This window comes from Antechinus flavipes, chromosome 6, assembly GCF_016432865.1.
Source record: "Antechinus flavipes isolate AdamAnt ecotype Samford, QLD, Australia chromosome 6, AdamAnt_v2, whole genome shotgun sequence".
Taxonomy (NCBI): domain Eukaryota; kingdom Metazoa; phylum Chordata; class Mammalia; order Dasyuromorphia; family Dasyuridae; genus Antechinus; species Antechinus flavipes.
In genome coordinates, this window is record NC_067403.1 from 205554324 (window position 1) to 205615875 (window position 61552).

Genomic DNA, 61552 nt, shown 5'->3' on the forward strand with positions numbered 1-61552 from the left:
ATCTTGTTGGAAAGATGAATTCATTCATCTAATCAGTTTTTTAATTTATGGATTAAAACAAGCATTTCTATACCATAATAAAATGTTAATAAAATAAAATGATAGTTGCACATAAAACTGAAAATCTATCATGCAAAACTTGCTATTCCTTTCAATAATAAAAAATTGTGCATATTTTTTCTTTCCTCTACCTAAAGATGGTTATCATTTGCCACAAATAGGTATATGTGCATGTATATCTATATATAATGCACATATATATGTGTAGGTATAATTCTATATATACTTCTTTCTCTGGATGCAGATGGCATCTTTCTTCATATGGCCTTTATAGTTAATTTAAGTATTTATGATCAAAATAACTTTCTTGCTCAATTATTTTGAAAACAGTATTGCTGTAATTATACAATGTTCTCTTCTGCTCATTTCCCTCTTCATTATTTCCTGCAAGTCCTTCCATGCTTTTTTCTAAATTCACTGAGTTCATCATTTCTTATAGCATAGTAGTATTTCATCACAATCATATACCACAACTTGTTCAGCCATTCTTCAATTGATGGGCATCTCTGCTATTTCCAGTTTTTTGCCCCGACAAAGAGAGCTGCTATAACTATTTAAGAAAATATAAGTTCTTTTCCTTCACCCCTTATTAGCTTTGGAAACAGATCAAATTCTTCTTGTGTGACTGCTCTGTAAGAAAATAATTGGATAGGCAAGTGCCATTAAAAAATAATTGTATTCCTTTTTTTTGTTGTTGTTGATACTCAATTTATTTCACTCATAATGAAAAGCAGGTACAGTTCTTAACCAGTCGAATGTCATAATCTCTCCGGTAAATATTTTTTATCCATTTGGTTTTTCTTATATTGATTGTTCAGTGATGTATTTTGAATAATCATGAATCACTGGGAAGGCATATGCTTGACTTTGGTACTGCAGATGAACACCGAGTTGACTGCAGAATTAAATAAGAGGAAAAGATTGTGTTATGTTTCATTTGAGAAGTTGTACAGAAAGAAGAACCCTGGAAACAAAGATCAGGCTTTTCATTACAGGTGTACTGTCCGAGATGCTGTGTTATTACAAATCTTGGAATATTTGTGTTGATGGCATTATTATACTTTTTATCACCCATTTGAGATGTCTAACTCTATTTAACTATCCAAAGTAGTTGTTAAATCTTAATGATTCGGGGCAGCTAGTTGGCACAGTGGATAGTGTACCAGCAATGAAATCAGAAGGCCCTGAGTTCAAATCTGATCTCAGACACTTAACACTTCCTAGCTATGTGACCCTGGGCAAGTCACTTAACCCCAATTGCCTCACAAAAAAAAAAAAAAAAAAAAAAATCTTAATGATTCCATCTCTACCACATTTCTTTTTTCTTTTTTTTTTTTTAAATAACTTTTTATTGACAGAACCCATGCCAGGGTAATTTTTTACAGCATTATCCCTTGCACTCACTTCTGTTCCGATTTTTCCCCTCCCTCCCTCCACCCCCTCCCCGAGATGGCAAGCAGTCCTTTACATGTTGAATAGGTTACACTATATCCTAGATACAATATATGTATGCAGAACCGAACAGTATTCTTGTTGCACAGGGAGAATTGGATTCAGAAGGTAGAAATAACCCGGGAAGAAAAACAAAAATGCAAGCAGTTTATATTAATTTCCCAGTTATGGAGGAGAAAGGAGAAAGAGAGTCATATAAAGACTCCAGAAATGGAACCATTCAACATATTTCATGTAAAGAAACTTTAAACTATCACACAAAAATTCTTCATTCTTCTTTCACATCCTCAAGTTCAAACATTTAGCATTACACCCAGTGAAAGAACCCTGGGAATTGAGTGTGGACTACAACATAGCATTTCCACTCTTTGTTATTGTTTGCTTGCATTTTTGTTTTTCTTCCCAGGTTATTTTTGCCTTCTTTCTAAATCCTATTTTTCTTGTGCAGCAAGATAACTGTATAAATATGTATACATATATTGTACTTAACATATTTTTAACATGTTTAACATGTATGGGATTTCCTGACATTCAGGGAAGGTGGTGAAGGGAAAGAAGGGAAAAATTGGAACATAAGTTTTTGCAAGGGTCAATGTTGAAAAATTACCCATAAATATGTTTTGTAAATAAAAAGCTATAATTTTTTTAAAAAAAGATTTAGCATATATGTTTGTCTTTTCCACAAGTCTCTTGGAATAGAAGCCTATATTAGAAAGTTTTTTTAACACTTAATTCAAAGTGTTATGACTGTAGGATGGACTCCCAGGGGAAAAAAGATCAGCCTTAACACTGTTAAGGCATAAACATACTGTATGAGAAGTCCATACTTCTCATTTAAGTTTGTGGTGGAGACATTTTAAACCAGTAAGATCTAACTAAAAGTGAGATAAGAACTTCCTGTTTTCCTCAAGGTATTCTGGAGAAACTAGTAGGACACACTATAAACACAGTCTGAAAACCAGGAAAACAGAAAGGAGCCAGAAAAGGGAAAGAACTTTATTGTATTGCAAATTAAATCTTTTAAAAATAGCAACAATGAAAACAAAAAAAGTGGAATGGGTTTACCTGGACAATACAAGGGCATGGCTTTATATTAAAAGACTTGTATTACCTTATCACAATTAAAGAAGAGTGAAATATTTGTCTTATACACCACAGGAAGAAAATCTGGTTTATTTTCATAAATATTATTTTAAATGGAGTAAAAACCATCAAGGAATTGAGATAAGAAACATCTTCTCATCAGGGTCTTACTACACTGCAGTGCAAGTATTGATCCCATGAGTTCGAATCTTTCCCCATCAGCTTTCTCCAGGAAGTACAATGCTATCTATCAAGTCAGAGATTTTTCTATAGGATGACTAGTCTTCCCTATGGCAAAGTGCAGAAATGCAAAAGGCCAAGAAGAAAGGATTCTGCCTTTGATTTGGCTTTTGCCTTTTCCCAAGTGCAACTTCACCTCTCAAACACCACAAATGTCAATGAAAACAAAGTTCAGTCATACTAAGAGAGGAAGAAATCCACAAAAGAAATAGACATACAATTCATCTAGGAAAATCCAAGCCAAAGAAAATAGTTGCATAAGATTTGATGTTTTTTCCCTTTAACGTTAAGCATACTTAAATAGTTTAAAAATTCATATTTAACAAAAAAAAATTTAAAAATACAACAAAATGTTTCTTAAGCTATGAAGAATAGGAGGTATTCATAAAAAAAATTACAGGATAATCACAAATAATCTACTGCTTTAGAAATTCAGTCAATTATTACCCTAGCATTAAAAACTGCAGTGGGGGTGATGCAGGTGTGGTCCCTTTAAGAATGCTTTCTTTCTGATTCCCAACCCCTCCTAGTTAATGTAAATTTCCTTTTGATTCAGAAATCCTGATCCCTTTGAATTCCAATAGAAGATCCAGGCCTGTGCCAGCCCTCATTGGGATCTGAGCCAATTTGGGGCCCCTCTAGCTAAATCTCCCATTATAAAAGGGCCACACTGGGACCCTCTCTTGCCAGAGATCCCAAACATGCCAACCTTATGCCTGGCATGTCAGGACTTTCTGTCCACTGGACCCTTTTTCCGGTGCCCTTCTTATCTCTACCTTCACCTATTTTTTTAACTATACCTTAACCTTACTTCCAAACCCCATAATAAACCTCTTTTATCAATCTAGCTTTCCAGGGCCAATAAATGCTTTTATTGGGGACTTGCGCCGCTACTAGCCTTCATTTAACGCCGTATCCTTGCACCGAATCCAATGGGGTTGCAGGGGAGCTCTATTTGACTCCCTGTAACCCGAATCTGTCATTAGACCAAAACTAAACTCTAATTTCATTTAGATACCCCATATCTAGCCCTCATCAGGGGGAGGGAAGCGTTTGAGAAACTCAATAAAATCAAAGAACTACTAATATAATCAAATGGCATGGACAATTTAGCACCAGCTTTCAAGAAGATGATTAAAGTTGAAGACCAACAAATAAACAGAATTTGAACAAACTGATTTATGAAGACTTTCACAGAAGCACATTTTTTTTTCTCTCATTTGTCAAGTACATAGATAAGCCATTAACTTGTGCTTTGATTTCTTCATCTACAAAAAGATAAAAATAGTACTTATATGATGTTTTAAAATTTTCGAAGTGATTTAAAAATATAAACTGAAAAGATAAGTACTATTTTGTTATGATGGTGGTGATTTCCTGATTGCCAATATCTGGCCCTTTTCCTTAAGTGTAACCAAATGGCAAGATATTCATTCTGGGACTGAATATTTAGTATATATAATTCAGCCTTGACTATATAACTATATTCTTTTCTCCAAAGAGTTCAGAGTATTTTTCAGATGTTATTTAATAGACTCTTCAGATCTTCACAGTACACAGCTAAATTAACAAAACATCATTTTCAAGAGAAGTTAAGTACATGAGGCAGAAATCACTTGGCCAAGATCACAGACAGAGTTAGACTAGTTCCTAGTGCTCCATCTTCTCAGGTTCCAGCTACTAAATCAGTGATTCAGGGTTGATCTCTGACCTAGGTAAGGAGTCTACATTTACAGATTTCTTTGAAAAATATCTGCTTTTAAATGAAAGTAGGGTAGGGAGAGAAGAGAGAAAAATTAAGGAAGTCTCAAGAAAATCAAAGTGAGATTGTGGTTTGAATCAATTTGAATAAATTAGAGACAGGTGAAAGAGAGAAAAATGTCTTGCCTCTTTAAAAAATATATTCTTTTATTTTTTCCACTTATCTATAGTTTTTAATATTCTTTTTTCTAAGACTTGTAAATTTTTTTCTCCCTTCTTCCCTCTCAATCCTTCTCCCCAAGATAACAAGCAATCTAATATAGATTATATATGTGTAATCAAGTAAACATATTTTCTTAACAGTCCCATTGTAAAAGAAAACAGAAAAGAGAAAAGCCATGAAAGAAAAAAGTGAAAATAATATGTTTTGATCTGCATTCAGATTCCATAGTTCTTTCTCTCGATATAGAAAGCATTCTCCATTATGAATCTTTTGGGAGTTGTCTTGCATTATTTTATTGCTGAGAGGAGCCAAGTCTATCATAACTGATCATCACACAATCTTGCTGTTATTATGTACAGTGGTCTCCTGGTTCTGCTCACTTCACTCAGCATCAGTTCATCTCTTTCCAGGTTTTTCTAAACTCTTCCAGTGCATCATTTCTTATAGCATAATAGAATTCCATTACATTCACATATCGCAGCTTGTTCAGTCATTCCCCATTTGATGGGCATCCCCTCAATTTCCAATTCTTTGCCACCACATAAAGAGGTGCTATAAATATTTTTGTATACATAGGTCTTTTTCCCTTTTTGGTATCTTTGGAATACAGAACTAGTAGTGGCATTGCTAGATCAAAGGGCATAAACAGTTTTATTGCCCTTTGTGCCGAGTTCCAAGTTGCTCTCCAGAATGGCTGATCAGTTCACAACTCCACTATCAATGTAGTAGTGTCCCAATTTTTTCACATCCCTTCCGATATTTATCATTATCTTTTCCTGTCTTTTAAGTCAATCTGATAGATGTAACACCATATTTGTATTTCTTTAATTAATAACGACTTAGAGTTTTTTCCAATGATTATAGCTTTAATTTCTTCATCTGAAAACTGCTTGTTCATATCCTTTTACTACTTTACTACTATTACTAAGAATGATTTTTATTCTTAAAAATTTGACTCAATTCTGCATATTTGAATAAGGCCTTATCAGAAATACCGGCTATAAAAACTGTTTCCCATCTTTCTGCTTTCCTTCTAATCTTGGTTGCATGGATTTTATTTGTGTAAAACTTTTTAAATTTAATGTAATCAAAATTATCCATTTAATATTTCCTAATGTTCTCTATCTTTTGTTTGCTTCCTTTCTGCATAGATCTGACAAGTAAACCATGCCTAATTTGCTTATTGTATCATCTTTATGTCTAAATCATATACCCATTTTGACCTTATCTTCATATATGGTGTCAGAGGTTGGTCTATATTCCTAGTTTCTGTTATATCATTTTTCAGTGTTCCCAACAGTTTTGTTGTATTGATTTTTTTTCAAAATAGTCAGTTTCTATCCCAGAAACTGGAGTCTTTGGGTTTATCAGAAGGATTACTCTAATCACATGGTATCTTATGTACGTAATCTATCTCATTGATTTACTGCTCTATTTCATAGCCAACACCAAATAGTTTTGATGATTTCTGCTTTATAATGCAGTTTTACATCTGGTATGGCCAGATCACCTTCTTTTGCATTTTTTTCTCTAATTCCCTTGATATTCTTCCAGATGAATTCTGTTATTTTTCTAGCTCTAATAAATTTTTGATAGTGTGATTGGTCACAGAATAAGTAAATTATTTAAATTTAAAAATTTAGATAAGACTGTCATTTTTATTATATTAGATTACCCATGAGTAAATGAGATTTTTCCAGTTGTTTACATCTGACTTTATGTGAACAGTTTTTTAACTGTGTCATATAGTTCCTTGGTTTGTCTTGGTTAAGGAGACTCCAAAATTTATTCTATATTGTCTACTGTTATTTGAAATGGGATTTCTCTCTGTCGCTTGCAGCTGGGTTTGTTAGTAATATATAGAACTATAGATTATTTACGTAGGTTTCTTTTATGTTCTGCAACTTTGCTAAAGTTGTTATTTCAAATACTTTTTAGTTGATTCTCTGGGATTCTTCAAGCATACCATCATATCATTTACTATGATAGCTTCGTTTCCTCACTGCCTATTCTAATTCATTCAATTTCTTTTTCTTCTCTTATTGCTAAAATTAAAATTTCTAACATAACATTGAATAATAGTGATGAAAACAGGCATCCTCACTTCACCCCAGATCTTATTGGGGATGCTTCTAGTTATAGATACTATTTATCATTTTAAGGAAAGCTCCATGTATTCCTATGTTCTCTAGCTCTATGCTGTTTTTAATAGGAATGGGTGCTGTATTTTCTCAAAAGCATTTTTTGCATCTATTGAGATAACCATATGGTTTCTATTGGTTTTATTATTAATGTGGTCAATTATGCTGACAGTTTTCCTGATATTAAACTGTTCCTGTATTCCTTGTATAAATCTCACCTGGTCATAGTGTTTTATCCCAGTGATAAATAGCTGTAATCTCTTGGCTAATTTATTATTTTAAAATTTTGTACCAATATTCATAAGGTAAGTTAGTGTATAATTGTCTTTCTTTGTTCTGGCTCTTCCTGGTGTAGATATCAGCAACATATCTATGTCATAAAGAAATCTGATAGGATTACAACTTCATCTGTATTTCCAAATAGTTTATATAGTATTAGAAATAGTTGTTCTTTAAATGTTTGGTAGCATTCATTTGTAAATCCATCTGGCCTTGGAGATTCTTTCTTAGGGATTTTATTAATGGCTTGTGCAATTTCTATTTTTAAAATGAGGTTATTTAAATATTTTATTTCCTCTTTTGATAATCTGGGCAATTTATATTTTTGTAAATATATTCATCCATTCCATTTAGATTTATTGGCATACAGTTGGCAAAACAGCTCCTAATCATTGTGTTAATTTCCTCATCACTGATGGTGAATTCACCCTTTTCATTTTTGATATCAGTAAACTGTTTTTCTTCTCTCTTTTTCCAAATCAAATTTCCAAGTCAACCAGTTCTTAAATTTATTCATTCAATAGTTTTCTTACTTCCAATTTTATTAATTTTTGATTTTTCAGAATTTCTAATTTGGTCTTTTTTTGAGGAATTTTAACTTAATATTTTTCTAGCTTTTTAAACTGCACACTCAAGCCATTGATCTGCCTTTTCTCTATTTTATCCATGTAAGCACTTAAGAGACATAAAATTTCTCCTTAATACTGCTTTGGGCATCCCATAAATTTTGGTATTTTGTCTTATTACTGTCACTCTCTTTGATGAAATTATTGATTGTTTCTATGATTTGTTGTGTGTCCTACTCATCGGAATGAAGAAAATAAATTACTTTTTTCAAAACAAAATAAAAAAATCATCCAGTAAAGAGTCCAATTACTGTACTATAAAGAAAAGAAACAGCAACTACCTACTATTAACATTGAAATTTATAATTTTAAATACAGAAAATTTAAGGAAATATACCATATGAATGCAGAAATGAAAGGAGGTAGGCAAATTTGCACAGCAAACTCCAATGTTATTTCTTGTAATATCTTTTTTCAATAAAAACGATTTAAATAGCATGCAGTTTCTGGGACTCTTAGGAAGAGAGGCTATTATGCAAGAAAAACAATATTGTAAATTGTTGCCCCACAACTGGTACAATATTACCTTCATTATAACCAAAGTTAAAAATATTTATGCCAAAGTCTTTACATAGTGAGAATCTGAGGGATCTGTAAACATGATCATTACTATTCTGCATAATTCTTCAAGGCAATTAAAAAAATCAAAGCTTAAGTTCCAAAGTTTTGTTTTGAGGGTTACTTTTTTGGTCTCAGAAACAACAAGCAGGTTGGCAGTGCTTGAAATGGAAAAACTTGACCTTTGGATCCAAGTTCTCGATCATCTTTTGTTGGAGTTATACATATGTTCTAGGTTAGTTCTGGGATTCTCCTGAGAACAAATTATTATTTATAGCTAACTAGTAGTTTTTATTATCTAATGGGATCTTATCCCCCAGACAATAAGATTTGTCTTAAGGAAGTCAAAAAAGGGAATTAGGTTTTCAGTAACCTTCTCTCCCTTTACATTTTAACAGAGAAAATAAAAATTGTCTTAAAATGTTGCTAGAAACAAAATTACATTCTATTTTTTTTGATGATGCTACAGGTAAGGGCAAGAAATAGGACTTTTAAATTTAATTTCTTACTCCACTTTAGTCTCCCTTTATAAACAAACAAAAATGAACAAGTATAAAGTTGAGGCACCAGGTGATTAAGGGTGAATCTGGACATGTTCAGCCATGGCTGCTCCTTCCTGAAGAGGAGAAACGTGCTGTGGTGGCAAAGGCTGAAGGTGGTCACTGCCTAGAGAATGTTTTTCTGATTTCTCCTCTTGTTGCTGCCCAGCTGTAAAACAGAAAGATCAACACGTCATTGCAACAAGATTTCAGAAAATACAACATCCAAATCAGTCAAATCAAACATAAATTTGAAATGCACAGTAAATACTACTATCATACTATTATAATGGAGCCCCCAAAGATCTGTCTCAGAAATTAAATCTTTGATACTTCAACATGTTTAACATGTATGAGACTGCCTGTCATCTAGGGGAGGGAGTAAAGGGAGGGAAGGGAAAAGTTGGAACAGAAGTATTTGCAAGGGTCAATGCTGAAAAATTACCCATGTACATGTTCTGTCAATAAAAAGCTATAATAAAAAAAGTAATAAAAAAAAGAAATTAAATCTTTACTGTTCCTTTTGGGATTATATTCAAGAGAAAGTTTGCACCTCACACTAATGAGATAGGTTTTTTGGAGGTTTTTTGTTTTGTTTTTTTGCTGAGGCAATTGGGTTAAGTGACTTGCCCAGGATCACACAGCTAGGAAGTATTAGGTGTCTGAGGCCAGATTTGAACTCAAGTCCTCCTGACTTCAAGGCTGGTGCTCTATCCACTACACCACCTAGCTGCCCCTAATATTTCCACTTGTGGAAAAAGTAGATTAACCAAAATAAAAAGCCATTCAATTAGCATAATAATTCTGAATGAACAAACTGTGAGAAATTAAAATAGAGATCTATGATTCAAAGATTTCCTGGTTTACTTCTGCAATATATTTTAAAATAAGCTAAATACTTTTTAATAAACCAGCAAATATTACTTTTTTTAAAAGTCATAACTCTAATATTACTAGATTTTGCTAAAGAATACAACTCAAACAAGCCTTAAGTCATTCACAAGACAGTGTGAAAAAATAAAATCATACACTAAAAAACATTAGTATCTTCTAATAGGGTTGAAGTAGTATGATTTCATCTCTTCTGAAATGCACCTTATTAATTAAATCTAAGTTAACATCAGAAATTTTCTAATTGCCAATATCAATCTCTTGAAAATAATGGACTCTATTTAGAACTATGCCCAAAAGGTAATCAAACTGTACATACCCTTTGACCCAGCAATACCACTACTAGATTTGTATCCAAAAGAGATTTTAAAAGAGGGAAAAGAATCCACATATACAAAAATATCTTTAGTAGCTCTTTTTTCCCTTTAATTAAAGCTTTTTATTTTTAAAGCATATACATGAATAATTTTCAACATTCACTCTTGTAAAATCTTGTGTTCCAATTTTCTCCCTCCTTTCGTGCCATCCTCCTCTCCTAAATGGCAAGTAATTCAATATATGTTAAAGATATGCAGTTCTTCCATACATATTTCCACAATTATCATGTTGCACAATAAATATCAGATCAAAAAGGGAAAAAATGAGAAAGAAAAAAACAACAACAACAACAAAATGAAAATACTATGTTGCGGTCCACATTTAGTTCCTACAAATCTTCTCTCTGGGTGCAGATGGCTTTCTTCATCATAAAATCATTTGAACTAGCCTGAACCACCTCATTGTTGACCATCATATAATCTTGCTGTTGACATGTACAACGATCTCCTGGTTCTGCTCATTTCACTCAGCTTCAGTTCATGAAAGTATCTCCAGGCTCTCTAAAATTATCTGCTGATCATTTCTTATAGAACAATAATACTTATATACATATACCACTGATAGGCATCCACACAGTTTTCAGTTTCTTGACACTACAAAAAGGACTTCCAGAAACATTTATGCATATCTGGGTCTCTTTCCCTCCTTTATGATTTTTTTGGGATATAAGCCCAGTAGAAACACTGTATAGCAACTCTTTATGTAGTGGTAAAGAATTAGAAATTGATGGGATGTCCATCAACTGGAGATGGCTAAACAACTTGTGGTATATGAATGTAATGGAATGCTATCGTGTTATAAAATGACGGGCAGGTAGATTTCAGAAAAAACTGGGAAGACTTAAAAGAACTGATGCTGAGTGAAGTGAGCAAAAAGAACATTATATACAGTAATTGAAACATTAGGTGAAGATAAACTATGGCAAGACATGAAAATGCTATCTACATCCAGAAAAAGAGCTATGGAGTCTGAATGCAGACCACAGCAGACTTTTTTCACTCTTTTTTGTTTTTTCTTTCTCATGATTTTTCTATTTTGCTTCCTTCAAAATGTAATTCATATGAAAACATGCTAAACATGATTATACTATATAACCTATATCAGATTGCTTGCTATTTTGGGGGAGAAGGAAAGAAGGCAGAAAACTGTGGAACTCAAAATCTTATAAAAATGAATGTATACTATGTTTTTCTACCTAACAGGGTCATCCCATATCCAAAGAAATCAAACAGGAAATGGGCTAATACTACAGCAGAAGACATTTAATCCAAAGGAAGTTCATTTATTCCACCTTCATCTTTCTTAAATTGTCTGCAGACTTTGACATTGTTAATCATACTTCTCCTAGGTATTCTGTCCTCTCTAGAAAGTCTAGACACTGCTCCATACTGGTTCTCCTCCTACCTATCTATCTGTTCAATCTATAAAAGTGGATTCCTTTGCTAGAACTTCATCCAGGTCATTCCTGTTTCTTAGTGCAGTGTCTCTCAAGGCTCTGTCCTAGGCCCCATCTTCTTCAAATTCTTTATTATTTCATCTCCTTCCATGGATGAACTTCTAATCTCTATGAAGATCATTTTCAGATTTATTTATCAAGTACTTAACTCTTTTCTGACCTCCAATTTCCATTCTCCAGTTGCCTACAAGACAACCCAAATTGGCATCTCAAACTCAGACATTTCAAACTCAGCCTGGACAAAACTGAACTTATTGTATTCCCTTCAAATGCTTCTCCCTTCCCAACTTCCCTATTATTGTCACCATCCTTCCAGTCACCCAAGCTTATAAACTTAGTGTCACATTGAACTCTTTACCTTGACTCACCCTACACATCCAATCTTTTGCCAAATCTTCTTAATTCTACCTTCATAGTATCTCCTGTATACTTCCCCATCTCTCCACTCACACAACTCACCATGAATACAGGTCCCATCATCTCACATGTTTACAACAGCCTTGTGGTTGTTATTTCTACCCCAGTCTCTTCCTATTCCCCAGTTCAACTCTCCACTCATCTGCCAAACTGATCTTCCTAAAGCACAAGTCTGACCATGTCACGACCATCAGCACCTCCAGCATTACTCATCCTCACCATCCCACCTGTTCAATCAACTCTAACAAATATCTATTCTCTCCAGCATCAAAAATAAATCCCCTGTTTGGCCTTTAAAACATTTCATCACTTGTCCCCCATCCAGTCCGCTTACATTTACTTACTTCCATGCCAGTTGTGTCCTTTGGACACAACACTTATCCCAATTTCTCATCTTTTCACTGGCTGCCTTCCTCCTCATTTCTGTCAGCTAGATGCCTTCAAGTATCATTTCAAATTCCACCTACTGTCACTCTCCCAACTTGTAAAGTCCCTAATCTTTCCTCAATTTGGAAATCAGATTATCTAATGTTGTATTATTTCTTTATAATTAATTGATCTTATTTATTTTTAATGTATAAAGTCTGTCTCCCCCTATATTTGGAGTCCAGCCATAAGCCAAGAAAGAGAATTTTCCCAATTTGTTGGGAAGAAGAGCATTGTCCCAATTTGTTGGGCAATTGAGATGCATCGCCTAAATAAAATAATATGCTCAGGTCAAACCTTTACTTCCTCAGTCACTACCCTGACTCACCACTCACAATAGGTTAGTCAATAAATTGTGCCAAGAATTTTGCAAAGTGCTAGGAATTAAAAAAAAAAAAAAAAGAAAAAAGGAAATGACAATTTCTGCCCTTCTGACATCCAATTCTTACAACTATATTTACTTTTATCCTCCCTACTCTCCTACTCCTTCCACTGTGTAAGCTCTCTAATCTCTTTCTGAATCAGGCCTTGGTATCTCAGGACAGTTATAACCTAACTGATATCCAGGTATCCATAGGAAATGATGTACTACATATATTGTATCTAGGATATACTGTAACCCATTCAACATGTAAAGGACTGCTTGCCATCTGGGGGAAGGGGTGGAGGGAGGGAGGGAAAAAATCGGAACAGAAGTGAATACAAGGGATAATGCTATAAAAAATTACCCTGGCATGCGTTCTATCAATAAAAAGTTATTTAAATAAATAAATAAATAAATAAATAAATAGCAGGGCAAAAAAAAAAAAAAAAAAGAAATGATGTGCTGGTGCCAAGGGGAAGACCTATTTCCTAACATATGTGCATTCCCCCTCTTAAGTCACTACACAGTTCTAGTAGGTCCTCCATGGCCCATCTGTAGAATGGAATTTCAGGAAACTGGCAACTTGCCTAACTCACTTAAGCAGAGGGAACTGCATGGAACAGACAAATGCAATTTCATTGTTTTCTTCTTAAATCTGTACCTTCAACACCCATTCCTTATTACTATGAAGGCCATTAGGTTCACAACCTTGTTGCCACTTTTGGACCCTCAATCTTATTCACTCCCCTTATCTAATCAGTTGCCAAAAATGATCATTTCTATCTCGTGTGTGTGTGTGTGTGTGTGTGTGTGTGTGAGAGAGAGAGAGAAAGAGAGAGACAGAGAGAGAGAGAGAGAGAGAGAGAAAGAGAGAGTGAACACTTTTAAGGAAGTGGGAAAAATTAATAAACAGAAATTGAAATGCTTACAATGTCCTCCTTTACCTCCTCTCTAAATCCTTATATTCGTTCAAAGCTCATTTGAGACTGCACCTTCTCAGTGAACTTTTCTTTTCTCCCCTGTTATTTTCTCTCTCTCTCTCTTTTTTTTTTTTTAATAATAATTGTTTATTGACAGAACTCATGCCAGGGTAATTTTTTTTACAACATTATCCCTTGCACTCGCTTCTGTTTCGATTTTTCCCCTCCCTCTCTTTACCCCTTCCCCTAAATAGCAAGCAGTCCTATATATGTTAAATATGTTGCAGTATATCCTAGATACAATATATGTTTGCAGAACCGAAAAGTTCTCTTGTTGCACAGTTCTCCCCTGTTATTGATACTTCCTCCTTCTCTCAAATTTTATTTTGGTCTTAGTACATGCTTCCTTCCCCCAAAAGAACACAAGCTCCAGCAGATGAGAAACTGCCTCATTTTTAACTTACTAACCATACCTCCTTGCATCCAATAGTATGTCTAATTGGACAGGACTAAAGATTTTTAGTTAAACATGTCAATGCAAATTACAATGTCATTCAAAGAAAATCTGTAAAATGTACTTTGGTGAATAAAGTTTCTTTTACATTTTTGTAGCTGAGTAGAAAAAAAGCATACACCTTATTCTTTGAAATTACATTTTAATGATTGATATTTCATTTAGTACTATTAGTAACTTGCTGTTTTTTTTTTTTTTTCAAGAAAAAAAAACAGCTACTTACGTGGCTGATATTTTAATTCTCCACCTGGCCCTGCTGGAGGTATTCCTTGTTGTAATCTCTTTTGTTCCATCTGCTGCACCACCTGGCAAATGAAAAAAAGTGAAAGCTAAATGTGTGAGTAGGCTGAGAGAGCTTCTCACTGGGGAAGACATTTAACTCCTGTCTCATCTGGATGAAGGTTAAACCAATCAAAAGTTTTACAATGAGCAGCTGAATAGTAGGTAGGGGATAGCTCTCCAGGGCTTACCTGCTGGTATTCCTGTTTCTGGGCCTGAAGCTGGTTGTGCTGAAGCTGAAGTTCTTCTCTTTGCTTCTGGAGATCTTCTGCCTTCTGCTTGAGCTTGTGCTCTTGTTCAAAGATATGGCTTTCAAATTCTTTCAATTCTTCTTCTGTGAAAAGCTGCTGCTGATCCAATGTCTATTAAGGAAAAAAAATTCAGGACAAGAAAAGGCCTGAGTTTTCTTGTGGAAAGGGCAGAGACATGAGGCAAAGAACCAGAAGGAAGGAGCGCTATGCTTCTCACATATCAACTGCTATCACAGAAGGAAGCCTTCAAGCAAGTCACAAGACTGAAGCTGCAGAGTGCTTCCTGCAAAGACAAATTTCCAGATCTAGCCAATGTAACTACTACTTTTTCTTGACTATTACTTGTTACAAGGAAGAGCTTCCTTTTGGGCTGGGAGAAGGAAGAAAGAACAGAAGGAAGGAAAAAAAGAGTAGGGAGAAATAAATAAGGGAGGGAAAGGAGAAAAGGAAAATGAAGGGGGAAGGAAAGAGTCAATAAAATATTAAGAAATTTTTAATAGGGAAAGAATTTCAGGACAAATAAGCAGAGTAGGTTTGTTATTGCATATTATTAATATGCACTTTTAAAAACTATATAACCAAAGGTCATGGTTTTAGATACAATGTTATTTTCTGTTCTTTATATACTGAAATGTTTGTTAAATTTATTATAAGACAGAAAACTTTTAAAAGATAATAATAATTTAAGGTCACCTCTAGATTTTAAAACTTTATGATTTGATCATTCTAATTGTTTTTTGAGAAGTAATGGCAATGGATTGAGAACCAGCTTTGGAGTAAAGGAAGCTTTAGTTTCAATCCTGCCACTAACACCTACATACCAGCTCTGTGAGCTCAGCCAAATCACCGAACTGCTCAGTGGCCTGAAGGACTCCAAGACCAACATTTCCAGGTGAGTTGATAAAGTATACTAGGAAATCAATAGATGGAGTTTCCAAACTAGGAAATCCTCCTACTAATGAAATCACAGGTCCTGCCAGTGAATAACAGCAACTCTTCTCATGACAGTCTGAAGCTCACTAGAGGGCACTAAAAGATGATATTATTTCTCTGTGATCTTCCCTCACACTTTTTTCTTATGTTTCAATAACAGACAAAAGCTTCTAAGGTCAAAGAATCAGCCTCTCAAATACTATCCAAAATGTCCAAATTGAGAAAGACATACTTTTATTTGAGATTAGAGGCAGCTAATTGTTACAGTACATAGAGCACCAGGCATGGAGCGAGGAGCCAGAGCTCAGCTACTGACAAACTATGTGATCCTGGGCAAGTCACTAAAGCTCTGTTTATCTCAGCATGTTCATCTTTAAAATAGAAATAATAGTACCTATTTCCCAGGGTTGATACGAGAATAAAATAACATTTGTAAAGAGTTTTGTGAACCTTAAAGGACTATATCAATGCAAGTTATTGTTGCTGTTATGTTTAGAAAATGACAGATTCTGTTTATGTCGGTATAGTCCAGCATCTTTAAATTTACGTATGTTGATGGAGAGAATAATACTTCCCATGGAGTACATAACATAGTAGGAATTCCACCAGTTCACAAAAAAATTGGTCTTACATAAAAAATCATTAAGTATCTAAATACATTACCAAAGACAATAAGGATAACAGTAAATGTCTTAAAGTCAAGAAAACATCTTATAAGTCCATTTAAAACAGATAGCACCTTCTGTTTGCATGTAATCTACTCAGGGTCATAGTATCATTAGAATCAGAGCCAAAAAGAACTTTAGAATCAAGAAATTCTAGCTTATAAAGAACTCTCTTCCTCACCAAAACCAAAAAGCTTGAACTTCTAGGCGCTTGCAACCTCCTTTTCAGAAAATACAATATTGAAATCAGTCATAAATTTGAAGTGCACAGTAAATACTACTATATGTAAAGCGAATGGAAAAACCAGTTCTTGCTTGCTAGGAATTTCCATTCTAATGGATAATATACAGCAGAGATGTGTGTGTGAACATAAAGACTTTATTGTCTTCACTTTTGTACGTAAGTTCATCTAAATTGCATGTATATTAAGAATTGTGTCATTTTACAAAGCTCCCCTTAGATCATTGCTCCAAAACATTCTTCCCCTCAAAAGCCCAGTTTCTGGTACCATTGCAGGGAAATGTTGCATTGCTTTTATCTCTATGAAATGTGCTTTGGAATAATTTTGGATGGGTGACATCTCCCATAAGAAAGTTTTACAAATCTTAAAAAAAAAAAAAAAAAAACCCAGATATTATTACCTCCCAGCTATCTGGCTCCAAGAATTCTTTTTTCTCAGTAGCTTTTAGAAATTCTTCCAAAGTCACTAACCGGTCCCTGTTAACATCAACCTAATTAAAAGAAAACAGAAATGTAATATTAAATTTTCCTTCCACCACTTAGACAACAGAGACTCTCTTCTGCTAAGAAATACTGAATACTATTTGGCCTCAGGATAAGATGGGTACAAATTGAGAAAAATTCATCTCTTCTGTATCAGCAGAAGAGCATTTTTTACTTCTTCACAATGGAGCTTAGAATGCTGTTGAACATATCTGATCTCAAAGGTTTCTTTAAAAGCCCTAAGCAAAACCAAGTTGAATACTTTCCTAGTCTTAAATTTATACTTTTCTTTTACAGTCCTCATTGAAAAAATAATTCCAGATTCCTTCACCCTTTTACTTATCTACATTAATGTGATATATGCAAGTATATGACTCTATAGTCACTACTATTTGGCACCTAGAATTTAATCTGTATTTAAGCCTGAGTACAGTGATGACTGTTAATGTTCTGTATATAATTATGAATATACATGGCATCTCTACCCTCAAAGAATATAGGTTTGCTTCATTTTTTTGTGTCTCCAGCACGTAGAAGGCCAGTGTCTGGCACATGGAAAGTACTTAATCAATGTTTGTTGCTTGAATTCACTAAAAACTAAATAAAGAAGAAAGACTATGAAAAGTATGTTTCATGAGTTGCTTGAAAGCTTTTCTGTTGCTCAACTCAAATCTGTGACTCCAAAAGGCTCTCAGACTGAGAGAAATTTCCAGTGGAATAGTAGAATGAGACACCCTAGACCCCATGAAGGTAGGAGTATTTCCCCTTCTTGGGTTCTCACAATGATGTACACATATGCAAATGGCCAAGCTTGAAATCCAGATTATATCTATAAGGTTTTATATTATATTATTATCCCCATTTTAGGTAGTATTATCCCCATTTTACTGATGAAGGAACTGAGGCTGGAAACTTGCTTCACTTTTCAGAGCCTCAATAATCTTACCTATAAAATGGATATATTTTAGACCACCTGAAATTATTTCCTTCCTTCCTGGTCCAATTCAAATATCATCTGCTCCATGAAACCTTCCCTATGCATTGTCTCTCTCCCCTCATATCTGCTTCTCATGATCTCTCCTCTGTACTTAACTCATTCCACTATATATAAGAAGTTACTAGAGGATAAGTCATTTTAGTCTATTAACGATAAGCTCCTTGAGGGCAAGCAGGCATCATAATTTGATTTGTATCCTCAGTATCAAGGACTTACTCTGATACTTTAGTGGTTTAATGGGAAAAATGGGGAAAAAAAATGCCTCCGAAGATCTGCATTCTCATCCTAGTTCTGCTTTTATTAATGGTAGATGGAAGAAAAATAATTTCAGCACTATGAAGTCTCAGTTTCCTCCTCTGTAAAGCAAGAGGTTTAGTCTCAATAATCTGAACCCTTCTGGCTTTAAATTCTATGGGTATCAATGATTTCATCAAAGTGAACATTCCTTTCACTCACACAGATGGCAACACCACCATACTTTAGATAAAGTATTTAAATAAGTTGCACTACTATAAAAATTCATCTTACAGCCACTCTCTGAAGACAAGTGCCTGTCTCTATATTGTTAGACTGGCCTCCAATACAACTGGCTACTTTGACCTACTCAGAGCCTTTACAAATTGCTAAGAGCTTCCAGTGATTGTATTCTTTTAACATCTTACTGGAACAAGATTATTTTTTATAAATATTTCTTCATAAATAATAAATAAATAATAAAACACTACAGCAGGATTTCAGTGGAAGATTTGCATATAATGGGAATTTAACAAGAATATTGATTTGTATTATTATCAAAAGAAGATTTAAATGAAATAACTGAGACTTAATGACAACATTCTTCTTTCCAAGATAATTATCAAATCGTTAATGCCTACTCTTTTAGTTTAGACCTGGTCATTCAACCAGTTCTGAATTGACCATCTGAAATACCATCTAATCTCAATTATATCTACAGCATTTCCTGATCAACTACTCTAATAACCCTGTCAAAAAGGAAAGAGTTAATATGCCTTGACTTTTTCTTGATAAGTCAGAGCCATTAGTGATCATTGCTTTTTTTTCCTAAATGTTCACTATGTGTTTAATGATATTTCTAGAAAAAAAGGAAAGCACCTGGATCTTTAGCATGCCATCTCTATTCTATTGCCATTTTGAAAAACTAAGATGTTTGTTCATGAAATGTTGAAAAGGCCCCAGGACAGCTTAAAAAAAATTAACTGCCATAATTTCCTTTTTTTTTCCAAATCTTATTTAATTTGGAAATATGTATATAAGAATTGCACATATTTAACAAATATTGGACTGCTTGCTGTCTAGGGGATGGGGTAGGGGAAGGGAGGGAATAAATCTTGGAAGACAGGTTTTGCAAGGGTAAATGTTGGAAACTATCTTGGCATGTATTTTGAAAATCAAAAGCTATCATTAAAAAATTTAAAAAGAAAAAAAAATTTAAAAAGAAAAAAATTTTTTAATATTTTCCCAATTCTGTGTAAAAATAATTTTAATATATCATTTCCCCCCATATTTGAGTTCGAAATTCTCTCTTCCTCATTGCCCCATTAAGAATAGCAATTTGACATAGATTATACATGTGTAGTCATACAACTTTTTTTTTAAAATACATATTTTTATTATCCTTAGCTTGTTTCATCAACTCCACTTCATTCTTAGCATTTCTGACACAATTCTCATTGGACCATGCATTGCTTTTGTGCTCATGCAGTGCTAGATTTATAGAAAACCAAAAGTTCTAGATTAAAGTTGGTTTCTTATCCATTTATTATGTCATATCACAGTAGAATTTGTTTCAAATTCCAAGAACTTAGAAATTTGTTTCCAGTCGATATTTTCATGACAATACACAGACCATGACAATACAGAGTCAAACTTTTAAAGCATACCTCATTCATGACATGTTCCCTCATCCTAAGTCTTTCTTCTTCCATTTCTACCATGTCATCCTCTTCATTTTTAGGGTCATATACTTTTTCTAACTAAAAAGGGTTGAAAAAAAATCAGTGTGAAAGTAGATGCAAATTGAGTGAGCAGAACAAAGAGAACAATATAAATAATAATTATAATGAAGTAAATGAAAGGACCTCTAAAAGTAAATTTATTGAAAGGGGGGAAAAAATGAAGGTACTGAGAGAAAACAAAACATACCTCTCTCATGGCAAAGAGGTGGAAAATTACCAGAAGAGAATATAGCACTGAATGTTTTTTCTTCATTGCTTTTCTTTGTCATAGGGGAGAGTTAGGAAATGACTATTGTAAAGACAAAAGGTATCAATAAAACATAATTTTTTTAAAAAGAGAAGGCCCACAAAAAAGAGAAGAGTAGGAGGAAAAAGAGAAACAAGAAATTATAAATTCAATAGGTTCCATTTTTACCTCTTTGGTAAACAGGGCTTCTAATTCTTGCTCATCCAAAAAACCATCACTGTTGACATCTAAAGTTTAAAAGTAACAAAGGCAAAATTGTTTTTAATAAACTAGAAAATAAATCATTAAAAATTTTTGAGAGCAATTTTGTACTAGTTTTGAAAAGACAGATTCTGACATTCAACCTAAATAAGATAATTTCTCATTTTCAACAACACCAAATCTTTTCTTACAAAGAATGAGGTCTCCAGATAAGTCTGAGTCAGACACTACTTTGTCTACTTATACAAAATTAATTCTGAATAATTCATCTTTCAAACAATTTTTTAAAAACTTTTTTTAAAATTTTTATAATAATTTTTAAAAACCCATACAGATTTCTTTAATTCTGGTAGTAGTAATATCATTTAATGTTCATTGTTTTTAAAATAATTATAACTAGGTAAACCCAAAGAGTTATTATTAATTTATAAAGCAGGAAACAGCTTGAATTAAATCACATAATGATTTAACACATGTTACTGACTTCCAATATGCTGAATCAATCAAAATTCAGCAATAAAGACTGCATTTTACTATATAGAGAAAACCATAAAAATTTCAAGTGACAATAAGATTCAATAAAAGGCTCTGGATGAAATATATGTAGAGCAGTAGTAATGTCAAATTCAAATACAAATGGAGCCACTAATTGGCCTCATATTAACTTAGTTTTAAACTATAATGCTATCTTTCATTGCATTTTTATTTTATCAAATATTTCCTCATCATATTTTCACTTGATTTATGTTTGATAGATACCTCTTATGTAGAATAATTTAGTTTTCAACTTTTGCAAAAAGAATATCCAAAGAAGGTAGTAGAACCAAGAAAATATTGCACACAGCAACAAGAAGATTATGTGATGATCAACTGTGTTGAACTTGGCTCTCAACAATGAGGTGATTCAAGATAATTCCAATAGACCTGTGATGGAGAGAGCCATTTGCATCCAGAGAGTGGACTATGGGGACTGAATGTGGATCAAAGGATAGCATTTTGGGGGATGGGATGGGGTGGGGTGGGGTGGTTAATGTTGTTGTTTGTTTGAGTTTTTTTCTTTTCTCCTTTTTTTCCCTTTTGATCTGATTTTTCTTGTGTAGTATGATGAATATTGAAATATGTTTAGAAAAATTGCACATGTTTAATCAATATCGGATTGCTTGCTCTCTAGGGGAGCAGAGAAGGGGAAGAAGGGAGAAAAATTTGAAAAACAAGATTTTGCAAAGGTGAATGTTGAAAAGTATTTCTGCATATATTTGGGGGAAAAAGTTATTATTTTTAAAAAGGATACATAAATATAATATTGATATTAATTTTTTACCATGTAATTTGAAAAATGTCTTCGGGTCAAAGTCTCTAGGATCCAGTCCATCTGCCTCCTCCCATACCTCTTTTAGTTGGTCTTTGCTCCCCTACAAAATTGATTTTTTTAAAAAGTCATGAGTTTATCTAAACTATTTTAGAATTTAGAATTAATTTATTTAGAATCAATCTGTTGTTGGTGTTGTAAGAGATTCACAATAATAAAAATCACTTAAGTATTGATAATTATTAATTAACAAGTAATTCTTATTTCTTGACATCAAATCTTGGCTATTTTATAAGAAAGATCAAAGATTTTCACTTAGCTAACATTCATAAAGCAACATATTTACTGGGTGGTTAATTTTTGGATGATTCCCATGTTTCTTTTTCATTTCCTCAAACTTAGATTCTTCTTCATGCCTTTTTTCTTCATTCAATGTTTTCAAATATTCTCGCCTTTCGTGCTCCTTCATCATTTCATATTTTTTAAATTCTTCATGGCGAGTCCTATCATAGTTTTCTAAATCATTTGTAGCCTAGAAAATAAGATATTTTAAAACTCAAAGGTTACTGTTTAGAAATACAGTTGGAATGCTTGATTAAAATTTATCCTCGAATAATTTTGCCGAAAAGTAAGATAAATAGTAACACTAAATAATACTAAAATAAATAGTAAAATAAGGTTAAATTTACCATGTTTTATTGGCTAATTCTATAATTTTATTTTTAGATATACCATTTGAACCAATTACAAAAGTTCAACTACAGGCAATAGCCATATAAATAAATACTATCTAAGATGCTTGAGATAGATGATCAAGATCAGGAGGTCAGGCTAAAACATGATTCCTACCATTATGATAGCTAGTTTTTATAAAGTAATTGGGATTTACAAAATGCTTTCTAATTTGTTATTTTATTTGATGACTCAGTGTCATTATTATTCAGTCTAAAGTTTTTTCTTGGTCTGAGTCTGCAATTTTTGCTTAATTTAAATCCTGTAAGATTGCAGCTCCTCCTCTTTTTGAGAAAGTACTACATATTTTCTTCTAAGTACTAAAAATGGTCACTTTTAGTCAATGCCACTGAAAGTAACACTGGGGGCGGGGCAGCTAGTGGCACAATGGATAGGGCACCAGTCCTCAAGTCAGGAGGACCTGGGTTCAAATCTGATCTCAGACATTTAACACTTCTTGGCTGTGTGACCCTGGGCAAGTCACTTAACCCCAATTGCTGAGAAAAAAGAAAAAAAAAAGTAAAAAGTAACACTAGGATATAAAATTAGGATAAAATTGTAAAAAAAAAAAACTGGGCAGAGTTATACAAAGGAACCAAATCCAGGAACTAACAAAATAGAACACCTACTTTGATAACTCCATACAAAAGAAATTATGTGTTTATGAAACATTAAGTTCCATTACTGTGTAAGATATCATAGAAACTATCCAAAAAATTGAATCTGCCTTTCTGAGCTCCCTGACAAATAATAAAATCTCAGTACAATGAGATAGACAAGATTTCCTTCAGGACAGGATACTCACAGCTTTGATTAACATATCTAAGTCTCTTGGTTCAAACTTGTCAGGATTCTGATGATTTAGATGCTCAAACTGTTTCAAAAGAGCTTGATGATCTATGCCTGTATCTGAAAAAAAAGAAAATGGTTTTTGCTCTCCAGAATTTGGATCAGTTCACAATTCCAGCAATAATGTATAAGTGTCCCAGTTTTCCCATATCCCTTCCAACATTTATCATTATCTTTTCCTGTCATCTTAGCCAATCTGTGTAAAATAATCTCAGAGTTGTTTTAATTTGCATTTCTCTATTCAATTTAGGGCATTTTTTCATGACTAGAAATGGCTTTAATTTCTTCTAAAAATTGTCTGTTCATATCCTTTGATCATTTATCAATTGGAAAATGGCTTGTATTCTTATAAATTTGAGTCAGTCCTGTATATATTTTTGAAATGAGGTTAAAGTGATCTTCTGAAAGCACTGATCTGACTGTGTTATGCAGTAAACTTCAGTAGCTCCATATTGCTCAAAACTCATATATAAAATCTCTTGTCTATGGGCATTTTCTTTGATTATGTATCATAGCTGGAGTGCTCTCTCTTACTCTACTTCCTTTTTTCCCCTGGTATCTCAGCTAAAATTCTACCATCCACAGGAAGCTTCTCCCAACTTCTCTTAATTCCAGTGTCTTCCTTGGTTAATTATTTCTTATTTATCTTGTATATCATTTGCATAAAAAAGGGAAAAGGATCCACATGTGAAAAAATGTCTGTAGCAGCCCTTTTTGTAGTGGTAAAAAAAATGGAAACTGAGGGGATGCCCATCAACTGGAGAATGGCTGAATAAGTTATGGCATATGAATGTTATGGAATATTATTGTTCTGTAAGAAACGATCAGCAGATTGATTTCAGAAAAGCCTGGAGAGACTCACATGAAGTGATGCTAAAGGAAGTGAGTAGAACCAAGAGAATTTTGTACCCAGCAACAAGATTATGTGATGATCAACTGTGATTGACTTGGTTCTTTTCAACAATGTTTCAGGCAAATAGATTTGTGATGGAAAGAGCCATCTGTACTCAAAGAGAAGGCTGTGGGGACTGAGTGTGGATCACAACATAGTATTTTCACTTTTGTTATTGTTGTTTGCTTGCTTGCTTGTTTTTTTCTTTCTCATTTTTTCCTTTTGATCTGATTTTTCTTGTGCAGTATGAGGAATGTGGAAATACATTTAGAAGAATTGTACATGTTTAACCTATACTTGCTATCTAAGGGAAAGGGGGATAGAGGGAGAAAAACTTGGAAAACATGGTTTTTCAAGGGTGAATGTTAAAAAAATATCTTTGCATGTATTTTGGAAAATAAAAAGCTATTATTATCAAGAAAAATTCAATTTAGAGACTGAATGGAGTGAGAGATAAGGCAAGCAGGCTATAGGATGATGAAGGCTAGCACCAAGGTGTACCAGTGCTATCAGAGAACAGAAGGAAGAATATTCAAGAGATACTGTAAAGGTGAAATCTAAGGGTCTTGGTAACATACTATGCCTGGTAGCATACTGGTAAAATGGTAGTGCCCTCTACAATAGGCAAGTTAGAAGTGGGTGAGGGCCTTAGAGATAAAGATAATGAATTCAGTTTTAGACATGGTTAGTTTAAGATAATGCCTGAGTCTAAAGTGCAAAGTGTTCCTTTAAAAGAGATTTGATTATCAGAATAGCTTGTTCAAAAAATAAAAAGCTGAATAATCTTCAGGTCCCAGGTCAAACCAGATATGCTAGCCTCTCTATCCTTAATCTTTATTTGTCAAACAATATTGCCAAAGCATTTTCAAACACTTTTTCTCATAGGATCATTAGATATATTTTCATTAATACTTTGATTTTATTTTTTACTTGAATAAAATTTATTTTGATTAAAATTCTAGCTACAATAAATATGTATATAGTAGAGGGGTTTTAAGTAAATTTTATTCTTGTACACTATTATAATTTTCTAATAGATAAACTCCTTTTCTTACTAAACCCCACCCTTATGGCAATGTAAACCACTAGTCAAATTATCTGCACAAAACTTCACTGGATAACGTATTGCATCTATAGCCTTCTGCATTACAACTACAAAAAAAGGCTGCTATATTCATTCACATGTGGATCCTTTTCCCTGATGACCTCTTTGGGATACAGACCTAATAGAGACACTGTTGACCACCTCTATCATTGGTTTCAATCTTTTGTTCAGGACCATGAGAGGGTTATTTTCTTTCACATTATTATAATCATTGTATACTGTTGTACAGGTTATATTTGCACTTAAGTACTTTCACTTCAGTTGTTAATATAGTATCTTTACATCCCATTCAAATATCAGAATTCCTTTTCTATTTAATAATAGTCTAATTTGACTTTTTTCCCCAAGAACCAACTACATCATTTATTGTCTAGAAGGATAGATGAGAACATTGCAGAAGTGCTTCAGCACAAAAAATATATGATACACAAACAACAGGAAGGTTTGGATGCTATGACATATTAAATTTTAAAATTTAGAGTTAAAATTTGATAATGTGGCATTTAAAATTTAAATATTTCTTGATATATTCTAAACAAGTCTTATGATGCACTATATTATGCAGTAGATCTAATAAATAAAGGTTGCTAGCTAAAATAAATCTCTAAAACTCAAGTTCTAATTGGACACTTTATCATAATGAAGAAAGGAACCCAAGTTTCTTCCGTTATTACAAATTTTATTAAGACAGAGAGGCTTCAAGTATGTAATCAGGGACAGAATGTGTGCTTCTGTGGTCCAAGGTCAAATTGAATCCATATAGAAAAAGTCATCATCAGAGTAGACAGCCACCAGGAGGAAGAATTCTTTGACCAGAGCAACTCATGACTAGCATAAACAAAAGCCAGCAAGAAGTACAGTCTGGATCTGTCCTGGAACACATATACCAAGATTCTTCTGAATCTTTTAAAGAAAGATTAAAGGATATAGAAAGAGAAGATTATTTGGAAATCTAGTCCAAATTTTTGTACTGATCCAATTTGACCCTTTAACTTCAGGTTACTTCCTTACCATCATGAGTATACAATTAAAACTTGAATAAAGATTTGTTTTAGCTCATAACCTTTAATTTTTTATATCTCCTATATAACATGATGCATCATATGACCTGTTTAGAACACTAATGTATTTGGCTGAAAGTAATTTTTAAAATCCTAGGCAACAAATAAGAAGGTTAAATTCAAAATTTTAACTTTAAGTTAAATAAAAATATAAAGTTTTGGAGGGCAAAATATAAAGCAGTAGTTCTCTTACTTTTAATAGAATAATCAAAAAATAAGACTCATTTAAGTAATTCTTGGTCCATGAAAAAGGATTGCTAAATATTTAAATAACAAAATGAGACTCTAATCAACAACACGAGAGTTCACTTTATTAATTTTGCTTAAACATTAAAAAAAAATCTAGCAAAAAATTAATTTTTGACAGATGAAATTATTCCTAATTCTCCAACAATCAGGATGCATTGTGACAGTGTAAATATCAATGACTAAATTGGGTAAGACAGTTTTAAAGATTCTTTCACCATGAGATTTCTCTGATATTGTGAACCAAACCAATGCTTACACTAATAATAATACTAAGTATTCCTAGAGATATATATCTCTTTTATCTAGAGATAAAATATGAACGAACATTTTATCAATCAAATGATCATTTTTCTTGATCTCTTGACCTTTCTTAACCAAGGTGCTTACCTTGAATGGAATCCAATTTAGCTTTAATTAGCATTCTTAATCTTGCCACTTCCTGTCTCTTTAGTTCATCAAGTCTGGTCCTGACATGGTGACTTACTAAATCAAGCTCTTTGCTTAGTTTCCCACTCTGTTAACAAAATATATAAATTAAACTAAAGACATCATAGTTCAAGTAACAAGATAAAAGTCAGATCATTTTATCAAGCTATTCATATAAATAATTCTTACAAACTTTGACATCTTTAACAATGATAATACCTGGAAGTATTATGTTCGAATTATATTAATTTAGTTAAAAAAAACAAACTATAGAATTCAGAATAGGCAAAAACTAACCTAGAAAAGAGACAAGATATGCCTTTGCTCCTTTAAGTATTGTTTGAAATAAACAACTTCAAATTTCAAACACATTTTTGTTTCCTTTGAGTCTTTTTAATTTCTTAAACGTATAAGATATGTGCTCTGTAACCTTTTAGATAATCATGTTTTCTCTCTTGTCCATGATCCCATAGTCACAATTTTCAACTCCAGTATTATAACACTATTATTTATTAAGTGTGAAAAAAAAATTAACAGCTAGCTAAGTCAAAGAAGGTACCTGGCTCATTTTGCAATGACGAAACTAAGCCAACATTTCACTGTGATGATCAGAAACACTGTTAACAAATATTCACTAAACAAAAAGGAAAAGGTTGCTTTACAACTTTAAGAACAACTCTAAGAACAAGACACACTACCAAAAAGATAGTTTTCCATATACCCTTTCAATTTTAATTCTTTGCTGCCCCTTCAATTGTTATGCCAGAGAAACTGAGGCAAGATAGAGATTAGAGAGTTTTTAATATTTTATTTGAAAGGGAGAGATTTACTGGGACCAAATGGATCCATGGTTTGGTCCTAGAGGTATCCTTCAAGAATCCAGCATCCAGCAGCCAATGCAAGTTCTCAATGACATATTTATACACGGTAGCTAAACAAAGGCAGGGGTGGTGGAGTCCAAACTCTGGTGATCAGGACATTAGAATGCACATTCCCTTGGTTCTTAGAGGAAGAAGAAATTACCTCAGATAATTGGGAACTGGTGGGACAACAACTATGTGAATACTACAATGATAAAGGTCCTCTTATTCTATGTATACAGCATAATACAATTGGCCTTAAAGAATCCTGCAAGTTATAGAAAAAACAAAAGTTTCAAGAATAGCCAGATGAGGAAGTCGGAGGAAAGACAATGAACAGATTAATGACCATATCCCCACAGGGTATGGAGATTTAAGTGAGGTTCAAGGGTGTGGTGACTTTCCATCCCACCAGGAAGCTTCAACCCTGCCTACAGAGGAGATCCACTTTCCAGGATGGAGGGAGGAAGAGGAGTGGGAGGAGCAGTGACGCCACCAACACCTCCACACCCCTCCCCCCAGCAATCACCCCCTCCTATGAGTAAATTGCAAAAAGCAGTACTTAAAGCCACAGAAGGGCAGAATTTAGGTGATCTGAAACTGGGTATGTATCTCGTGATTCAATAGTTTAACTCTTCAGGTCAAGAAAGTAGAAAATATGCTCCTTTTGATAAAGAATCCTCAAAGACTGAAAAAGTTTTGCACTCTTTATGGGGCTACATCAGCTTATGTTAAGATGTTATTACAGAATTTAGCTTATGAAGTCTTAACCCCTAGTGACTGGAAATGTATCGAGAGTATGCTTAGAACCTGGACAAAATTTATTGTGGCTTTCTGAATACAGTGAGCTCTGTAGGATACAACCCAACAAAATAGTCAAAGTGGAGTTCATACTCCAATCACCTATGACCAACTAACAGCTGTAGATTCTTATGCAGACATTTCAGTACAGATTAATTATCCCATAGCAGCATATGAGCAAATTGCTACTGCTGTTATCAAAGCGTGAGCTTCCCTTCACAATAAAAACGACAAAGGTGAGGCCTTCACAAAAATAGCACAAAGGCCAAATGAATCCTTTGCTGATTTTGTGGGACATCTGCAGACAGCTATCATATGAATTAATGGTGAAAATGCAGTAACAGACATTTTGATAAGGCAACTTGCTAAAGAAAATGCTAATGAGACTTGTAGAAGAATTATACTAGGACTGCGCAAGGATGCTCCTTTAGAGGAGATCATAAGACACTGTGCCACAGTGGGCACAAATGCCTTTTATAGCCAGGTTATAAGCAGACTTCCCAAGATCCTAATATGGGAAGACAGGATCCCTTCTGGCAAGGGGCTTCCAGAGAGACTCATCAATGCTTTCAATGTGGTCAAGTAGGGCATCTGAAAGCTCAATGTTGGCATAGAGACAGAGTGAGAAAACAGGGTGGGAGAACAAGACCCAATACCCCATGTCCAAAATGCAACAGAGGCTTCCATTGGGCCTCAGAATGTAGACTGATTCAGGGAAACAGGATGAGGGGCCAGCTCCAGGGCCCAAGACATAAAACACTTGGGGCATGATGGCAGCCAATGCTACACCCAGAGAGTGCCTAGAAGTCCAGTACCCAGATATGACCAATCAATCAGGAAGCCAGCTGATGGGAGAAAGGGATTACATTTGGAGAGAATAGAGTTGTTTGCAGCTGGGAAAACTGAGATACCCCCTGGAGAGGTGAAATCTGTTCCTTTCCAGTCTATGGATCCCTTGCCTCCAGGCACAATAGGCTTGACCATTTCACTGCCTGAATGTACGTACAAAACACTGTCCATCCATATATTGATGTGGGAAACTGGGGAATGTGTAGATAATATCCCAGTCACTAATATGGTAGATAATGTGTGACTTATCACCCAGGAAAAGTAGTAGCATCAGGTTTACTGATACAGACTCCTAATAAGCAATCTGGTAATAGTCGCCCAGATTCTGACTCCAAACAACAAAATCCAGGAATATAATAGCAACTGTTACACTGACCGACCTATGCTCACCATCTATATAAATGGCACACCACTGGAAGGACTGGTAGACACTGATGCAGATCATACAGTCATTAGAGGTGCCAACTGGCCCAGTCACTGGCCAAAGATTAAAGCAGAAACCTACATGTCTGGCATAGGAGGATCAATAGCAGCTGAAGTTAGTGCTGCCCCTTTGAGATGGACTTTTGAAGGCGAAACAGGAGTTTTTACTCCTTTTATAGTTGAAAAAAATCCTCATCAGTCTGTGGGGAAGAGACATTTTACAACAATTAAAAATGAGTACTTCGGTTTTTTAGGCAGGGCTGCTGTTGAAGGCCTGCCAACACTTTCACCTGTTCCTATCCAATGGAAAACTGATATACCAGTGTGGATAGAACAGTGGCCATAGGTAGTGATAAAATTCAGGCCTTATTAGATATAGTACAGAAGCAACTTGACCAAGGCACTTACAACCTTCTCTAAGTCCTTGGAATTCCCCAGTATTTATTATAAAAACGAAATCTGGAAAATGGAGGATGTTAAGTGATTTAAGAAAAGTAAATGAACAGATGGAAACTATGGGAACTCTTCAGCCTGGACTTCCATCTCCTACTCAATTGCCCAGAGAATGGCCTCTTTGGGTTATAGACATTAAGGACTGTTTCTATTCTATTGCTCTAGATAAGGAGGATATGAAAAGATTTGTCTTTTCAGTGCCCAGTGTTAACTTAACTGAGCCTTATAAAAGATATGAATGAACAGTTTTGCCACAGGGAATGAAAAACAGCCCTACTATGTATCAAATGTATGTTGCTGCTGCTCTTACTCCAGTAAGAAAAGCATTTCCAAAAGTAATGTTATTATATTACATGGATGATATATTGGGATGTGTACCTGAGGAACAAATGTTAGAAGCATGTCTACAAAAGACCATAGAAACACTAAGGAACTACAAATTGCACATAGCTCCAGAAAAAAATTCAAAGACATGCTCCTTTTCAATATTTAAGATATGAAGTATACCCTAAGGTGCTTACAGTACAAAAACTGTCCTTAAGAACAGAGAAGCTAAACACCTTAAATGACTTTCAGAAATTGATAGGAGATATCCAATGGATGTGACTAGTGTTAGGCTTAACTACCTATCAATTGAAACCATTATATGACATTTTAAGGGGAGACAGTGCTTTAAATTCACCACATCAGCTTACAAAAGAAGCTCAAAAGGCTTTGAGAGAAGTTGAACTAGCTTTATCCAATGTGGTTGAAAGAGTCACTCGAAAACCCTTAGAAATATCAGTTTTTGCTACACAAGAGGCACCCACAGCAGCCCTTCATCATGGAGACAGTATGATAGAGTGGATGAACCTCCCAGCACAACCAGAACAAAGCCTTACTCCTTACGCAGTGCTTGTGGCTAGAATTTTGTTAAAGGCCATTAAGTGAGCAGTACAATTATCTGGGATAAGACCTGATAAGATATATACCTTTTATACTAATACACAAATTAATGTGTGCTGTAAAACTATCCTAGAGTGGCCAATTTTATAAGCCATGGCTCGAAAATTTACACATAATCTCCATTAAAGATAACCAGACTATTACATAATTGGTGATGGATTCTTGAAGAAAAGGAAAAGAGAAAAGAGAGGGAGCTAGGAGCATAGTAAAAGCCTGTACAGCCTGCCTTCCTTTCCACGCTCCAACACTGTCTCCAGGGAAGAACCCTCATGGTTTGAGACTCAATGAAATTTGGCAAATGGATATGACCCATTATAAATCTTTTGGTCATCTGTCTTTTATCCAGGTTGTGGTAGACACCTTTTCAGGATTCATTTTTGCAATACCAGCAGCAAAAGAGACAGCCGAGTGGTCACTGAATTCCTTATCCAAGCATTTTTTGCAATTATGGGTGTGCCACAAGCAATAAAAACAGATAATGGACCTGCATATACTTCTCTTTTTTTATTTATTTATTTTTGTTTTATTATATATTTTATTTTATTTATAATAACTTTATATTGACAGAATCCATGCTAGGGTAATTTTTTTTAACAACATTATCCCTTGCACTCGCATCTGTTCCTATTTTTCCCCTTCCTCCCTCTATCCCCTCCCCTAGAGGGCAAGCAGTCCTATATATGTTAGATATGTTGCAGTATATCCTATATACAATATGTTTGCAAAACCAAACAGTTCTTTTGTTGCACAGGAAGAATTGGATTCAGAAGGTAAAAATAACCCAGGAAGAAAAATAAAAATGCAAACAATTTATATTCATTTCCCAGTGTTCTTTCTTTGATGTAGCTGCTTCTGTCCATCATTTATCAATTAAAACTGAGTTAGGTCTCTTTGTCAAAGAAATCCACTTCCATCAGAATACATCCTCATACAATATCGTTGTCTAAGTGTATAATGATCTCCTGGTTCTGCTCATTTCACTTAGCATCAGTTCATGTAAGTCTCTCCAAGCCTCTCTGTATTCATCCTGCTGGTCATTTCTTACAGAACAATAATATTCCATAACATTCATATACCACAATTTACCCAGCCATTCTCCAATTGATAGGCATCCATTCAATTTCCAGTTTCTAGCCACTACAAACAGGGCTGCCACAAACATTTTGCCACATACAGGTCCTTTTCCCTTCTTTAGTATTTCTTTGGGATATAAGCCTAGAAGTAACACTGCTGGATCAAAGGGTATGCACAGTTTGATAACTTTTTGGGCATAATTCCAGATTGCTCTCCAGAATGGTTGGATTCATTCACAATTCCACCAACAATGCATCAGTGTCCCAGTTTTCCTGCATCCCCTCCACTATTCATCATCATTTTTTCCTGTCATCTTAGCCAATCTGACAGGTGTGTAGTAGTATCTCAGAGTTGTCTTAATTTGCATTTCTCTGATCAATAGTGATTTGGAACACTCTTTCATATGAGTGGTAATAGTTTTAATTTCATCATCTGAAAATTGTCTGTTCATATCCTTTGACCATTTATCAATTGGAGAATGGCTTGATTTCTTATAAATTTGACTCAGTTCTCTATATATTTTGGAAATGAGGCCTTTATCAGAACCTTTAACTGTGAAGATGTTTTCCCAGTTTGTTGCTTCCCTTCTATTCTTGTTTACATTAGTTTTGTTTGTACAAAGGCTTTTTAATTTGATATAATCAAAATTTTCTATTTTGTGATCAGTAATGGACCTGCATATACTTCTAAACATTCTGTATACTTTTGTGCACAATATAAGATTTTACACACCACTGGCATACCCTTTAATCCTCAAGGACAGACAATAATAGAGAGGAGAAACAGAGACATTAAGACGCTCCTCCAAAAACAAAAGAAAGGGGGAGCCACAGGTAACCCTAGAAAACTTCTAAATCTAGCCCTTTATACTATTAACTTGTTGATTTTTGACTAAGATGCACTGGCTCCAGTAGACAGGTTATATAACCCACCAAAAGGGCAGTGTCCAGTGCGAGCAGCTCCACTACCTTTAGATAATCACCAGGTGATGTGGAAAGACCCAGAAAGTGGTGAATGGAAGGGACCAGATAGGCTAACTGCTTGGAGGAGAGGGTTTGCTTGTAGCTCTACAGGTGGAGAAGGAATCAGATGGGTGCCAACAAGCCGTATTTGCCTTGTCCATCAGAGAGAGATGGAGCAGACCTTTGAAAAGAAGGAGAAGATCCAAGAAACATCGGGTGGTTCTGTTGCTAACTGTGCCCACCACTGAAAGAGCATGGCAGTTATGGTGTTTGACTCATGGACATGGAAAATTGTTGGACTTCAAAACTCTCAGGAATCATTGGATTCTCTGAGACATGATCAGATTGTTGTAGGACTTGAAAACTCTTAGGAATCATTGGATTCTCTGAGACATGATAACACTGCTGTAGGACTTGAAAGCCCTCAGGAATCATTGGATTTTCTGAGAAATGATAACACTGTTGCAGGACTTCAAAATCTGCTGGAATCACTGGATTCCATAACACATAAAAAGACTGTTGCAGGACTTCAAAAACGTGCGGAGATCACTGGATTTCCTGACATGTGAAGCAATGGTTAATAGATTAGTTTTGAACTATCTCTTGGTTGCTGAAGAAGGCATATGTGTGACTGTTGTTTACATACCCTCCTTCTAGGACTTCTGGAAATCTTTTATAACCCCATGTTGATTTATATTGTTTGTTATACTACATTGAGTCTGTACTGACTGTGGGGAGAGTCACTGCTAATAACCTGTGTGTTATTGCTATGTGCTTATGTAATATCTCCCATGCTGATGGGTTTGTGCATACCTGTTTCTAATAAGACCCTTCATCCCAGAAACCCGCTAGCAACCCCCACTTCCCTTTGATGCTTTTCATCTCCCTTCCTGAGAAGTCAGGGAGGGCGTGATCACCTCCCCTTGGGGACTCTCACCTCCCTGAGAAGTCAGGGATAGCATGACCACCTGTGTTCTAAAACAAAAGAAAGTGGGAGATGTAACGGGCTGAAACTGAGTTGAAGCACTGAGGTCCAAGCACTTAAGGATAATTACCAATTGAACAATACTCTATTAGCATATACTTGGAAAATGGCCCTGCCCATTCTCTGAGCAGGTTTTGATCTGTTGGCATATAGAGAGACTGAGGAGGATTTAGAGGGTGGAGAGGACAAGGGAGGTGGTTTGGAGTGAGAAAGCCAGAGTCATTCCTGGCAGATTTGTGTCTTGATTCCTCTCACTTCATATTGCCATTCCATTCACATCCACAAAGAATAAAGATCAAGGACTTTTGCTTATCCTGACTGATTTTAAAGTATCCAGGTACTAATGCGGTCATCACATAATGAGAAATAAGTTATCAATTCAATATGTAATAATTATTTTTCCAAAGCATTTTTTTAATTTCCTGTTACTGTTTCCAGTCTTTATTTTTTCTAGGTTCAGGTTCTCACCTTCCCAATTTTTTCTATCATGCCACAGGAGATTTTTCACCATTGTAAACCCGGCCTCTTAAACCAGAAGTAGATTCTGCCCCTGCAGTCCTTTCCTTTGACTGGCTGGTTCCTCCCAATGCCTCTATTTTAGCAAAGTGCCCAGACCAACCATGTGTTCATTTCTCTTTGGAGCTCCTCTTATATGATTCTCCCCCACTCCCAGCTCTTCAGCTCTCTTTTATGGATGTCTTCCATTAGACTGTAAGTTCCTTAAAGTCAGACTTTCATTCTGCTTGTATTTATATCTGCTTTGTATTTGTATCTCTGGCACTTAGCACAGTGCTTGGCTCAGAGTAAGTGCTTAATAAATGCTAGTTAACTTTACAATCAGATTTTCAAAAACTGGGATCTCATAAAACAGATTCTTCCTCCAAATTAAATAAATTTGGTTAAGAACTTTCTAAAAGTTAGCCAACTTTACATGTACATAACTTGTCAATCATTTGTGATGATTTATTTAACAGAAAAACAAGTTGACATTAAAATAAATTCAATTGCATAGATATTTATACTTACCTTGATTTCTTCTATGTCTGCGTTCTGGAGCTTTTCTCTGAAATGTTTGTCGGTTTCCAACACATCAATCACTTGCCTGAGATACTCATCATAATACAGTCCAGTATCCTTCAAATAAACAATATTGATTGAAAACTTTTCCCATCAAGTATCAAAGTTTTAAAATACCAATTTATGATGGTATTGTGATCTTCCTCATTTTCTTTTACTTTTACAAATCAATAAATGCCATGGCAACCCAGAAAAGTAAATAAAATACTCTTCTTTCTAAAGAGTTTCACCACACTTAGTTTTTAAAATTATTAAAGTTGTGTTACAGGTACCAATTATAAAGCGAAATGGAATGTGCTATCTCACTGAAACCATAAGATTTCAGGAAACACTAAACTATTATGTAGTATATTGACATAGCTATAAGAGTTAAATGATTATATAAAGTTATTACTTCAAAGGTCATCTAGTCCAACCCCATCATTTTAGAGAGGAGAAAACAAGCTCAGGAATTTGATTTGAAGTGTCCAAGGTCATACAGTTAGTCAGTATGAGAGCCAGAATTAAAACTTTAGTCATCATTCCACCAATACCCTTTTCATTGCACAGAAACATGCTGCTTGTCCATACTATCTAGAAAAACAAAATAATTTAGACTTACAAGACAATAAAAGTAGAATACTTCAAGTATTCTTTTTCTTTCTTCATACTAATGTGGAGATTAATGTTATCTATGATTGGCAATGTAAGAAATCCATGTTTATCTCTTTAGAATAGCTTCACTATAGAGTATCTCTGTCATATTTAACAGTACATATATGCCAACTTCAGATTAATTTTTTTAAAATCTCCTCCTAAATTTGGAAGCAGTTTATATTTTAAATAGATTAGCATCTGAGGTTTAGGAACAGCTACAGTTCCTGAATTATAAAATTGGTGCTTATGCAGCTGCAAAAGAAATTAACAGAGTTGCTAATAGTATAACAAGCAACAGTGGGAAATGATTTTCTCCCATCAGCAAGCTGCTACAGCAGCAGGCTCAGCAGGGCTCTGTTGCCCTTTGGCTAAAATAACTAAGTACAGCAGAATATGAGGGCTTATCTACCCTCATGTTACTGCCCTATGTACCCAATAGACTTAATCTCCATGTTTATACAGAGAAAATAATTAAGATGAAATCAATGAGACATACTTGCTACCCTCTACCCATCCACTGTCATCATTTCAGTGGATGGCAATCTAAACAACCCTGAAACATTGCTATACTACCTGTTCTTAATAAACCTGAAGCAATATTCAGCATTTGTCCAGTTTTCTGTACATTCTTATATTCAGGGTGCCCTCTTAACCCAAAGCCAGAGATAACAGAGATGAGTTTTTTCTGGATTTGCTCAGGGATGATTGCTAAATTCAAAACATGATATTTAATAAGCTGAAGATATTAATAATGAATGCAATGATTTCAATTTTTTCAAGATTAACTATATTTAAATTGTAATAGAATTCATTTTACTTACTGGAGTTTCTATTTTTTCTCCTTCCACATTAGGAATATCTTTTACTTTTGTCTTGTCTATGTCTATAGGCACAGCTTCTAAACCAGTTAGGAGACAATTAACTAAAAAAAAATAACATTGTAGTTCTATGGTTCTCCACCACATCTGAAAAAGAATAAATTACAATAATAATACAATAAGTTGAATATATTTCAATGCATATATTTCAAGATCAATGCATATGCTATAACATCTTTAAATTATATTAATAATATCTATAATTGAAGGATTTGAAATTCTTTAATTGGCATAGGATTTGAAATTTTTTTATTATTCAATTTGTTTTTACATTATGTTCATTTCCAGATTTATCCCTCTTTCCACCTCTACCATGAGCTATCCTCTGTAACAAAATAAAAAATTCAACAAAACTAACCAAGATATCAAAGTTATCTCACATCATATGCAATATTCAACATTTTAGGACATTATCTTATATAGTTTTTCTCCTCTTTAGTGTCAAATTTAATCATTATAATTATAAAATATTCAACTTAAAAAATTATTTTTTGAATTTACCATGTAGTAATGTGTACAGTTTGACACTAAAGATTGTTATTAGTTATCCCAATACAGTCTAACAAGGTTACATAATGATCATCTAAAATATCAGCAAAATTTTGAAGATCCCATTTTTAATTCAAGGCATTCAGATGCTCTAGAAGAATGCAAAGTGAAAATTAATTCTTCCCTCATAAATGTAAAGAAGCCAAAATAGAGAATATTAAGTGAAACTATAAAAAGTTGAATTCTCACAACCCAAATGTGTATGATTACAGTCATATAGTCTCACATCACAAGACTTCATGCTACTCTCCACATATAAAAGAATCCAAGATTCCATAGTTTCAGTACTATTCCTAATCAGTCCTGTTCAGTCATTCTTATGGTACCCATTTGTAAGCAGTGGAGTCAACTCAAATATAAAGGGATTTCTGACTGCCACAATTTAATTTAGAAAACCACAAATTATCATTAACGATGGCATTTTAATTCACATTTTGGTCTGGTTGGCTCAGGACTTTTGAAAGGGGTCTAACATCTCTAGGGTTTAAACCAAATTCTAAATAATTTACCTGTTACTGAATTAAAATGTAGTATTTTAATTCCTCTCATTGGGTTCAAGAGCAATCAATAGATATATTTTGAAACTATATAAAATAAATTCCCACATATACAGAAATTCTCATTAATTAGCTCTAAAATCCCAATCATATTTAAATAAAATTTTTCCCCACAAATTCTCATCTCATTCTCAAACCCTAGTTTCATTAGCTTAACTAAACAGTAACAAATTTGGGGGAGGGGAAGGGAGACACAGAAAGATAAATGTTTCCACAATGTATCAGATTGAAGCCACAGTGTCTCTCACTACTGACTCAACCTTAACATTAGAACCATAGTCCCAACAAGTCAGTTGTCATAGGACTCTTATAAAGATGAGAGCAATTATAGTTTCTCAGATCTTTCTCTCTGACAGTTAATTCTCCAAATATCCACAGAAAAGTTCTCTCACAATTTCTCTTACAAAATTGAAACTATCACCAAAATTTTATCAAAAAACAAGAAATGAAAAAAAGAAAAAAAACTTTTAAAGTACGAAGCTGGCCTTGAAAATAAAAGGAAAACAGCTAATTTAACCACATAGAGATTCAAATATCTTATACACAAATTCTGGGAGTTTAGGCAACAAAAAGGAGTAACTAGAGAGTCTTGATTTAAGGAGTTAAATAAATTTGATCATGTTAAGTTTCACTACAATTTGGCAGAATGAAACCTAAGATTGGATTATGGATCTAGATGGATATACCTTATTCAAAAGAAACCAAATAGGTAAAAAGGGTGATTTATGATTTAGACATAAAGAGTGATATTATAAACAAATTAGAAGAACAATGGAGTCTACTCTCAGATCTGTGGAGAAGGAAGGAATGGCGAAAGAAGAACTAGAGTACATTATGAAATGCAAAATGGATAATTTTGATTATATTAATTTAATTTAAAAGATTTCGTATAAGTAAAACCAATGCAGACAAGATTAGAAGGGAAGCAGAAAACTGGAGGGGAAATTTTACATCCCAGAAGGGAGGGAGGGGAAAAATCGGAACAGAAGTGAGTGCAAGGGATAATGCTGTAAAAAATTACCCTGGCATGGGTTCTGTCAACAAAAAGTTATTAAAAAAAAACAAAAACATTGCTATTCCCTTAAAAAAAAAAGAGAGAGAATATATATAGAAGAACTGCACATGGTTTAACATATATTGGATTACTTGCTTTCTAGGGAAGGGGATAGAGGAAGGGAAGGAGCAAAAAATTTGGAACACAAAGTTTTACAAGGATGAATGTTGAAAATTATCTATGCATCTATTTTGAAAATAAAAGGCTATTATTTTAAAAATTAGTATACTCCACATGAACCAGAGAAGAAAATTAGGACAGAGAATCTCTGATTGAATGTCAAAGCAGAATAAAGCAAAAATGATTTTAATAGACTTTTTTATAGATATATCATCTACAAAGAAAGAAGAAATGAGGAGTTTGTGAATGGATAACAAGTCTGGCACAATGGTCTGATTTAGAAGTGTGTGGAACTTCAATGAGACAGCCTCTTTAGAGATATCTATAGCTAGCTCTCTCTGCCCAAAAAAAGCAAATTAGTAAATAGCTACTTGATTTGCCTTAGTTATGATTCCATCATTCATAAGGTAGAGAAACCAACAAAGGGACATTATGTTCTAGATCTATGTCTCACTAACATGACAAACCAGTTGCTGAGATGAAAATGAGATCCTTACGGCAAAATGACTATTTTTTCTTAGAGTTTGTGATAGAAAAGAGGAATCCAGGGAGTGTATGACCTGCACACTAGATTTTGTGAAAGCAGATTTCAAAGAGTTCAGAAAAAAGCTAGGTAGAATCAGAGGAAGTCAACTTAGAAGCATAAAAATGCTCAAGATAATCCTGAAGACACAAAGTGAAACAATTCTATTGAGGAGGAAAAATGATTATATTCAGAGACAAATAGGGATGCAAAGGAAATCTGACAACCAATTTAGATTATGTTTTGAAAAGAAAGATACAGAAGATATAATCAAGGCCATGCAACAAAAAATGAATTTAAAACATCCAGCAGTCTTGTTAAAAAAAATATATCAAGAATGATAAAACTCAGAATGAGCAAAGACTGGAGAGATAAACTAAAGACAATAAAAAGGACTGACTTTGGGTTCTTCTTTTTTAGATATATTGGGAGAAAGAGGAGTCTAAAGAAAAGAATAGGATCTTTTCTTGGAGTAGAAATGATAAAAGATTAAAACAACAATTCTGAATGACAAGAGAGAATCAGCTCCTGAGTATTAACTCAACATAAACTAGGAGAATATAAGGGCATATCAATCTGCCCTTATTGAGACACCTGACTCAGATGAACAACATACTCATGTCCTTAAAGGACCAGAAGATGTAATTATGAGCCACTGTTAGTATTGTCTGAAAGATCATGGAAAACTGGAAAAGTCCCACAAGAGTAGATATGGACAAATGATTTTTTTCAGATTTAAAAAAATAAAGAACTTCAAATCCAAAATGAGTCAGTAGAGTGATGTATTAGTCAAAAAAGGTAATAAGTCAAAAAAGGTCTTCTACATTTGGAAGGAATAGGAAATAGGAAGGTGATAGTTCCAATGTACTCTCCCCTCAATACACTTCATCTGGAGTCTTGTGATCAGTTCTGGATACCATGGATATTAATAAATGAGAGAATGTTCAGAGAAAGGCAAGCAGGATGGTGAAGGGCACTGTCATATGAGGATCAGCTGAAGGAACTGGTCATACTTAGCCTGGAGAGAGAGAGGAAAAAAAAAAAAGAACTCAGGAGGGAACACAATAACCATTTTCAAGAGTTATCACATGGAGAAAGGACTAGATTTGTTCCAATTTACCTCAGGGAAGAACCAGGGGTAGTGGGTAGAAAAAGCAAAAAGGTAAATTTAGACTCACAGTCAAGAAAAGCTTCCTAACAGAATAAAGCACTTCTGGAATTGTAGGAGATTACTCTTCTCTGGATATATTCAGTAAATGTTGTGTATTATTCAGTTCCTTTTTCTTCATTAGATATTTTTGCTACTGAGGTTTAAAAAAAAAAAAAAAAGACAGAAAATTCCCTTTAAAAATAAGTCCAGGATATTATTGTTCTGTAAGAAATGACCAGCAGGATGAATACAGAGAGGACTAGCAAGACTTACATGAACTGATGCTAAGTGATGAGCAGAACCAGGAAATTATTATACACTTCAACAACGATACTGTATGAGGATGTATTTTGATGGAAGTGGATTTCTTTGACAAAGAGAACTAACTCAGTTTCAATTGATAAATGATGGACAGAAGCAGCTACACCCAAAGAAAGAACACTGGGAAATGAATGTAAACTATTTGCATTTTTGTTTTTCTTCCTTGATTATTTATACCTTCTGAATCCAATTCTCCCTGTGCAACAAGAGTTCGGTTCTGCACACATATATTGTATCTAGGATATACTGCAACATATTTAACATATATAGGACTGCTTGCCATCTAGGGAAGGGGGTGGAGGGAGGGAGGGGAAAAATCCGAACAAAAGTGAGTGCAAGGGATAATGTTATTAAAAAATTACCCTGGCATGAGTTCTGTCAATAAAAAGTTATTATAAAATAAAATAAAAAATACCAAGTAAAAATAAGTCCAGGGACAACTAGGTGGTGCAATGGATAAAGCACCAACCTCGAAGTCAGGAGGACCTGAGTTCAAATCTGGCCTCAAACACTTAACACTTCCTAGCTGTGTGACCCTGGAAAAGTCACTTTTTTTTTTTTTAAATTTAATTTTATTTAATAATAACTTTGTATTGACAGAATCCATGCCAGGATAATTTTTTTTAATTTTTTATTTAATAATTACATTATATTGACACTCGTTTCTGTTCCGATTTTTTTCCCCTCCCTCCCTCCACCCCCTCCCCTAGATGGCAAGCAGTCCTATATATGTTGGATATGTTGCAGTATATCCTAGATACAATATATGTTTGCAGAACCGAACAGTTCTCTTGTTGCGTAGGGAGAATTGGATTCAGAAGGTATAAATAATCCGGGAAGAAAAACAAAAATGCAGATAGTTTACATTCGTTTCCCAGTGTTCTTTCTTTGGGTGTAGCTGCTTTTGTCCGTCATTTAGCCAGGATAATTTTTACACAGCATTATCCCTTGCAATCACTTATGTTTCGTTTTTTCCCCTCCCTCCCTCCTCCCCCCCCCCAAGATGGCAAGCAGTCCTATATATGTTAAATATGTTGCAGTATATCCTAGATACAATACACATTTGCAGAACCGAACAGTTCTCCCGCTGCACAGGGAGAATTGGATTCAGAAGGTAAAAATAACTCAGGAAGAAAATCAAAAATCAAATAGTTCACATTCATTTCCCAGTGTTCCTTCTTTGGGTGTAGCTGTTTCTGTCCATCATTTATCCAATGAAACTCAGTTAAGTCTCTTTGTCAGAGAAATCCACTTCCATCAGAATACATCCTCATACAATATCGTTGTCGAAGTGTATAATGATCTCCTGGTTCTGCTCATCTCACTTAGCATCAGTCCGTGTAGGTCTCTCCAAGCCTCTCTGTATTCATCCTGCTGGTCATTCCTTACAGAGCAATAATATTCCATAACATTCATATACCACAATTTACCCAGCCATTCTCCAATTGATGGGCATCCATTCATTTTCCAGTTTCTAGCCACTACAAACAGGACTGCTACAAACATTTTGGCACATACAGGTCCCTTTTCCTTTTTTAGTATCTCTTTGGGGTATAAGCCCAATAGAAACACTGCTGGATCAAAGGGTATGCACAGTTTGATAACTTTTTGGGCATAATTCCAGATTGCTCTCCAGAATGGCTGGATTCGTTCACAACTCCACCAACAATGCATCAGTGTCCCCGTTTTCCCTGGAAAAGTCACTTAACCCAACTGCCTCAGCCAAAAAAAATTTTTTCAAAAATTTTTTTAAAAAATTAAGTCCATTCTCTTCTCATATTTCATCAAAGATAATTTTGATGGGTTCATAAATTCTTTTTTAAAAATATTGTTTTGGTTAGTTGATTGTTATCCTTCATTCTCAAAGAGGACCAAAATGACATCACTACGTTAGAATCAAGGTGTACAACCTGTCTAACTGTGGCTGATTGAGCAATGAGCTCAGAATGCTCTACCACAAATCTGGCTGAAATAGTTCATATGAACATTGAGAGAGGATTTAACTTTGCATATCTCACATTTCTTTTGAGCTACTTCAATTCTATTTTGCATAGCACCTTCTCTGATAAGGGCACACCAAGTTGAGCAGTTCTAAGCCACTATCTCCCATGTCAGGCAATCAATTCAAAAGTTCTCAAAGAGACCTTAAGATCTTATTTTCTAAAGATGATAAAAGACACAATCACTGCCAAATAACCACATAACTTTTCAGCAAAAGCATGGCCCTGGTAAAAGGCTGCCTTCTTCTTTTTCAATCCTCTTTTCATTGAGATAGATTAAAAATCAATCCCTAAGTACTTTTAAAAGTGAGTCATCTGCAGCATTATATATATTTGGTCAGGCCCAGGAATCTTTTTAGAGTATTCCTGGCATTTTATCCATAAAGTCCAAAGTCAATTCCTCTCCATAGCTTACAAGTGATCTTGGATTGTCCAATGCTGTGCCATCAAACACAAGTTCCACCAGGTTTTACCAATCAAGAAGGACTTCAAGAACAAGTGACAGGTTATGTCTACTGTCCAAAGATCAACCTAATTTAAGCATACAGACTAATGAGTATAATGTGACCAGCCAATTTTGGTCATCAATCAAATGAGATCGATTAAAGGAAATAATATAACATTAGGTAATCTGATTCCTAATTGGAAGAAGGATTAGGCACTTTCCAAATTGGGAGAGGTGCAGTGAATAGATGCAATTCCCTGAATTCAGAAAAAGAAGTATCCCCACTTCCCTCCTAGTGTCTGTGAACAATCAAAAGAAGATGGAAATAGGTAATCAGTACAGGGCTAGTTTTCAGATAAGACATATAAACTGCTTGAGATATACAATTGTGTGAAAATACCTTGCATCAATCTGCATCTCACTGGATTTCTGGTTAACATAACCTGATATAACATAACCCTATGAGACTCTTAAAAGACATAAGGGTCTCTTAAGCAGCAGACAGAGGTGGTCCATTTCCCCAGCCATGTAAGGCTAAGTTCAAACAATGCAAATGGGGTTTCTTCCAGTTCCCACAACTGAATAAATTTTTCTTACAAGACAGAATTCAGATTAGACCCATAACAGAATACAAAGAAAAATGAACTAGCTCCAGAATTGAGTCACAAGATAAGAGTTAGTCAATTCCAACAAATAACCATTTGCTGTCTTGATTCCCTTCAACTAATTGAAGGGATCAATGATGATGAAGAATTAATTGATTCCTCAGTAGACTATACCTGCAGAAATTCAGAATTAGATAATTTTAAAATCATAACATGTTTTATTTAATGAGAGTAAATGTGATTATTTTCTGGAAGATAAAGGCAGGATGAAATGGCAGTTGCAGAGCATAAGATACCCAAGTGTCTTCCTTCCAAATATTACCACTATCACTACTTTCTGGATCTATCTATGATTTTAACTGAGTAACAGAGACCCAGATTTTGTATTAAATGTTAACATTAATGATGATACTCTTAATACTCAATCTAAGAAGAAGCAAAAAGCCTCCTTATGCTGATCAATAGGAAGTAGAAGCTATCAGGACTCTTGATTCTGATTTCCCGACGTGTAGGTATGAGGAAACATATAAGCAAATAAGATCCCAGCTCAATTTTAAAACGGAGGTGGGAAAACAGTAAAATTAGGCTCAATATATAACAACTAGCTTTATGCCATGCACTATAATGTAATGTGATCAATCTTTGTATCAAGCAGATAAAGGAAAGTGCTGAACAAAATCTTAAAGTGTTATAATATAAAATGATTATAACTATTACAGAAGCTTTAGGATCTCTGACCAACTCTGTTGGCAGTAGGTATTTAAGAGATTATCTTTTTTCCTCCAAGCTTAAATAGCATTTAATCAACAACAATTTGTTTTGTTGTTTTTATCAGTGTTACTACAATATCTTTATATCAGAACATATCTGTAACATTTAATCAACCTGCTTTGTAAATATATAAGGTCATCAATATTTACATATCCTGTCCTTGAGATAACAAAAACATAGTATGTTTAAAACCTGCCAAAAATTCATGTACAGCTGCTCTCTCATTTCCCAATGGCTTAAATTCACATCATAGAATTTCAAAGTTGGAAAGGATCTTAGCTGAGAAAACTAAAGAGAATTTAAATGACTTGCCCAAGTCAGAAATTTGATTTGGCAAAAGTGAGACTATAACTTTTATCCCCTTGGTTTTTAATCCTATGTATGACCTTTTCACTATACTAGTCTATTTCTAAAGAGATCATTTTAACAAAGAAGTTAGGAGGGAAGGAGGAAGGAAGAGAGAAAAGAGAAGAAAAGGAGGGAAGGGGATTAGAAGGAAGGGAACAAAAACTTCACAGAATACTTAGCACACCTGGACAAGTTATGGGCAAATGAAAGTCTTAGTGACCAACAATCCTAAGTAATATATACCTTATCTTTAACTCCCTCTCCAAGCCCAGAGGAAACAAGTCAAAAAAATCCTAAGCAGGCAATCTCCACTGATATCCATATTGATTATCCAAGTCCACTCCTCTGAACTCCTTTTTAAGTTATAAAAATCTTCTTTGGAGAAGACTCAATAGGAATCTAATAGCTATCTACAACTAATTGAAGGCCTGGAGTTTGTAGGAAGAATAGACTTATTCTATTTGGCCACAAAGAACAAAACCAGGAGTAATGAAGGGAAGTTACAAAGAAGTAAATTTATACTTGATATAAAGAAAAACTTCCTAATTATTAAAGCTGTCCCCAAATGGAAAAGGTTCCTCTAAAAAGTGATGGATTCCTCCTTTTGAGAGATCTTCAAAAGAAACTGTTTCCTTTTGGGAAAAAAAATACATTTTTGCAAATGCCCAATGTGTGAATCTGTTTTGACTATGCTAATTTGTTATAAAGGAGAGTTTGAAGGCTTTTGCTTTTAATGAGGGGAAAGTGAATTGAGAGCTAAGAGGAGGCAGGGACAGGGATAGTAAAAAAGGAAAATAAATAGAAGCATCAATGAAGTGTTTTGTTTTTTTTTAAAAAAACACAGAAAAGAAAAGGAGGTTCAGAGGGATAACTTCAAAATTAACATATTGAATTATATATGTTTTTAAAGGAAATAAGCTGAACACTGGAAATTTTCAGTATCCTCCACGATTCTTTTTTTATTCTTTGTATGTTCTGAATATTGACATGTTAGTTAAAATTTTTAAAAAAACATTAAAAAAATTTTAAATATCTCAAAAACTGTTCTAGGCCACAATTAACAAATTTACCCTATGTCTTCACCATGTCACATGTTAACATAGCCTAAATTCTTGAAGTTCTGAACCATCAGGTTGTCTAATTCGAGAGTTATCTACAGCAAATTTTTTTAAAAATTTAATTTCTTCTGCTACCCACTCTCCCATTACAAATGGTGTGTACTAACCTTATTTTAGTATTAACCTTGGTAAAAACAAGAAAGTAAACTTATAGGGACTACAATTATAGACACCCATTCACACCTACATTCTTTTGAATTTTCCATGCCATCATTTATGCAATTAATCATGAATACACAGAAAGGAAATTTCATTTCAGCATCAATAGCCCCACGGTTGCCACTTTAAGGAATACAAAAGAAGCCTTAACACCTAGTCCCTGTCCTCACAGTGTTTGTCAGTTCTTTGGTGACAGATAAATTACCTATTAGCTACTGATCTGCACTGGGGAAGAGTTTCCTCACAAAGAATTTCTAAGTTAAAAAATATATATTTTGAATTAAATGGGGGAAATACTAAATATATGATTAAATAAATAAAACAAAAAAAAAAAAAGAAAAAGAAAAAGAAAAAGAAAGTTCTTACACTATGAAATCAAAGGCCAAAACAACAACAAAAATTAAAATGCCAATCCCTTAGAAAACACTTAACTACAAAACATGTGTTTGTCGTTTACGTTGTCAAAAAGCAAGGCTCAACACTCAATATGAAACGTTTAGGTAAGTTCAAGTTAGCGGTGTTTCTAGAGCAATACATGGAGAAAGGGAATATGCCTACTATGTGCCTGGAGCTTTTACAAATATTATCCCATCTGATTCCCACAACAATCCTAAGAAGAAAATGTGTTTATTCTTATATTACAAAGGAACTGAAACAGAGGTTTTGCCCAGGATCATAAAGCTAGTAAGAATCTGAAACTGGATTTGAATTCAAGTTTTGCTGCCGCATTACAATCTAAGCACTATTGCAATTAAAAGAATTCATGAGGGAAACGATTTTAAAATCAAGTAAATTTCAAAACAGAGCCAAACGGATGGATCCAACCCAGATCACCCCATTTATTAAGCAATCTTAATCGTTAAAACCCTCCAATACGGGGAAGATTACAAGATTACAATCTCCCACCAAAAAAAAAAAAAACATTGTTCAAAAAATGTTTCCCAGTTAACCACTCCTTTGCTACAAGCAAGAACTGTGGCTTCTTGCTTATGGGGCTACATCAACCAAAGCCTTGCAATATGGCAAAGTGAAACAGTCTACACTTGTGCAAGGCGACATTACCCAACTTCAAGAGTTGGGTCGAAACTTTCCAAAATATCCTACCACATTCGAGCCCGCCTTCAATGGTTTAAATGAACATTTAGGGTTTCTTGAGGCCGGGTGGCCAGACACCAGCCAGGGGCTGCCCGACGAACCCAACTAACAGGTGCAGCCCCGAAAGACAACTTTCCCCACCGGGATTCGACGTTTACCCTGAGTCATCATTTTGCAGATTTTTCTCCATAGGGACCTTCCCAAATTAGTGTGGATATTTCCCTCTCCTTAGTTTTGGGGTGATTTAAATAAGAGGGAAACAATACGGTGACCATGTGGGCCCGGCTTTGCTCTGGGGGGAGGGGAGGATTGCCTGGGGTTTGCAGCATCCTTAAAGCTGGGGGAGCCTGAATGCCCCACCCTACCCACAGCCCAAGTGCAGGAATGAGCACCTTGGAAGGGCACCCTTCACCCTCTCCCTGGTCTCCCCGCGTCCAGCCTGGGGGGCGGCCAGGGCCAGAGAGCCCCTTTTACCACTCCACGCACGAGAGCGAATGAGAAGGGGTCAGGATGAAGGACGGAAGAGGAGAGAGCTTCCGTCTCACCCACCCCTGGCAGACCACCGGCCTCACCTCGCCGGAAGGCTCCGTGTGGGCACAGGCTCTCGTCTGCGCGGTCACGTCGGGTCCCCAGGTCCGGAGCAGCAGCTCCCTGCTCGCACTCGCGCTCGCGCTCGCTCCCCTGCTGCGGCTGTGCCGGCCCTCTCTCTTGCCGTCCAGCCGCCGCCGCCGCTAGCGTGCCCTCCTCCGCTGCCATGGCGATAGTCACCGCCCCCATCTGCCTCCGATTGGTGTGGCCTGGCCGGCTCCGGTTAGCGGAGGGCTCTGATTGGACGGGGCGGGGACGAGGCCGACGGGGCGAGAGAGCCAGAAGGAAAGAGAGGAGGCCGGCCCGGGGACGGATAGGAGGGTGGGCTCCCTAAGAGGTACGTGGCGCTCGGCGAGGCGGGCGGGGCCTGGCGGGGAGGCCGCGCCCCTCTCTTCTCGGGAGTTGGGATGGCGCCTGGGACACCTTCCCGAGCCAAGGTTCACCTCCCACTCGTCCCCCCTTTGTTAGCCTCACTCCCTTATTGGGTCGCGGGAATGCGCAGAGTGAGAGACGCCTGCATTTCCTCGGATGGTTGCTGTCTGCGGCGGAGACAGAATTAATCCGGGGCTGTCGGGGCTCTGGCCCAGGTGCTAACAGGGCTCAAGGTGTTCCTACCGCCGCCTCCCACTCTTATCAGGCTGGCTCCAGGATGCGCTGATAGCCATGCTCCTCTGCCAGAGCTAGCCTTCTCCCCCGCGCCTCTGCCCCTCCCCCGGGCTACCTGGAGTGGGAAGGGGGGATAAAGGGCTCAGCCTACTAACTTGTCCCTCTTGCCCCACCAGCTGCCCCCACAGCGTGTCCGCTAACAGCTGTACTCTCCCAGTCACCCCTCTAATTACTGCACGTTTAACTTACTATCTAGAGGAGAGCTCAGGGGAGAGAGGGAGAAAATTTTGAAACAAGATTGTGCAAAGGTGAATGTTGAGAACTATCTTTGCATGTATTTGGAAAAATAAAAAGCTAAGAAGTTAAAAAAAAAAAATACGGGCTCCACGAGCGAGCCCCCCACCTCCAGGGCTACCTTGGATGGAGATGAGCTTGCTGCTCCTCCTCTCTTCCCACTTCCCAGGTTGGCTGGCTACTCTATCAGTAGGCTAGAGAGTCACCCTTGACTGCCATAACCCTGCCAAAGCCAGCCTTTGGAAGTGAGTCATTGCCCTCCAAGGACTTCTCTGAATGGGGGGTGTAAAATGAGGCACTCAATATGCTACTTCCTTTTGAACAGTAAACTTAGTCCTAACTTCTTGTCTCCCTTTTCCACTTTTCTATTGTTGATAAATCCCCTTCTTCTTAGATTTCTTCCTTTCAGATTCCTTCCATCTGACATAGCTTTTTCCCAAAGGCAACACATTTCTCTTAGACTTCTCTGCTCCAAACTACCACTTTCATAACTTCCTTCATGGAGTTACCTCCCTTCTTTTAAATTCTGTGGAGTAAATCTTGGTGATCCTTGTTTTAGTGATTTGTAGACCTACTGATCAGTCTCACTTCTCCCCAGTCAATTGAGTACCTGGCTGATACTTTCTTCCCACTTTCTAGTACATCGACCTTCCAAATTTTCCACTTTGGTGACTTCTACATCCATTCTTCCTCAGCCACGCATAGAGGTCATATCAGTTACATCCTGTCCCCATTCCCCAGGGTGACTGAATTTGCATTTGTTATTCTGCTCTGGGAGTTTTCTAGGTAGAAAGGACCCAGTTTTGTCATTTGAATATGCGGTAGGTCAGACCACAGGACTACTCCACTAATGACTGCTTCAGGTCACACCTCTCTGTGGTTTCCTTTCCCTCTGTCAACCATCACCAATAAGCACTCCCCCCAAAAAAAATCCTTCACAAGCATGTAGCTCTCATAACTCTCATGAACACAATATAATAATATCTTATTTTTGTATAGCATCTTGATGTTTTCAAGGCAGTTTAATATGGATTATCTTATCTCAATACCACAACAATCCCACAAAGCAAGGCAACAGACCTAAATGTTCTCCCTCCTCCTCACAGCCTACTGATTTCCATTGAGTCTCAATTAAAAAGTCATGTTCTACTGGAAGCCTTTCTCAAGCTTTCTAGTGCCTTCCCTCTGCTGATTATTTCCTTTATATTCTATATATAACTTGCTTATACTATTTATTTGCTTGTTTCTCCTGTCAGATTATGAGCCTTCCCTTTTAACATCTCTACACAGAGTATACTGCCTGGCACATTGTTGTGCAGTCCTTCACGACCCTATGGACCCCAGTGCTATCTATGGGGTTTTCTTAACAGAGATACTACAATGGTTTGTCTTTTTTTTCTCCAGTGGGTTAAGGCAAACAAATTAAATATCTGGCCTAGAATCACAACAAGGTCCCATTTGAATTCAGGCCTTGAAAACTACAGACCCAGTACTCTGTCCACTGAAACACTCAGCAGCCTCTTGCACATAGTAAGCAATTAATTAGCTTACCATGGTAGGCAATTAATAAATATTTATTAAATATTTACTGTTATGCACTTGCTATTTGTCAGGCACTGTACTAAACATGGGACTACAAAAAGATGCAAAAAAGAGAAAAATATGGAGCTTATATTCTCTCCTAAAGGAACAAAATACTAAAGAAAGGGAATGGGGAGGAGTGAGAAAAAGTTCTTGAGCTGAGTCTTGATATTTATATTTGAAAAGGTCAGCCAGGAGAGAATGCAAATTTTCTCTCCAAAATGGGGAAGTTGCAGAAATAACTTACCAAAAGGAGAAGGAAAAGTAAGAAAGGTAAGTATTAATCGTGTTTGACAAATTAAAAAAAAATCTTCAAGGCCTTATACTATGTACCTTTTATCAGAGCTCTCAATACATTGGTGGCCTCTCTTTTTGCTTTCTATAATATTCCATAATCCCCATGTTGCTTCAAATTCTCCATAAGATTGCTGGGCTTGCTGACTTTTGTATCCAGGGAAACCTGTGCTTTGAGCATAATAAAACTGCAGTGTTCTCTCTGTGTTGTTGATTTGGTGATTGACAACATCATTTTTATGTTGTCATTCTGGATTACATTCATGTAAATTAGGGTCTTTTCCATTTTTTGACCTGACCTATCACCTTTCCCAAGAATCTAAAAAGGGCTTTAGGGGAAAAAATCACACACACACACACACACACACACACACACACACACATACACACACATACTTTTTCAGTTCTGTTGTAAATTAGGGTTTTAATAGGTTTTCACAAGTGGCAAAAAGGTTAGTTTGAGCAATTCCTGAAGAAGATATTCTTTTTTGAGCAATTCCCAAAGAAGTTATTCTTATATTACTTGAAGAGACTCTTTCTATGTGAGGATGATATGTCAGTCAATAAAAATTTATTTAACACTTCCTATGTACTAGGCACTGTACAAAAGGCAAAAGATAGCCCCAGTTCTCAAGGCGCTCATAAAATAATGGGGGAGACAATATGCAAACAACTATGTTTAAACAGCTACAAACAAGCTATATACAGGATAAATAGAAAATAATTAACCGAAGCCACTAGAATTAAGAAAGATTAGGAAAGGCCTTCTGGAGAAAATGAGATTTTAGTTGAAGGAAGCCAATAGACTAAGATAAGGAGGAAGAGCAATCCAGACAGTCTAAGACTTGTTATCTTGCCTTATGACTAGAATTGAGATAAAATGATGCACATTAAAATGTTTTACTCATTAGTCAAGTACACATCAAAATATACCTTAATCCCCATTGTCTCTTCCAAACTATCTCTTATCACTATCACTCAGTAAAGTGCTCCTTTAAATTCATTCAATCAAAATTTATTACCCAATAAAGATTCTAGAAGTTGCTATTTACTAACCCTAAAAATATTTTCCTTCTGTAAGTGAAGTATCAGCTTATAGTCTCTCTACACCTCAATTTTTGCCCTTGTACCAGGGTACTTCAACATATATATTGAGTTTACTAACTTCCCTGTCCACAGTCTTCTCAAATTTCGTGACATATCCTGCATTTCACCTCAGTTACACACAAAGATATCCTTAATCTTTCCATCACCTATAAGAATCCCACTTTCATGTTCATAAATTACAAAACTTTATTTGATCATAATCTTTTATCATTATAACTTTCCCTCTGATTTATGACCATTATCCTGTCCTTTACCATGATCTCCAAAGCCTCCACCCCTCAATTCTTTCTCAAATCACCTCTTTACTGGCTATATTCTCTCCCCTTTCCAATTCCACCTGCTTGGTAAATTACTTCAGTTCTATACTTAATTTCCTTTTCCCCTTATCTGTTACCAATCATGCCTTGCCAAGTCCCAAATTTGTATTACTCCCTCCATCTGGTGCCCATGCTTCTATTCACATGCTGCTGAATGAAACCAAAAGAAAATCAGGAAACTGCTGCCTAGATCTACTACAAATTACATAATCTCATCTGGGTTCTCATTTCAGCAAGGCAATCATTATATATCTGCCTAACTAACTCATTGCCCTGCATACTACAATAGTCCCAAACATTATCTCTTCATGCCTCTCATAGCAACCCCTCCCCTCACTGTTTCGACTTAGTCCTTACTTCATATTTTACCAAAAATTTGAGGCCATTAAATTTGAATATTCGTCTCTTCTTCTCATATCACACAGATGCCATTCTTCACTATCTCCTCCCCTCAACAGGTACCCTTGATCTCATTCCCTTCTTATCTTCTTTAACAGATTGCCTCTTTTATCATCTCCACTCTCATACTAATCTTCACTTTTTATATTGGTAATTAGGTTTTCTTCTTCATTTTTAAAAATCAAATTGTCCAGTTTATCTAACTGGATTGTTGTGGTTGTTTTGTTTTGTTTTTCTATAAAACCAGCATCTGGTTTTATTTATTGGTTCAATAGTTGTTGCTTTACTATCAATTTTTTTTTTTTACCTCTGATTTTCAAATTTCCATTTTGTTATCTAATTGGGGATTTAAAATTTGTTCTTTTTCTAGGTTTTTTTTTTTTAGTTTTTAGTTTTTAGTTCCATCTTCTGAAAGAATTTATTTTTTCTGACCCTTTTGTCTATCTGATAAGTGCTATGTATTCCTTGTCAAAAAATTACATTTATAATTGAAGAAAATGCTAAATCACAATCAGAGCTTAGTTGGGGAGAGGGGAATAGAAACCACAATGATTTCACTACATCTTGATGGACTTAATGATATAGAAAAACCCCAACCTGGTGTTCTAATAATAGAAAATCCCCAATCCTTTTGCAAGGACACGATAAAGTAGATGGTTTTATTTACTCTTATAACAAGTATTTGCTGTCCTTGGATAAGAGACCTTGCAGTTTTATCTGAAAGAACTACTTCTAAATTGAAAAGTATTTGATCTCTCTCCCTTGTCTCCTCCTTGAATAAGGAATGCTACCTCACAATAAACCCTGCCGTTTCCATTTTAAATATTCCCTTTTTCTTCCTTGTCTGATTCCCTGCTTTTTCTCTGTCATCTCCCTCTCCTGTGAAATGCTTTACTTTTCTGTCCTAGGTCGACTACAGAATAGTACAGATTGGCTGTATACTCTTAAGCAAGCCTAAAAGGCCAAAGTACACTCCAGCAAGCTAAATTTACAGTTTACAAGAGCAGACTTCTTCACATGTAATTAATCTCTTTACTTTTTAGTCTGGCCTTCTATCTTTGACTTAATTATTAGATCCTTACTGACAGCTATGCTTCCTCAAGAGTCAAAAGATTACCGCAATATGTGGTAAGAGCACTATCCTAACCCTTACCTCCATGTTAGAAGGGTTCCTTTTTCCTTAAAACGTATTAAAACCATCCTCAAGACCTGATTGGTATAGGGGAACCAGAATTGAAAGCTTTGACATCATTTCCTGGTCATCTGGGAATAGCTGTAAGGAGCTGAACGATCTCTGATGTTTTGTGGGTGAATCAGGATAGGCAACTTGGGCAATGGAGCTTCTCTTACCTGAATCAATTTGAAGTGTCCTCAATGACTATTCTTGTTGAATATCTTTCTCCTTCTACAGCCAAGTAAATCTCCTTTCGTTGCCTGTTGAATGAGCTTTGGTTGTCTTGTTGTGTTCCAATATCAAACTAAACTGCAAGAGGACTGGCCTATCTTAGGTCCAACCCAGTTCATTAATAAAAATAAAAATGTATATTTTTTAAAAATCCAAATTCATGGCCCCCCTGATATCTATCTATGACCTCCTTGGGTATTTATAAATACTCTTCTTAGATAAATCTGTGATCTCATCAATGTGCATTAAGAGATGCATAACTTCTAGGAATAAGAAAATGATAGTTCCTCTGTACTGTGCCTTAATTACACTACATATGTAGTAGTAGTCCCTCCAGTAGCAACACATTCACACCTACTCATCCAGTGTGACTTAGCCACCTCCTACGATGTCAATTCAGGAGGTCTACCTAAAGTGATAGGATCTTCTTTGGATGTGTGTACAATGCATGAGCTAATTATACAATTACTCATTATACTACAGCCTGATTGTGCTTACTGTATGTCTCTCCATTGATACTCTCCATTGAATAATCTTCAACTTTAGCTCATCAGGGACTGTTTTTTCCATTACTCATAGCCATGAAACATCGTTGAAGAATTTATCCATTCAATTATTTAATCATTTCTAACTTTATGTGGCCCCATGGACATTGTCCGTGGAATTTTCTTGGCAAAGACACCAGAATGGTTTGCCATTTCTAAACCAGTATATCCCCATTTTACAAATAAGGAACTGAGGCAAATAGGGGTTACATTACTTGTCCAGTGTCACAAAGCTAATAAGTGTCTAAGGCTAAATTTGAATTCATAGTCTTGACACCAGGCTTGGTACCATGTTCAGTACACCACCTAGGTGCCCTAAAAAATTAGTGAAGACCTTGGGGATCAAACCTGTGACCACACATATGCAAAATATGCACACTGCCACTGAGCTCCATCCCCAAACTTGATGGAGAAATATTGATATTAAAAAGATAGGCCTTTGTTTAAAGAAGAAATTTAAGGATGACTAAAAGTACTATACAATTCTCCAAAGTAAATTCAGCCTACTCCTTTCCTTTTATTCAATATTAGGATCAATTTACTGTTCCCTTGAAGTATCTACATATCTATTTATATGAGCACCTGTTCTTTCCTTCAGTAATATAGGTAAGCTTCTTGAGGGCAGAGACTGTTTTTTGTCTTGTGTTTCTTTCCTCAGGGACTAGCACAGTGCATGGCACATAGGAGTATTTAGTGAGTGTTAATTAATCAATCAATTCTCTTTCTTGATACTTTGAATTCCATGGGTATTTATAAATACTCTTCTTAGATAAATCTGTGATCTCATCAATGTGCATTAAGAGATGCATAACTTCTAGGAATAAGAAAATGATAGTTCCTCTGTACTGTGCCTTAATTACACTACATATGTAGTAGTAGTCCCTCCAGTAGCAACACATTCACACCTACTCATCCAGTGTGACTTAGCCACCTCCTACGATGTCAATTCAGGAGGTCTACCTAAAGTGATAGGATCTTCTTTGGATGTGTGTACAATGCATGAGCTAATTATACAATTACTCATTATACTACAGCCTGATTGTGCTTACTGTATGTCTCTCCATTGATACTCTCCATTGAATATCAACTTTAGCTCATCAGGGACTGTTTTTTCCATTACTCATAGCCATGAAACATCGTTGAAGAATTTATCCATTCAATTATTTAATCATTTCTAACTTTATGTGGCCCCATGGACATTGTCCGTGGAATTTTCTTGGCAAAGACACCAGAATGGTTTGCCATTTCTAAACCAGTATATCCCCATTTTACAAATAAGGAACTGAGGCAAATAGGGGTTACATTACTTGTCCAGTGTCACAAAGCTAATAAGTGTCTAAGGCTAAATTTGAATTCATAGTCTTGACACCAGGCTTGGTACCATGTTCAGTACACCACCTAGGTGCCCTAAAAAATTAGTGAAGACCTTGGGGATCAAACCTGTGACCACACATATGCAAAATATGCACACTGCCACTGAGCTCCATCCCCAAACTTGATGGAGAAATATTGATATTAAAAAGATAGGCCTTTGTTTAAAGAAGAAATTTAAGGATGACTAAAAGTACTATACAATTCTCCAAAGTAAATTCAGCCTACTCCTTTCCTTTTATTCAATATTAGGATCAATTTACTGTTCACTTGAAGTATCTACATATCTATTTATATGAGCACCTGTTCTTTCCTTCAGTAATATAGGTAAGCTTCTTGAGGGCAGAGACTGTTTTTTGTCTTGTGTTTCTTTCCTCAGGGACTAGCACAGTGCATGGCACATAGGAGTATTTAGTGAGTGTTAATTAATCAATCAATTCTCTTTCTTGATACTTTGAATTCCATGTCTTCATGAACCACTTTGGAGACTGCAATGTCAGAATCTGAAAGTAATCATTCTATTCTCATTGGGAAAAAAATTTCTTACACAAATTTTAACACCTTTTTTTTTTTCATTGATAATTTTTAGGCACCAGAATCATTCTTATAACTCCAACCTGCACTGAATCTTCCTTTAACAAATATAAACAACACAGAAAGAGGGCTGTGGGGACTGAGTGTGAATAACAACACAATCTTTTCACTTCTTATGTTATTTGCTTGTATTTTGTTTTCTTTCTCATTTTTCCCTTTTTATTCTCATTTTTCTTGTGCAGCATGATGATTGTAGAAATATGTATAAAAGTTACACATGTTTAACATATATTGGATTACTTGCCATCTAGGGAATGGGTTGGGAGAAGGAAGAGAGAAAAAAAATTGGAAGACAAGACTTTTTAGGAGTGAATGTTGAAAACTATCTATGTATGTATTTGAAAATAAAAAAAAAATTTAAACAGTTGAGAAAAATTGATCAGCACAACAGCCTGGTCTGACAACATATGTAATATTGGGTACTTACATTTAAGAGGAAGGAATAATATGTTTCATCCTTTCTTTTCCATCTGGAGACAGCAATGAATAGAATATTAGACCTACAATTAGAAAGACCTGATTTCAAATCTAGCCTCAGACCCTGTAGTACCTGTGTGACCCTGAGCAAGTCAGTTTCCTTAATTGTAAAATGGAATGTATGCTTATGTCAAATTATTTGCCATCTCAGGGAGGAAAAGGGTAGAAGAGAATTGGTCAAATTTTTAAAAATACAATTGTTAACAATTGTTTTTACATGTAATTGAGGAAAAATAAAATGTTATTTTTGTTGTAAATTGTAAAGTTGTAAAATAGGGCTAATAGCACCCATTTCCCAGGGTTGTTGGTTGTGAAGATCAACTGAAATAATGCTTATAAAGTCCCTGGCCCATAATAGACACTTAATAAATATTTATTCTTTTCTCCCCCTTCTCTGGAAGCATGATATGTTATTACCATTATTATAACCTCAGCTGCTTTTTAATGTTATTTTCAGTTACATCACTGAAATCTTTATATATATTGTTCTTTGGAGCCTCTTTTCTTTGCTGTGCATCATTTCATTTAAATCTTTTTCTGTCTCTTTTTATTACATTTCTTTTGGTGAAATCAATGTTCCATTTCATTTATATCCCACAATATGTTAGGTCATTCCTAATTGATGAATAATGAGTGTTTCCAATTTTTTGTTACAACAAATAATATGGTTAGGAATATTTTGGTACAGATGGGACTTTCTTTTCTATTCCTGATCTTCTCGGGGTATATGCCCAATAGTGGGATCACTGTGTTAAAGTTTGAACCATTCAGTGATTTTTCTCATGTTATTCCAAAAAAATTTTTTTCTTTTAGAATGTTTAGAACAATTCCCAGCTCCACCAATAATATTTAAGTGTGCCTATATTCCCAAAACCCTTCCAACATTTATTGTTTCTTTTATCATTTTTATTTAATAAATATGAGGCTTACCTCAGAGTTATATTGTTTGGCTTTTCTTATTTCTGATTTATTTTTTCTGTCTCTTTTTATTACATTTCTTTTGGTGAAATCAATATTCCATTTCATTTATATCCCACAATATGTTAGGTCATTCCTAATTGATGAATAATGAGTGTTTCCAATTTTTTGTTACAACAAATAATATGGTTAGGAATATTTTGGTACAGATGGGACTTTCTTTTCTATTCCTGATCTTCTCGGGGTATATGCCCAATAGTGGGATCACTGTGTTAAAGTTTGAACCATTCAGTGATTTTTCTCATGTTATTCCAAAAAAATTTTTTTCTTTTAGAATGTTTAGAACAATTCCCAGCTCCACCAATAATATTTAAGTGTGCCTATATTCCCAAAACCCTTCCAACATTTATTGTTTCTTTTATCATTTTTATTTAATAAATATGAGGCTTACCTCAGAGTTATATTGTTTGGCTTTTCTTATTTCTGATTTATTTTTGGCTCTTTATATTTTTATTTCTTCTTCTGAAATCTCTCTGTTCATATCTTTTGGACACTTATTATGAAGAATGATTCTTTTTTTATTATTATTAATTATAGCTTTTTATACATATACATGGGTAATTTTTCAACATTGTCCCTTGCACTCACTTTTGTTCCAACTTTTCCCTTCCCTCCTTCTACCCCCTCCCCTAGATGGCAGGCAGTCTCATACATGTTAAACATGTTAAAAGTATGTCTTAGATACAATATATGTGTGCAGATCCATACGTTCTGTTACACAAGAAAAATTGGATTCAGAAGGTAAGAATAACCTGGGGAAAAAAAAAAACAAAGATGCAAGTAGTCCACAGTCATTTCCCAGTGTTTCTTCTCTGGGTGTAGCTGAATGAAGAGTGATTCTTTTCTATTTTTTACCCATTTATTGTCCTCTTTCCAATTTTATCCTCAAATACTCTCATAGTTGGTAGGATCTCTTGCCCACCTTCCTGTAAACTTCTTTTTCTTTATCTGATCTTGCTGTTTTATGAAGCAATAATAATTGCTCATAATCTTGTACCCCTCATCCTTCATAAGATTAAACAACCTGTTTTTGCTTTGATGATATTTTCTCTCCATTTGGAAAGGCTATTAGATGTTTGCTGGCTGAAGCAATGGCTCTACTCTGTGATTTCCTGTTATAGTTATTTATTTACATCTATTAAAATTTCTTTAGGAAATCATCATAATCTGTGTTTCATTTTTTCATTTTTTTCAGTGTCAATAGCTTGTTTAACATTAGAAGAAATGGAATCTAAGACTATCTCAAAGGATCAAGAATATTTTACATCAATTTATATGCCTAGTTTTCTAGATTGTAGTTGTGTTAATTTCACAGCATATCTTTTTTTTTCTTTTTAAACCTTTTTCTAGTTTTGTATAAATTGTGCTCTTTGTTCTAATAAGTCATTGGTCTGAATGTACACAGATGATTTAGGAATGAGTCCTACCTTGGAAATGAATTGCTTACTGTCTGTTTTGTTATGTTATTTAATGTTTCTCATGTCTAGAACTTCTGTACTCTTTGCTGCAAGAAAATAGTCATAATATTGTACTATAAGTATATAGATTCTGTCAAGTCTATAATATTATCTCCTCTTGTTTTTACCCTTGAGCTATATTTTCCAATGTATTTATCATCATATTCTCTTATGTTCATTCTTGCTTTGAAGTCAACAAATGTGAAAGTATTTTGTTTGTTGCCTCTAGAGACAATCTCTTATAATATTTTGTTTGTTATTCTGTCATGTACTTATAGTCCTTTGTAGCTATTTGTACATGTGTTATATTTATATTCATTAAAATTCTATACCATTGCCTCATTATGGTAGTGAGGTGACTGAGTTCTTCATACTAAGCCAGCAGATAATAAACTGGCAGGCGCTACTAAACTGGAAAGATTAAATATGCTTGGGTGTCTGTTATCTAAGGACCAATTTATTTTAATTCATATAAGAGCATCATCAAACTGGCCTAATGATTAGTTTTTCTGTCATAGTAATTCTTAAAATCTACCATATCATAGAGAGGAGCTATATATATATATATATATATATATATATATATCTCAATCACAGGTTTTTGAACAATTGAAATAGAGCCAAATGATCAACTTTAGTACATGAAGAAAGACATCCTTACAATATTGCTAAATCAAGTTCCCCAGGGTGATTTTGGTGGACCAAAGTAGCCACTAGAGGCATAATGGAAGTTGAAAAATATGTGCTTATACCACATTAGGTAATAGACTGCTGAAGGGCTGGGTATAACCATGGATCAGATTCACAAAAGAGCCAAAATAGTCTGTCTCCTATGAGAAATAACCCATATAAAAACTTCAATTTGGTGGAGAAACAAAAGATAGAAGATGAGAACAACTTGATGGAGAACTAGTGAGAGAAGCGAGAGTAGCTCAGCAGAGAAGTAGCAAACATCAGGGCCTTTCATTCGAGGACACCAGCAACTGGCAGTGATTCAGAAAAAGGAACAAATAACAGGATCGTAAACACAGATAAACCTTTCAACTAGAATGCAACCATAGGAATGTAAGTTGCCCTGATTACAAATATTCCCTACATATGAGTTCTCGCCCATACATGTTTCTTAGACACATAATGTGCCTGGCACATAGTAGATACTTAATAAATGTTTGTTGACTGATTAATTGTTCACCATTCATTTCACATATTCCTTTTAACACTAATGGTATGGGAATTTTTAGGCAGACATACCCTTGTATGTATGCACCAAATAAAGAGAATTTTCCTTGTTCTTTACCTTACTTATGTGTGTTGAGAATTTTATTTTTGAAGCGTTACTTATTTAGATCCCCACAGAGAGTTGGGGATATTTTTTCTTTATCACATTTAAAAATAATTAACTTTGTATTATAATGTGTCATAGTGCAACATTGTACAGGTTGAAATAAATTCTGCCTAGTAATCAGAACCACATTTCTGATAAAATAATTTATTCTCCCCCCAAAAGCCCAATATTGATTCATTTTATATAGCTCAATCTTCTATTTACTGAGGCAACATTTATTTAGCTTAATACAATAAACATTAGTATTAATATACAAATATTATATGTATTAT

General features: G+C 35.1%; 1 protein-coding gene across 1 annotated transcript; it reads right to left on the minus strand.

Moving 5' to 3' along the window:
- Positions 1-2486: 2486 nt before the first annotated feature.
- Positions 2487-48633, minus strand: NUCB2 (nucleobindin 2). Its single transcript, XM_051963895.1, has 13 exons — positions 48495-48633; positions 37051-37194; positions 35543-35650; positions 27126-27252; positions 23388-23491; positions 22197-22382; positions 21863-21953; positions 20509-20567; positions 20019-20111; positions 17039-17128; positions 14739-14909; positions 14492-14573; positions 2487-9071 (listed from the first exon to the last, which is right to left on the minus strand). The coding sequence occupies exons 2-13, from the start codon at positions 37192-37194 to the stop codon at positions 8938-8940; spliced, it is 1389 nt and encodes a 462-aa protein (XP_051819855.1). The 5' UTR covers positions 48495-48633; the 3' UTR covers positions 2487-8937.
- Positions 48634-61552: the final 12919 nt, after the last annotated feature.

Excerpts from the sequence above, each read along its gene's own strand:
- NUCB2 (XM_051963895.1), bottom strand. The coding sequence starts at position 37,194 with ATGTGGTGGAGAACCATAGAACTACAATGTTATTTTTTTTTAGTTAAT. Across the intron at positions 20,568-21,862 it reads GACATTTTTCAAATTACATG|ATGTCAACAGTGATGGTTTT; the intron begins GTAAAAAATTAA and ends TTTAAACTTTAG. Across the intron at positions 20,112-20,508 it reads AAGCCCTGTTTACCAAAGAG|TTAGAAAAAGTATATGACCC; the intron begins GTAAAAATGGAA and ends AACCCTTTTTAG.